Consider the following 72,089-nt stretch of genomic DNA (forward strand, 5'->3'; position numbering starts at 1 on the left):
AAATGTGTCTTTTATTGTCTTCTCTTCCACGTAATGACACATTTTAACCAACAGAAGTATAGAATGAACAGGAAACTGGTTGGATTGTTTGCCAGATGGAGACGATCAATGTCTATCAGTGAAGAATGTGATGAGCTGTGTTTAAAGCCTTCACCAGCAATATTGCATCGGAGGCACATATTTTAAGGTAAGCAAAGGACCGTTTTAAAAAGCATAACAGATATGGTTTTAATAAATGGACTTGGTGTCAATTTGTGAAATTCGAATTAGGCAGCACTGAAAAAGAAATCAATATGACTCTCTTGGGAAAAGGCAAGAGCAGAAAATTAGAAATGCTGCTTTATTAGAACTAGAACACTTAGATTAACCATTAAGATTGAACTCTGGAACTGGAACTCACAAAGGCAGAAACCTTCAACTGCACTGGTTATCAGAGAGACACAAAGTATGTTTCTGTGATAAAGATAAAAAATAATCTAAAGTTGTATTACTGCTAAGTGCGATTAGCTGTACTACAAAACCTAGTGAGCTTTCTAGCTGTCCACATGGCATCTGGAGCAGTATCCTAACTGATGGGACAATCTACATATAGGCAACAACAAAAGTGCTTTAGGAGATAGCACTGATAACTGAGTTTAATACAGGTGACATGAGAACCGTTTGATATACTCTAATAAACATAAAAATGTTTTTTTTTAATCATTTTAGTAACATTACACTTTATTTTAAGGTGTCCTTGTTACAGTGTAATTATATATTTAAGTACTGAGTAATATTTAGTAACTACATGTGCTAGGGTTAGGGTTTAGGGATTAATTGCATGTCATTATGCATAATTCACTGTTATTACTGTAAAATAAAGGGTTACCCATTGCAGTTTTAAATTAATTTAATTTAGCTCTTTCTCTTCCTTTATTTTATATCTTGGATTTATTTTTTCAGTTTGTTGCTGTGCATTCTGGGAGGATACATGTAATGCTTCCTTAGAATTTAGTGAAAACAAGGTTTCCGAGGAGGAGGTTGCATAATTGAATTGATTCACTTTTGGACCAGCCTTCGTCCTGAGAGCAAAGCTACTGTTTGATGCTTGCAAATGCTATACAGAGGCGTCTAGGTTTTGGTGAGTGAGTCTACAGTCATTGTATTTAACTATCAATAAAAAATGAGCATCAGATAAGACTCTGGCAATGTCCATCCCTCAGACTGAAAGACAAATAATGAGATAACAAAAGAGCAAAAGGGCACCACACCTCATGTTTATCTCCGGTTGATTATACTGTGATAACCAAAACTGCACATTACACTCCATCATGGTTACTCTGGTGGAGTGAATGAGAGTGTAAACACAGCTGCAGGAAATTCAAAGCTTTTTTTTTTTTTACCCTAGCAGGAATGGCTGTGGTACTTCATATCCTTGCAGCGTCAATTCATTCGCTTTAAACATTTCAGCAGCTTCCCACCTGACACTGAAGTACAGAGTTTGTAGTCAGCTGGGTTGTTCTGTTGCTTAGGTGCCGAGGGAAGTTAGTGTGATGGATGCCACTTTCTGCTCTCAGGCTAAAGGATTGTTTTATGAATGAATGGATTCATACAAAGCTCTGTGTAGTGCATGCAGTTTTTGGTGTGTACCAAGATAGCATACAACTCCTGCCTCTCTTGGATATATATATTTAAAAAATCTTCATCAATTTGGTTAATACACACATTAATTCACTCAACTTTCTGTTGAGAATTGTTTTGGACTTTTGTTCAACTATTCCCAATAGCCCCTTTACGGTAAGCATCAGTGAAGTGACAGTTAAACAGCAGGGGATATTTAAAAAGTGATGCTGCATCTCAGGTTGATGGTCTGGTATCTCTTTTCATTCGTGCAGATGGATCTCTCATGCTAGTTCCACCCCCGCGGTGAGAGATCATTTGATTGGATGTTCTACTCTATTCATCACTCTACTAATGAGCTCATTGGTCCACAGGTCTGTAGTTAACCTTGTTTGTAAGAACTACACTTTGGGTAATTGAGCCTTCAGCATCATCAATCAAATGGATGTGCCAAGAGCCATTTCAGCTTGGGCTACTTTTTTGTGTTACCCGCCATCGGCCTTTAAACAATAGCTGTGAATTTAAATATCAAAAACAAATTGTAACTTGAACTACACCTGTTCCTGCCGTGTAATCTCTGGCTTTTGTGGGATGTAAACAAGGCATCTGATATTCAGGTTGATAATCGAGATTCATTGTTGCCAGGCAACACATTATTTGCACAGTCCTGGACTGGTCTCTGTAGTCTGTGTAAGGGCTACTCGGTGTACACAAGATTACAGATGGGCTCAATGATGGCTTTTTAAACAAGCACAATGCTATCGTGTGCCCAGAGAACATATGTGCAGCGTGTTGCGCTGAAATCTATCGTTCAGTACAGAGTCTCTGAAAGTGGCTCAAACTGGATTACTGCAACAGAGTAGGACAAATGTGTGCTTTGTTAGTTAGTCCCCTCTGTAATCAATCCGTTTGGACACTTTATACAGGCCAGATGTTACTCCAGCAGTCATGGGGACAATGCTTAGAATGCTGGAGGCAGTTTGACTGAATTTAAGATGAGAGAAGACTCCGAATACAGCCAGGGTTTCCAATGTGACAACAAGTGCAATAATGAACACCCCCTTCTTCAGCACTGTGCTGTGAATAGCCTTGCATCTGCATGCAAAACCATGCCCCTGGCCAGAAGGGTATCCCAAAGGCAGGAAATACTGGGAATGAGAGATGCTTTAACACTTAGCTCAAGGCATTAAACCATTCAAGTGTGGCTAATGTTGCCTGTGAGCTTTGAATCCAATGCACAAATGAAGATGCATCAAACCCCTCACTGAGCAGTGACAAACCATAACCCATTCATGCAAAACACAATGGAATTCATAACAATCCTCATATTTGAAAGCTATAATGTCTCATTAAAGTGCAGAGAAATTATTTTAGTTCTGGCCATGAATACATATCTCAAAACTTTGAAATGTAAGTAAATAATGAGGAAAACGGAGTGAAGTAGCATGTGAAAATTGTGTGATTTATAGCACTGTTACATTTTGTATCGTAAGTCTGTTTGAGTCACTGCCTCTCATCTTAAATACAGTATGTATCATATTTGATTCACTGCTGCTGTGAATAGCCGAAGCTGATGATTTTCAGAGGCGTTTCTGAGCTTTTCTATAAGAATCCACCAGATGGCTGTAAAAATAAACCCTGCTAAATATGTGCAGTGTGGGTGAATATATGACAGCGGAGCTGACAAAAATATGCTCCATTGCCTCAGGCAACTTTCACAGAGAAAGCACACAATGTGAACGAGTACAGAATGTAAGCATGTTTTTGTACATGTCAGTGTTGAGATTTTATCCTGAAGATTGGAATTATCTGGTCACAAGGTGACATATTTTTCATATTTCAGCTACTGACATTTTTCATATCGCAGTCATATTCATATACGCCCTTTGTGGCATTATAAATAGCTTACTTTTGGACAAGAATAATATCTGAAGCATTATATTGAATGGTAATTCATGTGTATAGGGAAGTGGGTTGAGGTAAATCCATACAAACAGTACTGAAGTCTCTAGACTATTTTCAAAGGTACTTCCTGTCTTTTCGTGCGAACACATGTTTATATTAGCTCAGACAGTCTGCATGGAGTCTTCATGCAAATATAGTCTAACGTGTGAACATGAGTCATTTATTGCGTAACCATCCACCATTTATTTTGAGTCTCTTATCAGTCAAGCTGTGTGTCAGGAGTGTTGATTTGCAAGACAGCTCTCCAGCTCCAGTATCTATTGATTTTTTTCCCCCATTGATGTGAGGGGATGACAACAGATCGAATCACTAAACACCACACAGGCTCATTTCATAAACCTGACTGTATTATTAACCAGATGGCAATGGTACTTCAGCCATCTGCGCTTTTGTTTTGGCCAAAAATCCTAATTGACCAAAAGGAGTTTGCAGGTCCTGAAATACACCTGCCACATGTTTTGAGCTTTATGCAAATAGAGTGAATATAATAGTTTTTATTAAGCATGTCTGCACTGGTACCTGACTGAAATGGTTTTGATGTTGGTGGGTAATTTATTATATGTTTATATATAATAGGGAAGTACTCTAATGAGTTTGGGGTTTAATTCACTGCTGATGAAAGGTTTTTGTCTGTTGTAAATACAAGGATATTGTAGCTCTGTTCCAAAATCTAGTGAGATCTCTAGCTGTCTACCGTCTATAAAGACAGCAGCCTTGTAAAACGTTTATGGTGCTTAATAGGCACCAACCACGTGCCACACAAATAATTGACTCCTGAAAATTGATTCCAATAGTTTGATGTCAGCATGTTGCTAAGCTAACGGCGCAATACTCTAATAAGAGTTATAACAAGCTCATAAAAACACGATGAAAGATAATCTAGTTGATCTTAATGTTTTACTTGATCTTTTGCCTTGTCAGTTACCTTGAATTAATTATTTGTCTCAATTTACTTGGTTTTAGAACAAAGCAAGAGTGTACTGAACTGAGGATGTGCTTTTTTATAGTGTATTGTTTAAGTGATGGAACATGATGGAAACGGTAAAAACCCTCAGGTCTGTGTGGGCGCTTTTGAAAAGCTCTCAGGTGTATACTATCTGTCCCCAGGACTGGATATTACAAAGAGGTGTTTTGTCTGAAGAGTTCATTATTGTTACAGCAGAGCAGGTGAGGTTATACACACTTTAATTAGTCACCAGAGGGAACATGGATCTTTGGTTCATTGGGGCTTTTAGCAGACAGCTTTTGTGTTACTTTTTTTGCTTGCCATTTTAGCAAGATGACTAGTACAGAAAAGTGCTTTATATGGTGAACGTGGGTATTTTGTGCTCTGTCTATAAGCTATACTGTTCTCCAATTTTAGGTTGACAGAGAGACTTATATGTATAAAGGCAAGCTGATTAACACACGCTACAATCTAACATTAAACTGTGTTGGGTGATGCACCATCTATCCATGTTTGCTGCATATTTATCCATATATTCTGAAGCTTTTTACTGCATCCATGTGCCTCGGTGAGCATGTTGCCAAGTGGAGAAAGCTCAGTCTGGAATCACCACACATTCCCAGAGCACCATTCTAATGCCTGGATGCTCCAGTAGTTCTAAAAGCAAAGCAGCTAAATATAGACCAAGGCTTGCATCCTCCCCCTAAGCTGATGGCGTAAGTACAAGACATCATGGTACTAAGCATGGGGACTACCATTTTATCAATCCATTATCATATCCGTAGTCTGTGCTTCGGATAGCCTGCCCACAATCTGTTTGCTTACCATCTGATGCATATTGCTCACTAAACAAGGAAGTGCTTTGTCAGTCTGGACAGTTCTAATCTGATTGGCTGGCTTTACACAACTTCCGGGAGCAAAGGGGAGCAGTCCACCTGAAACAAAGTAATGTTTACAAGGTACTGGGCTGATGCAAGAAGTTCTTTTAAGGATGAAATAATCACTGGATTTGCCAAACGTTTGCCAGGTTAGTGACTTCAAATATTTGAAACATTTTGAGTTTTGCTTGGGGCACTTCCATGGGCAGAACTGTATATTCTGCTTTGAGTGTGTCTGTTTCCCAACATTTTCTAGGGTTTTCTGTACAACCGTTTCTGGATTGTTGCACCTTTGTTTATTCATTTAATTATTTATTCATTTGTATTTTTATGGTTGTCTGTTATGGTATATTTCAGATAAACCCGCCTGTGACACCTATAAACATAAGGAATTTTGGTTGGTGGCATGCACTACATGTCAGTCAGCCTGTCTAAAGGAGCTGAACTTCAAATAACACCTATGATTCCGTTGCTATCACACTTCTGCAGGTCCTTTCACAGCTTTTAGTCTCAAGTGCCATGCCTCAGTGATTGGGTTTTGTGTCTCAGCAAATGGGTTCTGTCAGCCCTTTGATTTCTCACTATCAGAAACTACTAAGGCAATGATGTGAGAGTTAACACAGCCCCAAGATCAGCCCTCCTTACGCTCCCCACTTAAAATGACCCAATGCTGTTATCAAAGGCCTGATTCCTTACACAGTGCTTACTGAGGTTTCCTAGTAACCACAGTGACAAATGCCATGACAGCCATCCCAGCATACCCTGCTCCCCTCTGACCACAGCCTGACATGTGACACTACATTAGCTTGCTTCCTGGGGGGATGGACAGGGGAGATGGTTGTGGCTTGTATTTATTTTGCCTTTTTATTTTGCAGTTTACTTTTTTAATGTGTGCACTAGTACACTCTTTACGCTGCACCTTGCTTTCTTATAGAGACTGGAATTTAAACCAGATTTGATAGTGAATTCTCTAAAAGAACTGCCTCATATTCAGTGCAAGAATCTTTTATTTCCCTGTCAGGCTTAGCTGGATGAAACTGAGCTTAAAACTTTAAAGGGATAGTTCATCCTAAAATGAAAATTAGCCCATGATTTACTCACCCCAAAGTCATCCTAGGTGTATATGACATTCTTCTTTCAGATGAAAGTTATATATAAAAAAGTCCTGGCTCTTCCAAGCTTTATAATGGCAGTGAATGGCTGTTTCTGTTTTGAAGTCCATAAAAGTGCATCTATCCATCATAAATGTAATCCATACAGATTATCCATCTCTAACTTCTGCTAACTGTTGTACGCGCGTTCACGAGAGACTGGCGTACGACAGCTATCTGAAGTTAGAGATTACAGTTTGTGTAGTTTTAAATATGATTTTTTTTCTTACCCAAACGCATCGCTTCGCTTCAGAAGGCCTTTATTAACCCCCCAGAGGCATATGGATTATGTTTAGGATGGATAGGTGCACTTTTATGGACTTCAAAACAGAAACCGCCATTCACTGCCATTATAAAGCTTGGAAGAGCAAGGACATTTTTTAATATAACTCCAATTGTATTCGTCTGAAAGAAGAATGTCATAAACTGCATTTCCACCGCAGGAACTTTCCCCAGGAACTAGGAACTTTGGGGTGGTACTCGGTGTGTTTCGACCTCAGGAACCAGGTTCTAAATGAAGTTCCGGTTAAATATTTCCCCCTCTGAAAGTCCCTGCTCACGAGGTAGTACTTTTTCAAAGTTCGGGAACTTTTGGGGGTGGGACTGGACATGCGGATTGGTTGAGCTCACGCAGCATTTTATTTCAACCAGCATTTTTAAAAGTCTTTTGTGAGGTTCGTTCTTCGTTCAGTAAATATCAGTCTTGCTCTTTCTGTCCGATGGCACGCGTTTGTCTCAGCAATCTCAAGGTCAATGTCCGTAATAGCCGAAAATAACATACGTTGTCTTATTTTAAATCTAGCTTTCAGAATACGCTTTAGTATCACTGCTCGTCTCTTTTCCGCCGTTTTGTTAATTACTTCTTTAGTAAACCAATACATAACTAGCAAAAGCAGCGCTGCTTGAATCTCCTCCACTTGTTATTGTTGCAGACAGTGTCGCGCAAAAATGATTACTGTCCATCGCTGACTGGGAGGAGCAGTCGCGCGTAGTCCTACATAACTGGACTAATTTGCCAAATCTTCACAGTACTTTAGACCACAGTGGAAACGCAGACAGTAGCAGGTCTGGGGGGAAATGTTCCTGTAAAAAAAGTTCCTGGTACAAATTGTTCCGGGTAATTTCGGTGGAAACGGGGCTATAAACACCTAGGATGACTTGAGGGTTCAAGATTCAAGAGTTTTATTTGTCACATACACAGTTATATACACAATATACAACTGGCAGTGAAATGTAAACAGGTCCGCTCCATGGACAGTGCAAATAATAGTTACAAGAAATTAAAATAGAAATAGAATAAAATTAGAATAAAAAGTATTAACATAAGTAGAATTATAAATAAATCAAGTAAAGATAAAAATAGGAAATAAGATAAAATAAAAATATAAAAAATATGTGGATATGATAAGTGAGATAAACTGTAGACTTAAAAATAAGTGGTTAACATAAAATATATATATATGTATATATAAAGAAGTATAATGTGCAAGGTTTATTACAGGTTGTTACGCAGTAACAATAGGAAAGTAAAGTGCAGTGCAATTGCAGTATGTGGATGTTAATGTTAAAAAACCGTATGTTTATGCGTGTGCGGGGTGAAGTGAAGTCACGTGACTGAGTTCAGGAGTCTGATGGCCTGGGGGAAGAAACTCCTCCTGAGTCTTTCAGTCTTTGCCATCAGGCTACGGAAGCGCTTACCAGATGGCAGCAGGGTGAAGTGAGAGTTTGCAGGGTGATTAATGTCTCTGATGATTTTGGTAGCTCTACCTCTGCAGCGTTTGGTGTAGATGTCCTGCAGAGACGGGAGAGCTGAGCCTGAGATGCGCTCGGATAAGCGCACCACTCTTTGCAGGGCTTTGGAATCGTGACTGGTGCTGTTCCCGTACCACGCTGTGATGCACTGAGTCAGGACACTTTCTATCGCCCCTCGATAGAAAGTTTTCAGGATGGCTGGTGAAACCCTGAATTTCCTCAGCTGGCGCAGGTGGTACAGTCTTTGCCTGGCTTTTTTTTTTTTTCTGACAAGCCAGACCCACATCAAGATGTTGGGTCTGGGAGAACACACCATTGGCAGGGCTCAATCCGAGGGGCGAGATAAACGGTTGTCTCCGAAAAAAATCCCCTCTGCACGCTACAACCAACCAGAGCAACGAAGAAGGTGAAGCGGAGCTAGTTGATAGATTAAACTTTTGCCGTATCCGGTTGGCAAAACTCCGAACACATCTTCCTTTTTTAAGACTGACTTCAGTGCCATTCTTTGTTCTTTTCTCAAAGAAAAGCTTAACTCCAAGAGTCGCGGCCAAAGCCGTTTCGAAAGGCCGCTGTTCGCCAGCTTCTTTGTTTACAAGTAGCACGCGGAACCGTCGCAACTCACTATGCCATCACTATGTTAAGCCCGCCCACCGACTCTATACACGATGTGATTAGCCTGACTGGAGTTCGGTTTTTCCAGCTTGCAAGCCAATGGAGAGATTTTAGACGCCCTGGCTACAAATTACATTTACGTCTAGATTTCTAGGCTAGAGGGTGAGTAAATCATGGGCTAATTTAAATTTTTGGGTAAACTATGCCTTTAAATACTGAGCCTGAAACTGATGACATCTCCAACATTCAAAGTCAGGGGTGCATAATCATTAACAGAATCATATCTTTTGGGATGTCAGATACCACTATCCAAAGACTGAAGTAGGATGATCTGCATTGTGTTGAAACTCCACCTACTCCAAAAGATCAATCATTGTTGTGCTTTATTAATGAATAGCTTGTTAAAGACTCTTAAGAACAGATACTAAAACAGATTCAATCACACATAACCTAATCACTGTAGAATGTGCTTTAATATTTAGGCCGCACGTGTTTTTTTATTTATTTATCTCAAGTCATTTATAATGATTCACCAGCAGCAGTATTAGTGGACATAATTTTTGTGTATAGAACATAATCTAATATTTACATGGCTCTTGTTTGGGAACTAAATGTACAGTACAAGTGGAGGCTGCAATGTTGCTGCACTTACTCCACCCTCTAGTGGACAGTCATTTCATCTGTCATGCCAAAATAACACGTGCTGCTATTTTTCAGAGGGGCAAACTAGAATTAAACAGCTCTGTTCATGTGATTAATTACCACACATGTAAGAATGTTCACATGAAATCAAGGAAGTCAGCACTTTAATTTATTGACAACACTCTGACCCTTCAAACTCAAATGTTAAGTTGAAATTGGGCGCTTTTACTGTGTATGATGTGAACAGGACTGAGAGCATGAAAAAACTATCTTGTGAAATATAGCCTAGTATGCATATATAAACAAACTCTGTGGCATCAGGTGTGTACCTGTGCTTTATTTGTTAATTTGGATGTGGTTGGTGGACTCTGGGAGTCCTCTGGGAGTATGGCAAGCCATTGTAACATGTAGGCCTATCTGTTTTATTTCGGTAGTAGACTTGCCAATTTTGCAACTTTTTTAACAATTTACAGAAAATATATAATATAAGTTTACATTAATATTACAACTAAATAAAATAAGTACCAGTATTTAATGGTCAAGGAATAATGGAATACTGAATAGATATGCCTACTAATCATAATTTGAGTAAGTACCTAATGGTTACTGGTGACTTTGTAATCAGGGGTGTCCTTTCATGGGGATGGGTGGAAGTAATCCCCCACTTCCCAAATAACCAAAACTAGCAAAATACAACCCCCCACCCCCCTGCGCAATATGAGTGCCGCGTGAATCACGGTAGTGTGTGCTCGTTCAACAATGTGAGATTTGCGCGAGGCGCTACGCAACGCCAATGAGAAAACGTGTGACCCATTTGAGTTCTACCACCAATTCTTTAAATGTTGTGGAGAAAGGACATATACAACAGTCACATAAAAAGACCCAGCAAGAAAAAAAAAAGGATAAAAGATTGACTAAAATGTATCATGCTGTATTTTAGTAACAGTTAGGCTACTGTGGTAATTTTTGTTTGGTAGAACTTGTACAATTAATAATAAATAATCTAAGGGAATAGATTTTTCACTATTAGTTTGATTACAATGATGGAGTGTTATGCTTCTAAATGTGCAGGCTGCTCATTAAATGCTATATAGATTTTTTTAAATGTCAATGTGTATACCAAATCTACGCCCTTGTTTCCAAGAGACACCAGTAACTATTGCATTAATAGATAGGCTACTATTCATTTATAAATGTAAAAACGGCTTGCCCCACGGGGAGGGGAGAGAAAAGAAGGTGGAGGCGAACGAGGGTGATAGATAAGTCCAGACAACACCCTAAACCGGTTTAAAGTATATTACTAGTTTGTATGTGTGTGAGATAATGACACGGGCTGTTCTGAATATCCTAGGCCCAAAACTGCGGAGTAGTACAGAGCCATGCGTGCGTCTTTGTTTGTTTTGCACGTTTCCAAGCGATGATAAAGCGAATTCGGTTAGCTTTTGAGGAAGCAGCCCCTAGAGTTGGCTTGCTCAGGTCTGGATGTAGCTGATTGGAGTAGCAGCAGTCAGAGTGGGTGATCACAGGGAGGAGGGGAGAGACTCTGAAGTGGCTTTTCTGCGTGTGTGTGTGTGATTCTCCAGCGGCCATGTTAACCAAGAAACCCTGCGCTGCTGCTACCGCTGTCTACCCGACTGGTAAGGAACCCAATTCCCGGATCTAAGAGGGCGACGCCGGGCACATTTATTCTCCGGATCGGATTGTGGAGATGGATTATTTATCCGATTTAAATGCTCCATAACGCGTGTAAGGCTCGCAGCGTTTCGTTTCATTGCTCGTGGTGGCTTTAGGTTTTAGTACAGTAGCTATAATCCCCGGAAACACCATTAAAAACCGTCTGTTTTTGTATTTAGTGAATTGTTACTGTTGCTATAGTGACTATATATAGAAACCAATCGCTTTGGATTAATGGTTCTTAGATGTATTGGGGGGTTTATGGCTCGTGTGTTTGTGTAAAGGTTTTCGTTGTACTAATGTTGGTTTTCGTTTGTTAAAATGGTGCAAATATTCTGTTCACACTTAAATTGTTTATTGATTATTGATCTGAATCTGATGTATCGAAAGCCTACATGTAACGGGGATACGTACAGTTTTTCTGGATGAACTAGCCGTTTATCTATTTTGTCTTTTAAAAACACCGACAGATTAAAGCAATTATGGAAACATTTTCCCGAATTCATGTTTACTAATTTCCACAGGCAAAGGGGGTGAGAGTTGCCAGCTACAGTCTTCCCCCGGACTGGGCATCGGGGGTCCCCGGGCTGGAGCAGGGACTGAAGCCACATCACCCGTCACATTACCACCACTCAGGAACAGCAACTCTCTCACGGTAAAAAAAATACCCTTTTTGCTTGCACGTTCCACAATTCATGCCTCCTCCTTTGTTCTTTTAATCGGAGTTTTGCTTCAATGTTAGCATACGTTTTGGCTAGTGCAGGGTTTGAGGAACCAAGTGTTTTCAAACGTATTAATGGCAAAGAGCACAAAATATGATAATACCCTTCCTAAAATAAAGGTTGCCATGTATCTTAATGTCTGAAGCATGACATTATAATATTTTCAAAGCTAAGTAATGAATTGGCTTTTATATTGTCACATGTACTAAAGCCAAAGCAAAATATTAAAATATTTACTTTGTATTAAGTTTACTGTGTGTTTTCCAAATTTCTTAGATTAATATTAGAGGTAAATGTACCTGAAGAAAAAAAGTTTTTTTGTAACTTTTTTGTAAAAGTTAATTTGAACTGATTTAGTGCTTTGCACATTAAATGTTTCACTGCAGTTTTACAAAGAGTAGTTCCTTACAAATGACAGTGAGCAAGATAAAGGTTATAGTTAACGTATTAGCTTTGACAGCCCTAAAAAAACAACCCCCCCCCCTCTTTCTCTTTAACATTTTCTACGAACCCCTTTAGGGTGTTCTTGCGGCCTCCTTAGGGCCCCCCAAACCCCAGAACCCCTTTTTTTTTTATAGCATGTGTTATTAAGGGCCCTGAAGTTATGGTCAATGATTCAGATAAAATGCAAACCTGTTACTTGATTTTGACATAGGGTATTGTTTATGCGCATATTTTCTTGTACAGTAAGTGACTTCATGAATGCAGCTAGTGGAGTTGAAAATAACTAGATTTTATGTCAAGTTTGTGAGATGTTACATTTGCAATGCATGACAGAAAGGGTCTTTTCTGAGCCTTATATGGATATAGACTTACAGTGTAATGATTAAACGGTGCACTGTATTTGGAAGCTGTGCATTTTTAAGAGACAGTAGCAAGACGACTTGGACAGTAGTTTCAAGATGTTGGAAACCAAAATGCATCTTTTAAACCTATGTTTTGATGAATCAAATATTAATTTTTAGGAAACGCATGGAACATGTAGTTTAAATAGTGAGAAACATTCAGATATGAGCAGTAGTAATGATCAGTGGCTCTCTCAGAGTCATTGGTAGATGTATTGTGTGGAGATGTTGCCATTAGTGGGGGATGGGAAATTCTCAGGCCATCAGTGTGACGCCAACAGGCAAAGCTGAAATCTGTCATCTAGTGAATTTTCTTCTGTAAAGCTATACATCCAACATTTGAATCCATTGAACCTGTTCGGCAAAGTGTTTTGCATGGTTTAGAAATACAAAACATGTTTTACGCAAAAAAATATTCCGTTTGCTAAAACCCATGCAATGCAAGACGATGAAATGCTGGTCAATAATTTGATTATTAGTAATGTTTAAAGAATTGCAGTTTATGTAAATGTATTTGACAAATCACTGAATTAAATAAAATAATTGGATCAATGCCATTTATGATTAAGTAGCTGTGAGTTCTTTATTTAGCTGTCATTCTAATAGGGGTAAATATAGACAGACTCGCATGGTAGGCACATTTGTATGTATGCATAATCTTACAAGACAGAATTCCTGCCACATGTAGTGAATCAAATGAAATCTTCGCATTGTATTTGCAAATCTAACTCTTCAATCAACATTTATAGTTATTAATGACATTTAATTGCTAAGCTAAGATGAAAATGTATGAATGTCAATGTCTTATTTCAGTGTATAAACAATAAATAAAATAAACATATGCTTATTGATTGAATGAGAACTTTTTCAAAGGTTTCTGCAAATGCAAAATAAGATGGGAATAAGCTTATTGGGAATTATAACTTCCACCTTGCTTTTGCGTATTATAATTACGTATCATGATGAGCTATGATTTGATGATGCTCAAGTGAACAGTAATGATTTCGAAGATAACAATTTACATCAACAAATTAGAGCTGGTATATACATATAAGGTTTTAAACTTCATTTCTGATGAGCTTTTCAAATGTCAAATTCACAGTCCAGTTATGTATGGCATTTAGTAGGACATTTAGGGACGCACTGTGTGTTTATTTTGGCTTTGAAGCTATTTGGAAGGTTACGTCTAATTATATGCCGAAAGTTTTAGATCGGCCAGCCACTCGTGTAAGAAGACATTCTGGTCTTCAAGTTTTATAGTAATTACAAGGACAGCAATACTTATTCTGTCTTTATTTTGCTGTATGTTAAAATATCTGTCCAGTTAAATTTGAGTCTCATACCTTTCAGTCCAGTTAACATCATTAAGGGCAGTTGAATCACAGCCTTTTAGCACTCCTCTCAAGCCGTATATGTATATAGCCGAGTAGGTGAGCGTTAGAATGATTGCCATGCTCACTACATTTCCCAGACTAAATGTGTCTTTTGTTCAGCTCCAGTTGTGTCCTCTACAGCTGTCAGCAGGCATGCATTTTCCACGACCCCCCACCTGTTCAGATCTGTTTGAATTAACCAGCAGGGTGACCAAGTACAACAAAAGGTTGAAATTGAATCTTTATTCAGATGAATTTTTAGTTCCTATAGAGGCTACTTTTAAATCTTATCTTGTGTATGGTGCATGAGCTCAAAAGTCAGTCAGTGCGACACTGTCTGCAGAAGCTGTACAAAATGTGTTTGTAGAACACATTTACTCTTTATGATGGCTGGCAAATTATTACGAATGTCCTGCCTTAGCTAATCCATAAATCTGTTTAATATCAAGCTTATTTAGAATAGTATGATGTATTTTATGACACTAAATATTGGTTTAAGATTAGATATTGGTTACATTTGTTTATATTTGAATGATACCATTTTCGAAACTAGAGGCTTGTCATTAAACAGGACATCATTGTCACTGCTGTAGTCTTGCGTGAGACAGGGCCAAAGGAAAAAATATGCCTATATTTTGAGTGTTTTAGAGCAGATTGTATCGGAGCCTTTGGATTTAGAGTTCAAGCTGGGTATTATCTTTATCTTCAGTCAGAGTTGTAGAAACATCTGGCCATGTGGGTATTAGAGATAGATTGAGATAAAAAAAAGAATCTGTAAATATCTGAAGTCTTGTATTGCCCTGATATGTTATTTACACTTGGAGATTATCACTCTCTGCATGTGAATACGGGAAGGCTGAGATTAGACAATAAAGCACAGTTTAGTGAATCATGAGCATCAGCATTCAAAACACAAAAATAAACACCAAACCATTAAAACTACCAGGCTAAAATAACAGGACAACAGTCATGTCAAAGGGAGTCATGTTCAAAGGTGTAACAGTTTATGTTTTTGTATAAAATGAGAAGGCTACCACAAACATCTGACTAAGGCAACAGGATGTCCTTGTAAAAACAAGATCCAGAGGTAATCACATTATCAAGGAAGTACGCATCTTGCAGGGCAGGAGATTCGAGAACGCAGGAAATTCATGTCTAATGTCCTTAAATAAACAAGAAGACAAAGAATCTTCCATATCTCCCATAGCTGAATTCCACATGCTAAAAACAAGATATTGTCTAACATCAAATAGCATTTGAATGGAAAGGTTATGAATTTACACTACACGCATTGGACACCAAATCGCTTAGATTAAATTATACTGTAAATTATACAAACCAGCAGCACCCATCATGTTCAGTCGAAAGTCAATGCATAGCAAGGGATACACATACGTGCCCAGTCTGTTTTTATTCTGCAAATTTTGTCTATCAAGTCATTCTTTTCCCTCTATAGATTATGTCCTGAACTCTGGTCTTTAGTTTAGGAGGCTTAATTTCTATTTATCCACCAACAATAGACAAGGTGGATTTAGTTGTACTAAATTACTGTACTGTATTGTACAAGAGTCAATACTAAGTTAATTAATAATATATGCAAATAAACATTGAATGAAGCCTTGCAAAAAATTGTTAGTCATTCTTACATCAAATTGGCCTAAAGTGACCTCTATGTTGAAAGGGTGTTTGAATATTTTGTTTGCTACAGTAGACTAGACTTAGGATACTTCTGCCAGGGTTGGGATAGCTTGGCTATTCAATATCTTCAAAATGTTCTATGGCTTTCTCTTTTTATCTCGAATCTGAATGTGCTATGTATTATCAGCTGTGTGTCCTTCTTGGGAAACAATCCTGAAATTATGCCTCTTGCTTTTGTTTTGATCTTATCCAGGCTGGAGGCAATAAGCACACAATGAATGACCATCTGCACGCCGGGAATCACCAGCAGATCCACGTTCAACAGCTGTTTGAGGAGAACAGCAACAAACGGACAGTGTTGACTTCACAACCCAACGGGTTGACACCCGTAGGTAGAGCAGGTCTGGCCATGCCGGAGAAGCAACAAGAAAGCAGCCAGTGTCGACAAGGCAGCTCAACTTCCATCAAATCAACTGAAAGCAAACCTAAGCCAGCGCCTTTGACTCCTGAGCAGGCCATGAAACAGTACATGTCGAAGCTTTCAGTGTTTGAGCACCAAGAGATCTTCAGCTACACTGAGATCTATTTCATAGGTCCAAATGCGAAGAAAAGACAAGGTGTAGTTGGGGGGTCTAACAATGGAGGTTATGACGATGATCAGGGCTCCTACATTCATGTGCCCCATGACCATATTGCATATAGGTATGAGGTACTAAAGGTTATTGGTAAAGGCAGTTTTGGCCAGGTGGTGAAGGCCTATGACCACAAGAACCACCAACAGGTGGCCCTGAAAATGGTGCGTAACGAAAAGCGATTCCATCGCCAAGCAGCCGAGGAAATTCGCATTCTGGAACATTTGCGCAAGCAGGATAAGGACTCCACCATGAATGTCATCCACATGCTGGAGAACTTTACATTCCGCAACCATATCTGCATGACGTTTGAGTTGCTCAGCATGAACCTCTATGAGCTCATCAAGAAAAACAAGTTTCAGGGCTTTAGTTTGCCACTAGTGCGCAAGTTTGCGCACTCCATCTTACAGTGTCTGGACTCCCTGCACAAGAACAGAATTATTCACTGCGACCTCAAGCCTGAGAATATCCTTCTGAAGCAGCAGGGTCGCAGTGGAATAAAAGTGATCGACTTTGGCTCCAGCTGTTACGAGCATCAACGGGTCTACACTTACATCCAGTCACGCTTCTACAGGGCCCCAGAGGTCATTCTGGGTGCTCGATATGGGATGCCAATTGATATGTGGAGCTTAGGTTGTATCTTAGCGGAATTACTTACAGGGTACCCTCTCTTGCCTGGAGAAGATGAAGGGGACCAACTCGCATGTGTCATAGAGCTGTTGGGTATGCCCTCCCAGAAGCTACTGGATTCATCTAAGAGAGCAAAAAATTTTATCAGCTCGAAGGGATATCCCCGTTATTGCACAGTCACAACCTTACCTGACGGCTCAGTGGTGTTGAATGGGGGAAGGTCACGTAGGGGCAAACTCAGAGGTCCACCTGGCAGCAGGGACTGGGTGACGGCACTTAAAGGCTGTGATGACCCCCTCTTCTTGGACTTTCTCAAACAGTGTCTAGAGTGGGACCCATCCCTACGTATGACCCCTAGTCAAGCCCTGCGCCACCCATGGCTCAGAAGACGCTTGCCAAAACCTCCCACTGGGGAGAAAACCACCGTAAAGCGGATCACTGAGGGTACTGGTGCTATAACTTCAATCTCCAAATTACCTCCGCCCTCTGGCTCAGCCACAAAGTTAAGGACTAACCTGGCACAAATGACTGATGCCAATGGGAATATACAACAAAGGACAGTGTTGCCAAAATTAGTCAGCTGAACACTACCTTTTTTCTGTTTAAATGATGTTATTGATATTGGAAAGCTGAGCATTCAGAAGCGTGGGATTTTTAGGAATGAGAGTCATTAATGCATATACAACATTAATGAACTGCTCCATAGCACCTTTAGGATTTTTTTTTTAGGAAAGCTCAAATGGCCAAGAAAAGGGGGAACAACACTTTAAAGTTTTAATCTCAGGGCTTTGCTGAATGCTGCTTTGAAGGAGCATCCATACAATCTGGTCTATAATAACAAAAAGTCCCACTTTGGTTTAATACCTACATATTGTAGCATACAAAGTAAATGACCTAGACACAATGAAGTAACTGTAGGATACATTGTTTTATGTTCTTCGAAAATTTTAATCGCCACCCTCAGATCATGTCAGATAAATAGCGTATTAACGGATGAAGGTTAAAAATGCATTTTACTAAAGCTATTCGATCTGAGACCTGTTGCATTGCAGCCTGATGGTTGTCAATATCAAGAATAGAGCGAACACTCTAAGAGACTATGTAAGAGAAACCGGTAAAATGGAGAGTGGATGTTGCAGACTGTTATGAGGTAGCAAAGGGAAACAATGTTTACATGATAGACTTGGTATGTGCCTATATGCCTCTTGACATTCCTTATAGACATTAAATGAGGAAAAGAGAGAGTGTCTAGATTGATGGCAAGTTTAAAGGAATTTATGTGGTTGAATGGAGACGATACTTAGCAGTACTTGACGTTCATGTAATTATAAGCTATTCGCTGGAAGAGTTGCTTTTGACATTGTACTGTCCTGGAAGGAAAAAAAAAACGTTGGTGCTTTACCTTTTTTATTTATGATGTTTTTTTATATATATATATTGAAATGTAATGCTTATGGAACAAAACAGTGTTGTGTAATCAGTTGAGTGAAGACTTAGTTTGCAGAACATTCTAGAATGTTTTTTTTTGGTCTTGTCTCTAAAATGAATGCTTTTTTTGCAGTGACTAGGACTAGAAGTTAAGAATAGGAAAGCAGAACATTGCATTTACTTGAATGCAAGATAAATATTTTAGATGGACAATGTTATGGCAGAGTATGTCACGATTCAAATCTCAATCAATTCTTTAACCACCACGACAACACAGATGGCAACATTGCATACCCTCATATTGTTACATAATCATTGTGTGGACTTGCTAATATCAGGCCAGAGTTAAAATGCTTAAAGGTTGTTCCCTTTTTAATAACAAGTAATGTTACAAATATGTTATTAATAAAACTTTCCCCCAAAATCCAGAACAGTTGGATTTGAAAAAGAATATTTCACTTTAGAACACAAAGACTGGCCATTTTGTAGCATTTGTGACATGGAAAGAATAATTTGACTGACATGGGTGTAAAAGCTTAGTAAGTTTAACTTATTTATTTCATTTTATTGTGTCAATGAAGAGCTAATATAGGTGGAACCAGTGGCCTGAATGTGGCTTGTATATCAATGGATTGGTTTACGGTGTAATGCACAAAAAATATATCTGCCACTACTTTGAAATCCTACTCTAGCAGGAGGTAGTCCTGCTTACTTTCAGCCAGTCATGGATTGGGGGGTGTGGAAGGAGGTAAAACTATGGGCTGTCAGGGAGACCAGCAAAGCTGTAATGCTCATGTTGATCCCTCCACCCTCCCCCACTGGAGGCTGGCACAGTGCCCACCAGGCCTACTGCACACTGCACAGGGTCTCAGGCCCTTTTGGACACCCATAGTGCTTTACAAATGCAGAAGTTACCTGCCAACATCAGCAGGCATTTCACAATGTACTTTACACTGTTTTTATTGTTCTGTGAATTGACAGCAGTGTGGAATAATTGTGCCCTTAGGTTTAATACAATGTGCCTTTGGTTATCAATGCCATTCGTTTTATTTCAAACAACAGTTCTCCCTTCCATTTACTATATTCATGGTGATTCTCTTGCACATGTTTGAGCATTGCCCAAAGATACTTCCCAGACCTTGTTAAATGGGACTTGGGAACGAGTGGCCACAAGTGGTTGTACATACAGTTCAGACACTCAACCTTTTTTCTATGATTTGAGAGGAGGAATAACTTTAGGGCCCTTTTCCACCAGGGATGTCTTAGAGACAACAATCACTACAGTGACATCGAACAAGTGTCTTCACCACTGCATTCATGTTGTCTTAACATCACAAGTATTCAAGGAGATCCATTTGGTTGATTTTATTACAATAGAAATAAGAACACATTTTAATATTTTACCTCAGACTGTTGTAATATTCTTGTACTTTACGAATCCAGGGCATTTGGTACATACCAAAGTGCATTCCTTTCTGTGTTAGTGGCTATGTGGGAAAAGAAGCCAGATTTTCTCTTTTTACCTGATCAAGAGGCCATTCAAGCCACTCAAGAGCATGTCTTGAGAATTATAATCTTCAGTGGAGAGGGAAGGATGCTTGAGCTCTATTAGACAGTCGCATCACCTGTTAAAATGTCTGACAGATGTAGCATACCTCTAAACCTCTTGTTACTTGACATGGCTGGATGTATCTTTTGAGCAGTAAAAACTGCAACCCCATAAAATCCAGTGAGTCAGTTGTCATCCTAGTGTGCAATACAGTGGTAGCATTGTTGGGGAAAATCAAACCACATGGCTAAAAGTTACATTTTAAAAGGATATGCTTTTTACAGTTTTTAATGTATGCCCTAACTCTTGAATCTAGCGACCCACTGTCAGCTTCGTTTTTTAGAAAACAAATCTTTAACAGAGGAACAAAGTTGGCATTGTTTATATTCAGCCACAGAAATGTACTGTACATATGTGAATTTGTTGACAATTCGATGTGGATGTGTACATATGTATAATGTTTTAATTTTGTGAAATGCTGCTGAAAACACTACATATATTGCTGTAGTGGGGGTTTAATGTTGGCGGCCAGTTTGATACTGTATGTATTGTACAGCTGATGGAAGAAGAGGTTTTTCTAGTGATCATTTGTTAAATTTTATTGTGTGGCTGGAATATATTAATAATAAAAGTTTTAATGTCCATCTTTACAAAATGTGGTTTGTAGTGACGTCTTTAAGCAATATGAAGAAACTAAAAGCTAAGCTAACTAAGGGGCCATTTATACTACACCATTTTGAACTAAAAACAGACAACTTTTTATGGGTTTTGGCTGTTTATTTACACGTCAACAGCGTTTTAGGGGGCCTGAAAACGCTAACTTTTGAAAATGATACCGTTATGGTCTTTGTGTGAACTACAAAACACGAATTTGTGTATTTAAAGTGACATCGCCAAGGTGGAGTCATGGTTTGACCTGCTTTGCTATGGAAAAAGGTACACACAGTGTTGCCATTTTAGCTACTTTTCAGACCCCTTTAGTGACTAGCGACAAATCTAGCGAATCTTTAGACTGCTAGTTAACATGTAGTCAGTCATTATATACTATTTCCGTTGTCTGACAGAACATATGTAAATAACAGCTTTATTGGATATTTCGCTATGTACTGAATGTATTAAAATACAGTATGTGAAAACATGTAGTAAACATTTAGCTAAAATGATCGGCAACACGGCACAATTTTGTATTGTTGTCTCAAGATCTGTTGAAAGGGCTGTAAAAGGATCCATTAGTCCACATTCAGGTACATAGTTTACAAATTAAGGGAATTTTGCAATGTTTCTGTTCCTCCTAGGAAACTCAGATTGACAGTTGATCTGCAGGCAACATTCGAGTTTGATAGTTCAATATAATAATGTTCATCAATATTTGATGAATATTAGCAATGGCTTAATGGCTAATAAAACTGGGGGAGAAGAACTTAGGCGCAAGTCAGCATTATTGATAAATCTACAGTAATACAGAAATATCTCAGGACAGTGTAGTCCGACTTTGCCATTTATCATGTATTAATGCAGAATGCTGTGTCCACGGCTGTGGTTTTCCTTGAGGGAACTTCCTTCTGGGGCATGTTGTCCATGCAACAACCATGCAAACATTCCATGTGTGTGCTATTAATAAAGCGTTCAAATATTGAGGGACTATAATTCAAGTTGTTTTACTTGTAACAGGCTGCACAAAACCACTAATGAGCAGCAGCCTGTTCTAAATTTAGGAGATTTGGACATTGTGTGCATGGTTGCATTTATTATTTACAGGAAGTTCAGGAATACCACTTAAGTGGTAAGACCACCTATTGACTGCATTTCCGCTACTGATCTTGAGTCGTATCCCGATGCAAAACTGATGCCAACAGTATAGTTAGTGCAAATGAATGAGTCATTGCATTATTTTATTTTATGTGCACTGATATTTGGCTATAATCTGATGTCCCCATATGTGTCCTCTGTCTTTTGGTTGATACCAGCAACCAATCATCAATACGGCATTGTTTTCTGAAGCAGAGAAATCCTTAATTTCACTCACTGGCTTTAATAAAAGTGTTTCTCTGGAGGAAGTCTTGGCATCTGTAAATGTGTTGTCTGTAGTGCTAATGAATTCAGTGTTGATTCTCGGAGAAAAAAAAAATCTCAGAAAGCATGAGAATTTGTGGTGTGCTGGGTCTTTTATAAGACTTTAGCAGGAGGTTGTGTTGCTGTCTTTGCCAATTATGGTTTAAAGGAAGACTATTAATAAGCTTTCCAAATTCTTTACATTGCTGATAGATTGGGATTGCACAGACTACCTCTTCTTCTTCTTCGTCATAACCATGCATATATATCAGGAAATTAAGATAGTCTTGCCTTAACATCTAAGCCATTCATCTACAGCTTCGAAGACCATAACATTTATCTAAAGTTAATATTACTTTGCCTTATGCCAAAAACTTCCTACACATGCATTATAGGTTCTTCAGATCAGAGTTTTAAAAAATACTGTTTTGAATCTTCCTTGATTTGAAACAATCTGTACTGCCATCTAACAGATTTTTCTTTCATGCTGCCCATAAATGGGTTAAAGCTGGCAACCTTGATTTCAGAATATAAGCTATAAAAACTACAAGAAGTCTGTGAACAAAAGCAAACCTTCCAGTTTATATCGGGCCAGTTAAATGACTCATGAAATAAAACAGAGTCAAGTACATCAGCATAACTCAGAGACAGGAGGCAGAAGGGATTTTCTGTCTCCATGCAGTTTTCTGTTGTTTTGGCTTATTGGCCTTTCTTCGTTTTTGCTGGGCAAGCGAGTGTGGGAAGAATGCCCATGTGATAGACCTCTGTAAACAAACAGAGCTGGTGATGTCATACCACTGGAATGCAGAGGAATGCATTTTACAGACTGGGGGTGCTGTGAATTGGGGTATTCCCCCAGAGAGAAGGACAACGATCCATAACTGTTGCTGCCTCCGTTTTATCATGACCCATTACATTTCTTTAAAGTAAATCATTTTAAGTGTATAAAATGAAACTAATATACTGAAGAGACATTTTAATTTTAAAATATTGATTTAGTTTTTCTCCAAAAAATGGTTCTGCATACAGATTATTATTGTGTTTGTAGCTGAACAAAGTTTCAATGGATCAAAAATATCTTGAACTGATAATGAGCCGCTTATCTTCATTCCAAAAAGAAAATCATCTTCAGGCAGTCCTCGGGTAAACTGCTATGTCAGATATTGCCTTTCTCAAATCTCTGAGTAAACAACTCACTATTGTACTGACAGCATCCACAGGGACATACTCTCTTAAAATGTTTTACCCTTACTGGATGTGCTTGTTGATATTCATGGGTGTACTGTTTGCATGACCTAGGAAACCAAGTTTAACCTTTCAGTGTTTCGTATTCGGTTCCATGAGACAGAAATATGACTCCTTACAGTACAGATGTAGTTTCTATATTTCCTAACATAGTGGCCTTGTCTAGACTGTGTTCTTACCCATGGACATTCACGCACAAGTAAATATTATGCTGTTCATGCTGCCAGACAAATGGCTTTTTGCCCTTTTGGGCCTTTTTTAAGAAGAGGAGTAAATGAGGCTTCCGTGGGAGGGTCTCGCAGAACTTTGAGCTGGAGGGAGTGCAGCTCCTCTCCTTTGAAGTTAGCCCGTCTGCTTGAATATGAACACCCTTAGAAGCCAGACAGCACCTGATACCACCCTTCACATCAACTGGATGATATGACAATGATCAGTGTCTACAAGCCAAACGTTGCTGGGAGGAAAAGGATTCTCTGCCATAAAGCTTTAGAGTGCCATTCAAAACACCACCCGCATACTGCACCTTCTGTAAACTTCAGCATGTGTTTTCATGCACCACACATTGCTTTTCTTGCACCAAGAAATAAGATATGGACAAACAAAGCTACCATAAAATAAGTGATATTATGCTTTCAATCCAGGTTTCCCAAACCACATGGGTTTAATGCTTTTATATCTGCAAGCCCTTTTTCTGTTTTGAGTCTTACTGTTTTACTGTTTCATTTCTGGCATTGGATCAGTAAATGCAGCTAATCTTCCTCAGCAGGCGCTGTCGTCAGTAATTATGTCAGCTGATTTGAGGGTCGGGGAGGGCCTAAGACCCTTAGTGGAAGATGGCAGCTTCTCTTTGCCTCTGTATTTATGCAAATGTTAAATATTAAGCTCTGTTTTCCCTTATACAAAGATCTGAAATTGCTATTTTGTAATTTTAGTAGTGCATTATAATCCTTAAAACTAAACAATTAAATAGCGCTTGCATTTATAAATTCTATACTTAAATATTACATTCAATGAATTATACATTTGAATATTAGTTGCAGAACAGATACAATTACACAGATACACGATTCTATAGTTCACAACCATAAAGAATTGCATATCCTGTTTAACAAAACTGCCTGAAAAACTTCCGTTTGAGATATGAAATTGAAAGGGACTTAAATGGAATGAACTTTCGCAAATGTGTTTTTCAGGATTGTGTTGATGCCATCATTCCAAATAACTATACTTTTAAGTGGTGATAGGATAATTAACTCTCGATAGTAATGGAGAAGCTGGCAGCCTGGAACATCTTCACCACCATATTAGGAATGTGAGAGACTGAGAATAGGGGACCGCCATGATAAGTCAGTTGAGTTGAAGCCATGCTATTTTCAGCCTTCAGAATCCCCGAGAGGGAAGACGAGCAGCTTTGAATCAGGGGATCAGAGTGCCTGCATACAAGTGTATCCATCTTGACCTGTGATATAGGGCATACTGGGATTGCTATGTTTTTCTTTGAGCAGTCTCTCTATTGTTCTAGACTGCAATAATAGCAATGGTTATAATTTAAAATATTATGGTAAAGCATTTGGATATTTGTTAAAAGACTAATTATCTATATACAAACTACCATGATCTCCACTTGCTCTATTTCATTTGAATACTTTGTAAAATATATCACTATTGACATAATGGCTTTTTCATGGCTTAGCACTGCAGTCCATTGAAAGGTTGGAAGAAGGGGGAGCTTTTTGCAATCGACTATTTCATAACAGAGGAGATGAAAGGTTTATAAATGTGTGGATGCACTTTCCATTATCATTGGAAGCCTATCAAATCCATTATGGATAGAAATGTGCTGTATCAGCTGGCTGAAGATGATGTTCAAGCAGTTTAGCTTCACATCTGCCTTCTAATGCAAACTGTACATTGCGTATTTTTGTCTTATCAGCTCTGTAGGTCTCAAACAAGACGCACCGCTTTTGCTCTTATATGCTGCACTAACATGTAATATCACAGTCACCATGTTTTTAGAAGAAGTCACTGCATTTTGCCAGTATCTTTCTGTAGGTACTGTTAAACTTGTGTTAAACTTGTTTTGTTGTTAAGATAATCTTGATCTCAGCTTATGTGTTCACAGCATGCAGCCATTTGAGAGAGACTGGAAAGGAAAAGAGGACAGGAAGGGTGTTGGAGAGGTGCCCATTGCTGGTGACTTCACGGTTATCTGAAGTGAAGGGAAAGTGTATTGTTGATAATTCATTATGATTTTAAACATGCATTGCATGCTCTATCTTCTGTGGAGAAATTAGTAGCCTGCCTTGTCCCTCAGTTGTAAGTGACGGAGCAGCTTTGTATTTAGTTTTACCATGCTAGGCAGAACAAAATGTAAAAATTCCGTGCTACCCTTATGAAAATAAGTTTATTCAAGTGTTCTATTAGTAGGCTATACTTTTTTTAAACTAAATATAAGAAAGCATACTTTCAGTCTACTTTTTATATACTTCTCAGAAATATACTTTATGTACTTCTCAGAAATATACTTAAAATTGTACTTAAGTATACTTGACTTATACTGACAGAAAAGTCTAAGTATATTTGGCCTATATTTGTAGCATTTTATTTCAACCTAAAAGTCTGTTGCGGTTTGCGCTGTAAGAGTTGTTTGCTATTCAAATCAACGATGGAGTTTAAAAAATGAAACCGATGGGCCGACGACGAGGTTCAGGCTTTATTAAAGGGTAACTTCAGTGATTTAGCATTAAGCTTTGTATTTAAACTGGGTCATTTATGCAGTAGAAATATGACATTATTTTTGAATTTGGTGCCTTCTAGACTGAGAAAAGACAGAAAATTTATTTTTGTCTCATGTGGATGAAAGACAACAACTCCCAGAATGCACTTGCTTCGCTGCCCTACGAGGCCACTCCGTACACCGTCGTTTTGATTTTCATAGTAATACAATCATTTAGTTCAGTTAGAGAATAAACACTACAATTAAAAACTGAACGTGTCTTTTCAATAAAGTGTGAGTGAGCCGAACGAAAGTCACGTTACAGGCAGCAGTGTCAGATTTCATTCATCACGCAGAGCTGAGGTAACGTTAAGCGCCAGTCTGGCACGCTTTCAGATCGCATATGAAAGCTAAACTATCACAGGAATTCATTAAAAAGTTGAAACACTCACTTTACTCTGCACCACGCTCCGTTATTACGATTGTCCGTGCAGCCGTCTGTGTCTTAACGTTATATTCGGTGCGTGAGATCTCTCCCCAATGGGCGGGTTGATAACATGCGGAACAGCTCCTTCTACTGGCTGTAGTCTTTGCCTCTGGCCAAAAAATCCTCCAATGACGCAAAATGACGATATTTGCGTCATCGGAGGAATTTTTCCAGAAATAAAATGCATAATTCTCTCGTCTCGGGGGGATATGAGGGTGGAAAGTACCATAATTGGAATATACTACCGGTTTTACTGATACAAAGCCTAATGCTAAATCACTGAAGAGACCCTTTAAGTTTATTTGCGGAGGACGAAATCCAGTGGGCTCTGGAAAGTCGCGTGTGGTCCTACGTCACCAGACTAATCTTCACGGTACTTGACCGCGTTGGAAATGCAGACAGCAGCAGGTCTGGGGGAAAAAGAGTTCCTGGGACAAATTGTTCCGGGTAAGTTTGGTGGAAACAGGGCTTTACACTTAAATATATACTTTTATATACTAAAAGTGGGCCAATTTAGTCCCAAGCAGGTATACTTAAGTATTACATTACTTAAGTATACTTAATAAAATGAACTATACTTCCTTTTCGTAAGGGTAATCTGACAGAATCAGTTTTATTTAATGATGTAATGATTTTGTTGGCATCTTAATTATGTGTTTTATTGGCTTAAATCACTTTTGAGTAGCACATACATGTTATATGCAAATTAGATTAATTTAAGTTAGTTTTGTAACCAACAACATTTCAGTGCTTCCTTGGAAAAGCATTTTAGTCTGTCATTGGTAGTCTTTTACATTGCAATAAAGACAGTTAATAAATCCCTAATGCAATCAGCAGTAATGTATGCAGGTGAAAGGTCACAGCCTGTCAAAAGCCAACCATTGGCTTTAGGGCTTGTATGAAGCAGTGAAAGCAGGAGACACCATTCTGCAAGTAGCTCAGCACGATGTGACTACTATGTGTTCACTTTATAAATTATCTGTTGTCCGTATGAATGTGTTGTGCAGTTCTCTTAATAGGCCTGTGGGGCTAGACTTGGTGGGCGGGCGTTGTGAGCGAGGTTTGGATTCCTCACCCACAGGCATCACAGGATTTACATTCTTCTACACTAGGCCTGCCAATGTGAATGATTCTGTCCCCCTCAGTCACTTGAAATTAAATTAGCATTTACCTGTTCTTCAAAGACAAACAGCAAGCAGCTGTTTCTGTACAAAGGTCATGCACTGTATGACCCCATTATATTTAGCCTCAGCCCTGCTAGCTGTGCCATTTTGATCAGGTACATCGGGTCCCTAGCAAGGTTATATGCTTGGCACTGAGGTTAATGGGACCCTGGGCTGTAAATCAAGTTTAACTGTCAAGAAATATCCAACTTTTTGAGATCAGTGATTTTAAATTTGACATAAAAATTGTGATGTAAACATCTGTTGTAATAAAATAATATACAGTCAAGATTTAAGTAAAAAATAGCTCTACTCAGAAAGTATAAGCATCTGCCATGCTTGGTAAGCAGACAATTATGTCTTGCTTTCTAGTGAGAACATCCATTCCTGTGATGGAAGCTCCAACTGCAGACAGCTGTTAATGACTTAGCAGAGAAACTCCACATCCATTTATTAGAGCATTGTAATGCACTCACCATCCAAAAGTGAGTGTTTACAGAGCTTTATTGGATTTTGAAGTGGAAGCTGAAACTAGAGATGTCTAATGAATGATTCAACCCTTTGCAGATGTTTCAGCACCAGAGATAAGCCAGGCACAGGAGCCAGCAAACACATTAGCTAGCCATAATGTCCTACCAGTCCCTACTACTTCTCTGTGCTTTTCCAGGTCAGACCGGGATCATATTTAGTAGGTAAATATATTTCATGCCAATATTTGTTGTCATTAAAAATAGAGATTACTGTGTTTACTGTTGTAGCATCAGCCATTACACTAAAAAATGTTTGTCAGCCCAAGGATCTCAGCCAGTAAACTACACAGGTGTGAGGGCCCTTTTGTTACAGCTGCAGTATTCTTTTCATGCCAGCTTCACTCTCTTGTTCTTTCATAATGGATAATGTGAGGACAGCAGTGCTGCCAACATGACTCAAACAATAGACAAAAATTGTCATTTTAGCTGTGTATTTGTACGTTTGTGTGCATGGGTAAACTAGTTGGGGACACCAATGGGTCATCTGTGCTGCAGTTCCAATACTTGTTTTTCCCTTTATCACCTTGCCCGGTCTCTTGTCGTTTTTATCTTTCTGATTTGTCCTCTGTTAATGTCATTCAGCCCTGTTTGTTTATTTCACCTCTATATCAATCTCCATTTGCACCTGCCTATCTCTCTCCCACTGCCTGGCCAGCCTCAGCTCCCAAAGCTTCCCATTCTGTTGGCTCAATTCCCTGTTGTTCTGAGCTGCTAATAGTGCACTTTCCTGAAAACTATTTGCCTTTTCAGGACAGCGGAATTCCATGTCAGCTCTGGAAAATCTGTTCATTGTCATGTTAATGCCACCATTAGCCAGGCTCTCTTCAGAGACTCACCAATCAACATCCCTTACTTTCTTGTTTTGATTGCAAGCTTTACAGCTCCCCCATCTTTACAGTCCCATTATATATACTGCAGTAAATATTAATCTCATAGTTATTGAAACTGTAGTTTCAGGACAGTGTTATTCCCTAGGATAGCAATAAATAGAAATTACAATATATAATATGTGAATGCTGTCTCACATGAATATCTGTCAAGGCGCTTTATATAAATGCACATTACATAATAGTTATTTTGCACCCTATACTCAATTTAAGCTCCACTTCTATTACAGACGTTTATCAGTACTGTTTTAATGGGTTGCTGTTCTCTATCTTACTATGCTCAGAGTCTTTGAAAGATGTAGACTTCACTAGCTACACGGCTTGCCACCAGGAGCCCGATGAGGCCCAGGTGTCAGTGTTAATTAACAGCTTTTGAAATAGCCCCTTTAGTCCCTGGGCCTGGCTATCAGCGTCTATATAGGGGAGTGAACTTTATGATATATTTGCAGATGGCACGCACCATGGAGCCTTTGGTTCAAGTTTCTTCGGCCTGAAGCTCATGGGTCCTATTTAGGCCATTGGCAGAGTTTGAAATTTGAATTTCGTCACCCATAAATCTTTGCTCGGGCCATAGCATGGACAGGTTATTCATGCAACTGGTTCTCTCATCGTTGTTTGTCTTTGCCCAGGTCCCACAGGGAACATAGTTGGACTGGAAGGGGCTAAGGCCTCATAACGGGCAGCTGTCAAACAGAGATGAAAGCTTTTCTTGTCAAACCATGAGCTTGCCAAGAAAGGTCCTCCTCTGTGAGCTGGGGTGACATAGTCATCCCAGACTGCCACGTCCTGAGCCAATACCACACCACAACTGCATCCGAACATAAAACAACCTATATCTTCATCAAGTGGTTGATACAGAAAACGTATTGCACCAGTCACTATATGTAACTTCTGTTTTGGTCAGGACATGACCCAGGTTGGATTCAAACCTGGGTCTCCATGAGCTAACAGCTCAGCATAATCCACTGCACCACAGTTCCGATAGATCATTGCTTTGACCTGTTGTTAATTTCCTGCTGGATGCATTCAAAAGCAGGCCATCGCATTGTATCAGTGCCATCAGGTTTGCATCAATGTGGCATTTCATCCTATGTATCCTTTTGTTTTGTGAGATGTATTTCTGCTAATAGATCAGGACACTTAAGCCCTATGAGGATGCACAGGGCAAGTGTACTTAGAGGCACACATACTTTTCACCCATACAATATATGTCTTTCATTGCTGCTTGTCTTTTAGAGGGTGTGGATATTATTGGCGTCGTTTTACTAGCGCGGCGTTCTCTGGAGAAATGTGACTCCATTACACAATTAGAACCAGGGCAGTAAATTGTATGTTTGTGTCAAAGCGTATAAGGCCAAGATACAGTGACAGAATGAAGACTGTCATACTAACACAGAAAGGTCACGTAGATTGGCACACAGTATCAATGTGTGAAAGGTCAGAGGGCATTTGATTTGCCAGAGCGACAGAACTAATGCCATCTGTAAAGTATATTCAACCTTAATTATGTGCAATGAATCTTTTCAATTAATCAGTTTATTCAAAAGGAAAACAGAGAATTTGTGAACTGGATTAACCATTTCATTAAAAATATTTGATGCAAATATGAGGGTGAGTAAATAATGGCAGATAACATCAAGTATTGGAGTGTTGGATTAAATAAGATGAAGTAAGATGCCTTTGGTTACTGCTACTTTTCTACCCGTGCTTGACTATGGTGATATAGTGTATCAGTTCGCCCCATCATATCTTCTATCCTCTTTAGATGCCGTTTATCATGGTGCTTTGAGATTTATATCTGATTGTAAATCCTCAACGCATCACTGTATACTGTATAACAGAGTAGGTTGGTCTTCTTTGCTTAACAGAAGAAAAATGCACTGGTATTTAATTATTTATAAGGCCATTTCGGGGATGTTGCCATCTTATCTTTGCTGTCTCATAAAACAGAAAATTGTTGAGAAATACTTTATTCGCTCACAAAATTGTTTTTTTCTCTCTGTTCCTTTTGAACGATCTGAATTAGGCAAAAAGGCTTTTATGTATGCATCTCCTACTGATTGGAATCTTCTGCAAACGAAATTGAAATGACAAAATTTGCTGTCATTGGATAATTTTAAAACAGTTATTTGACAAATGGACACTGATTCAATGATATGTAACTGTTTTTAGTGTTTTTAGTCTGTTTGTGTTGTAATATTTTGTGATGAAACTGATGTATTGCTGCCCATTTTGGCCAGGACACTCCTGTGAAAGAGATTCTTAATCTCAGAGTCTTTTCTGGTTAAATAAAGGTTAAATAAAAAGAATGCCCCTTTAAGTCATGTCCTCCCTTCTCTGTGATTTTTAGCTGTGTAATTGCAGAATCAAAGTGAGGTATTGCGTATTGAGCTAATCTGATTAGCTAACCTCTAATCAGGTACAGGATAACACTGTCCTCTGATCCCAGAAGACTTCGGAAATGATGCGTCATGGAAACATGCATCATTTGAAACACTACAGGCAAAAATATGCAGCATATTGTGTAAGAGGTAAACGTGGAATGGTGATGCCTTGTACCTGTGGCCTGCAATTGTAAATATGCTATTTAACATGTAATTTATAATACGTTATTATAAATGTTGTAGTTTTTATATAATATATGCTAAAAAAGAAAAATCAATCACTGTCCTCAGTTGGGGATGCATGCTTCTAAAGATTGCAAAGGGAGTTGGCATATCAATATCATTGCGGTTTCTGTCCAGTCAGTGTGTAAATTTCATCAGAGCAACAGAAATGATGACCTCACCATTTGTACATGTCTGGTATTTGAAAATCAGGTCCGGGCAGTTAGAGAGATCTGAATTCTTTGGTACTGTATGCCATGGGATTGTCATTCCTATCTCTTACCTGTAGATTAAAAACATTAGCCTCAGGTTTCTAGGCTTTTTCTTGTCTTTCCATGAACACTGAGCTACATTAGAATGTGTTGATGGCTGTAAGTTTTGCACGTGATCCATGTAGCATCTGTCCCGGATCACCTTACAAGTCCTATCTAGAAGGATAAATTTGTTGGTGTGGGGGTAAGAAGGGTTATCACCTTACTACTCTGTAATGTGGCAGTTCTTGCTAGCTCAACTTGACGTTTGTCATATAGCCCAGAGGCAATAAAGAGCAAATAAATTGTTTGGAAAAAAGGTTGTCACTTAAACTTCATATTGTAGTAAAGACTGTACCCTGTATAGTCATGTATAGAAAACAAAACTAGTTTCACCAAGTGATCTAATTTGACCTGAGTTCCCTGTCAAGAATCTTCATGTAAACATTCTAAAGCTGTCTTTTTCCTTTGAGGTCTGATGTTAAACAAACAACTTAATCAGTCAGAAAGGGGGGGCACCAAAGCTGACATCTACTGGCCATCAATATATCTCTTATCTTTGACACTGTACTATCCAAATTCCAAACAAGATAAATATCAAGAGCAGGGCAAATATTGAGGTCTATTTGACATGTAACTGCCAGAAATGTAATAGTTCATGACCATCATCCTTAAATGTGAATTGCTTTCATTAGCATATTTTGCATATTTGGAATTTTCAATTTACTACAGGGGTCATCTGTCAGGATAGGTCTGATCAAATGGCACGACACTGGGTGATAATGTTGATGCCTTCATAATCCGAATGCAGTGGCATCATAAAATCAGAAAAAGTATAATACACCACAAGCCCCCATGACCATTGATAGGTAGAAGAGACTAGATGATAGTCTAAACTTGGGTTGCTTTGAATGCCTAGAACTTGTGTTTGGCATATTCAAGCTCATATCTTAGTGTACATCCTGTATTACCCATGCCTGGTTCATGCCAGAACATGTATCGCATACATCATTTTTATGGCATGTTAAACATCAAGTAGCCCTAGTCCTTTCAAATAAATGATGGTCTATATTTGCATAAGCAGGCACCATGCTTACCTTGGGTATCTCTTTGTTTGTCATGAATGATGATGAGGGGGTGCTAAGAACATGTGTAAAGTGATGCATGTCATGCACAGGCATAGCTATATCTTTTTAGGGACTATATATGTATGCTATATATTGAATAAACATACTACACAATATAGGCGAAACCTCTCCAGCGCCCTAATTTAATGTATTGCATTCTTGCCCTACAGCACATGGAGGTGAGTACTCTACTGCCATGCAGGTGAAATAGCCATTGAAGGCAATATCTGCAATGACTTCGCCCCACATAGGTCAGCCTTGCACACCAAGACCTCTGCTGTCAATCCTTGACATGGCATCAGGTTTCAACACAGGGATTACTAGAAAAAGATCTGTCCTCCCAGGATAGCACAGCAAGGTTATATTTAGCAGGCTTGATGAGTAGCCAGAATAATGCCACGTCTGCTGTCCACTGACCGCCCTTTGCCCCCTGATGCTCCCCAGTGAGAGGACTGCAGTCACACAGTGAGAGCCACACAGCAAAGTGTTTAAAAAGCGGGAAACTCCCAGTCCAATCACTGAGTTTTTGAATTTCTTCCTGGCATAAGACATTGTTCTTGTCTTTTTACATAGTAGAATATGTTGCATTGTGCAGCCTATTGCCGATCTAGCAGATTGTCCCAAGAGTGTGTGATTGTTTCTGCATGCAGACAGCCATTATAGAAAGATTATTTAACCTGTCCGCTTTGCTGACAATAATTCAATAGCCCTTAAAATAAAGGATTGCTTTGCTATTTTTTTCCTGGTATGCAGCTGTGGTTAATGGAAGAAATTCCCTTATACAACTTCACCTTTAATCTCTTGTGTTTTCTTGATCCACACATAGTACAACTATTCTGCAAGAGAAAACAGATACTAGCTAGTACTCCCACCCAAGCACATTTGTGACCCCTCTCTCACCTTATTTGTTTTCCTCTGCTTTTTTCCATTGAACATTCTTAGCTTGCAAGTTCTCTCCATGACACATAAACAGCTTTAAGTTTACCCTCTTGTAAACCAGTTGAGCCAGCATTTAAACCTACAGTCATGCTTAGAGCCTTATCGCTTTGAGTCTTTCATGTCAGCATGGAGTGACAGGTTGGACCTTTTGTCTTTTTTCAGGTGGTTATTCATGGCATTTTTCAAATGTTTTTTACTTAAAGCTGCAGTCCGTAACTTTTTTGGGTTAAAAATGAAAATCCAAAATAAATTTTTGAGCAAGTACATAACCAGCTAGTGTTAAATACTATCTGCTTACCTTAGCTCGATTTACAACGGTAAGTTTGTAATAATGTTTTTAATTCCAGTGGTACTGGTGGATTTCCGCAGGAAATTCAAGCATGTCTTTGCGTCATTACGTCATATCTGTACACATAAAGAAGGTGTCCCGGCTAGTATTGCGTGTGAGGATGTTGGGTTTTCTCACAGCACCTGATATAATTAAACTTATCAATTTGATGACGGATCGAGAAAGGTTCAAACGACAATCACCAGAGACAACTGGAGATTCACCCGTTGTAAAATGCAAAAGACTTCAGACTTTCGGGGTGCGTCTCAATCAGCTCCCTAGTTCAGTAGTCAGGGCACTGATCAGGATATAAGTCAATGGGCTGACTCCCTGATCAGTGCCCTGACTACTAAACTAGGTAGCTGATTGAGACGCAACCTCGGAGCGGCTACAGAAAACAAGAGACTTCAACCGGGCCTATGCGAAAACAAGGATAAAAGGGGCTTTTGAAAGGTGGCATGAACTCCGTGTTCCAAAGGGGTTCAAAACGGAGACCACTTTTTTTCTGCTGGACAAGACATTTCAAAATGGTTAAATGATGTAATAGAAGCACACTTGTTCGCTTAATTCATACAGTTACAGAGTTTTCTTTGTTGTGCCTTTCTCGTTTTGCTATATGCATTATGGTAAATATCAAAGATTGTGTGCTAGCTATGAGAAGGAGCATTCACCTCTACTCCACATTCATTTGTTGGTATGACAGTTAGAAATTATACTGCACAAAAATGGAAACTAAACTACAGGTAGCCCTAATACACATGAAATGTAGTCACGCTATGCTGATGTTGTTAACATTAACAATTTGAAAACAAAGTATAATATGATGTGATATGATGATCGATCGTTAGATTTAATCATCGCAATGTACTGCAATGTTTTTTTCCCCTTAGTTGGTCAGAACAAAAGTGGATGTTATCTACTTTCTTGTTCAGATTACTTTTTACGGTGAAAATTCTTATGTTGGTCATACTTTCAAAAAGTATAATCTGTTATTCTGAATGACAGTATCCACACCAGCGCAGTGACTGACAGCCGCACATTCTCATCAAAACATTGGATTCCTCCGCACTGTGCCGTGCCGAGGCACAATTCACGTAAAGTTGATAATTCCACGAATAAGTGCAATTGCAGATTTCTAAGGCGACAAAGAGGAAAAACTACGGAAAAAAATAATTCTGTGGGCACAATTTCTTACCTATATATAAAGTTTTCACCTCAATAAAAAAGCTGTGAGTTTTAAGGCATACAGGCATATCTGCTTCGTAATACAACATTAAAAAGCTATGTTTGTGTCCAAACGTGTCCCCCTCGACTTGTGGCGGCTTGGAATACCAAGGGGAATCGGATATAAATGTTTAGACATAGGTCAGATGTTTAGATATCAGATATGCATCTGATTTAAAAACAGATTTGGAAGCGGCTCAGAGCGGATGTGGAAAAATCTGATCTTGTGCGGATCTTTGTGTTTACACGTGTGCAGTAAATTCGATTTGAGCAGCCAGAGCATCCAGACTGAGATGCATCTGTAAAGATTAGAATCGCATTTCAAACCACCTTCATGTGCGGTTTGAATCAGGATTTTCAGAATCAGATTTTTTTTTCTGTCCAGACTTTCAAAAACCCATCTGGATAAAATCTGGATATGTAAAAAATCTGATTTTTGCTGGCAGTCTGAACATGGCCTTAGATGGAAATTGATTAATTTAAAACTAAGATGAAATAAGAAGTATGTCCTATAAATACTGCATTGACAAAAGCCTAAAATCTAACAAATTTACAGTGCTCTAAAGACCAAAGACCAAATAATCAGAGCCCTTCATTAGCTAGGAAGATCAGGGTCAGTCTGTCCACTATCTTAATTTGGTCCAATGCTGGCTCATGTCTATGTTTGTGAAAAGGGTTCAACAGGTTCATCCAACTGACCAGGGGCAGGACATCTAGCCATTCAATGGAACAGTAATATGATCTACTGGTCTGTCTGAGGGATTTGAGTATAACTCAGAATCCCAACAAAGCAAATCCCTGCTTCACAAAGTCTCACAGGTGTCACTGTTCCCAAGTGACTGTTACCAGCCAGGGATGAGTGATTTTTTTTCTTTCTTTTTTTTTCCAAAAGGGTTGGATCCCTTGTGCTTGCAGGAATCAATAAGCACATCTTTAGAGCAAGGCTATTTCTGACTACACGATGGGGCCTGGCCACATTCCTGCTTCACACACACTGCCCCTATATCATAAGGGGTGTAATTTGGAAAACAGAGGGGTGTGTTATCTGTTGAGGACATTGTTTATTCACTGGCTGTCACACTGAGTATGTTATAATGCACAATCATACATTGACTATTCTTAAGTTGTTCACAAAAAATGTGTTCGGTCATTTACCCACCCCCATATTGTTCCAAACCTGTGACTTCCCTCTGCAGAGTAAGGGTTTGGGATTACATGAGGGCGAGTAAATGTTACAAAATTACAACAAAATTTCAAACGTAAATATATCAAAGAAATGCCCTATAGTGAACAAATGTGTTTTGAGAAACAATTGGTCGTGCATCTATGTGGAAACATTTATAAATAGGTTCTATCCTTGATATTGTTTAAGGTTTCATGCTAACTTCTGTCATGTGCCTATAAGAGCTCATAAGTCAGTATGCGGGTGGTCAGTGTCGGCCACCACACAAAAGCGGGCCTTGGTCTGATATAAGAGACCCTGTGACCTAGATTTGGCAGGTTAGTTAAGTGAGAGCTCTTACATTTCAAATGACCCAATTGGCTGTATAAAATATTGTCCCCTAGTGGCAGTAACTGATTGCCGTCTGGCCTCATGAGCATGTGTAATGATTATTTCTTTATTTTTTTATCATTCTAGTTTATTCTTTGACTGATAATTTTCTGAATGAAAAATGTTGAGTTCTTCTGTTTCAGAATTTGTGTCTTATTTGTGCCCTATTTGGACGGGATTAGTTTTACAAGTGAAGATGGAGTAATGTAATTTTACCACAGGACGTCTGTATTATATTAATGGCCAATTCGCATGGGATAAGAAATCTCAGTAAAACTAGCAGAAGTGGGAGGGGTAATTCGATTTACGCACCGCCATTACCTCCCTGTCGTCATCTGTGTATAATGTTGCTTCCCGATATCACATGCGCATTCTGCGCAAACACATATAATCTATATATAACATTTAGGTCCGGTCGAACGATTTATTCATTAAATTAAATTCTGATTGGATTCTGTTGATAATAGGCACTTACCTAAAGCTAAAGAAGTGCTTTCAAGCTTTTTTTTATCTGAATGGTGAACAGAAAACACTTGAGGTTTGCCACAGACTTGTCCCACCACCTAGAACGCAACTGAATGCTTTTCCAAGCACCTCCGTATTTGAAAAAACGCGGAAAACTACTTTAAAACAGGAAAGGATAGAATATTTATGTACATATTTACAGCGGGTCTATTCCGGACTTTTGTACGGAAGGTAAAAGTCGCCGTAATCTTTACTGACATTTTCCGTAATGATTACTGAGACGGCACATTTGGACGGGACTAAAATCCCTAAGAAGCTCTGGTAATAATTACTTTACCCCACCTCTCCATGTCTCACTAATCCCGTCCGGATAGGGCTTTAGGCATCTAATGCGCTACTCTCACCTATTTCTCCCCATCCAAATACTCTCTGGTAGCACCAGTCCAATATGACTGTGGAGTAATAAACAGGATGGCCTTTTAAATAAAACAAATATTTAATGCAAAAATATGAATTTGAAATGAATACAGAAATATGATATTCCATGACCTCCATGATCCACATTTGTTTTATTTTTCGATCTCTCCATTGCTAGAGACTACCATAGCTACACACATGGACCATGAACTTCTAACTGACTGCTTGCTATTGTTAGTAACCTTGTGAAACTTTTAACCCCCTTTTAACATTTTTCACACATCTGTCAGTAGGAAGATTCCATGACACTGGTTCTCTAAATATAAAGCTGGTTCCCCGTTCCTACTCAGGAATAGACATGTTTCCATCAAAGGTTGGCCTCTGGTGCACGACTGGAACAGATGCAGCTTGTTCTTACGCTCCATTACTCAAGTTCTTTTGGGGTCTCAGTGTGTCCCTATAGGTTTCAATTACAATCGTCTATCGGCACTTTGTTGGACTACCGGCTCACTTGAACGTGACAAACTAAATCCCAACTGCAGGTCTGAAAATATGAGTCGGTATTGCACTAGGCTACTTTATTCACCTGGTCATGCAAGCACTCAATGTGGCCTTCTCGTTAACTTGTAGGTTGAACTTTTATAATTCAATGATTCATTAAATGCAAAGGATGTCATATTTGTGCTAATACAAACCTGAGCAATCTGTGAATCAATGGAATAGATACATTTGTAAATATGAAAAGTTTGCTGCTAGAACGTTCAGCTATATTCTGATAATTTTTTACCTTTAACAGTTTGTTATATAAATGATTTTCAATGGGTTCCAGTTGAGAGATTCATATTGGTATTTTAAAAAAGCAGTATGTAACTATATACAGGTAGTCATGAGTGAACAAGCTTTTTCTTTACACACAACGGTTAATTCTCTCTGGTTTCAAGAAGGTCCCTGAGCAGGGGAGTACCCTATTATTCTCCTGAAAAACAGTTCGTTATTTTGTTAAGAGCAACAATTTTGTTTCTCTCTCTTCCAACGGTAAGCTGAGGACACTGGAACCAATGACCCATTTAACCTGCAAAAATAGCAGGAATATAGTAACAGCTTTGTCCACTGTTAACAGACTTTTATTTCAGAGTTTGTCTGCTGCATTTTATGACTTCATTCATACTTCTAAAGATGACATTAAATGTATAGCTAGAAAGCCTTTCTTATAGCATGTCTTACAAATGATGTATAACATTTTAATGAAATGTCGGGAACACTTTAGTATGGGGTACAAATATTCACTATTGACTATGAATTTTGTCTCAATAAACTTTAAATTTACTGCTTATTAATAGTTAGCAAGGTAGTTTTTGTAGTGCTTACGTTTAGTAGAATAAGGTCATGCAGAATAAGGCATATGTGCTTTATAAGTACTAATAAACAGCCAATATTCTAGTAATATGCAAGCTAATAAGCAGCTAGTTAATAGTGAGAATTGGCCCTTAAAATAAAGTGTTACCGAAATGTCTTGCTTATTCATGTCATGCTGGAAAGATGTTTTTTTCCTCAGAATTCTGAGCAGATATACTGTACTATTATATCACTTTAAAGATTCACACTTTGGGACATTATGTCTGTCCATTTACTTAACCTCTCTTAAATCCTATAAATAATTTTAAGGAAATTAAATGGCTGATAGATCACTGGCCCAATAATGACTGAAGGCTAGATGTTCATAAGCATTTGCACAAGTTTTAAAAAGCTGGTATTTATGGCCAAAGAGTTTAGTTTAGAATTTCATCCTTGAATCTCTTGTATCATTCTCAGGATGGATAAGGTACCCAGAGGAATGCATTTGAAACACATGATCACACTCGGAATAGAGTGACAGTCAAGGAGCGTCAAAACATTGCTTGTGAAAACTGACCAAATCAGCTCGTATACCTGGCACTGCAGGACACATCATCTGGTTTCATCACAGATCATTTCATCCTCCAGCTATCCCATTTACCATGGTGTTCTAGCAGTGCCAAACAGCAGAGTGATCCAACTAGCTGGTGGGTGCTTTTTGCATGAATGGCGCTCCAGTAATGACTACTATTCTAGCCTGTGGTTGATGCTACATCTGGGAAACCGCAGGCCCTGTCACTGACAGCCTGTAAACAACGGGTCTCGGTAAAGAGCATCTTTCCATGGGATGGTATTTCAGCATGCCGTTTTAAAAGGCAAGCTCGACAGTGGTCCTCACATGGTTGCGGTTGCAGAGGCTCAGCTCTTGGCTCCAGGCAGGTCCCCTCAAGGAGGGTATACCCCAGCTAAACTCATGGTCCTACCCCCTTTCTCTCTCAACTCAAGATCCCATGATTGCATGGGCTGGCAGATGCCAGAGCCTTAGAGTGGAACTGTCAATCAATAAACAGATTTGCTTCTGCCAAAGCTCATTAAGGATCATGTTCTCCACTTATCTACATGGCAGACAGACCTGTATGCCCTTCTTCCTATAGGCACATGCCATGTAACATTTTAGTAAAAAACGTTCAACTCCTAAACCTAAGAGACATAATATTCATACTGTTTTAATTGCAGCCACGCATACCATTAGAGAGCAATAGTGGGGAATTCATAAACAATATCAAGAAAAAATGGAGTTGTACACAAATCAGAAGGCATTACAGACATGGCCAGATATGACACAAAAAGCATTTATATGCATGCTTCATCCACAATCGATTTCTGCACACTGGCAAGCCAGAGGGCTTTTAAGACTACAAAAGCCAAACAATATAGAGATTTCAATAAATGTTTGTTCAATATTGCATTAAGAATAAACAATAAGCAACCACACATATTTGCCATAACAGTGAAGTGTCGATGATGGGTACATTTTAAAGTACTATTGCATTTCACTGAAGTTATGCATTAAAAGAATCTATACAGAAATGACAGTATAGATTTAAAATAATAATAATTTGTTTATTATGTTTACCTATAGATTAACTGGACGCAAGACACTAACACTAAAGGCATGGATTTGATTTCAACAAAACAATGTATACTGATGAATAATGGCAAAATGTATATCTTGAAAGCATTGTAACATATTGTAATATTTGTTCTTACTATCTCATGCCTATTTTATCCTTGTCACCCACAAACAAAACTTTATATTTACGTACACACACCCATACACATTCATACATTTGTACAACCTCTCCCTTGCTGTGAGGCACTGTTTGATGTCTCTGTTGCTAACATCTAGTGACCAACATGAAGAGGAACAGAAGCTCTGTCTGAATAATTCATGTCTTCTATGTGTTGCCCACAGCTGATAAACTAGCCTAAGGCAGAGAACTATGCGTGAAAACAGAGCTTGCCAGAAAAATAGGTCTTCACGTACACAAAAACAACCAGAGCCAACATGTTTGGTGATTAATGATTGTAACAACTACAACAAGCTTTTAAAAAGCAGAGATTTTACTTTATGTAGCTGGTGAAAATAGCTGAGACTTTTTGTGCAGTGCAACAGACATTTTGGAGCTTGAAGCTGGTGTTGTGAATCTGAAGAACTTTGTAAAATTGCTGATGCAAAGCTTTGGTTAGATAACTAAAAGCTGCAATGAAAGCCACGTCTTTTTAAAAGAGATGTATATTTTATACTTGTACTTTGTTGCAAATGGAATATTAGTCCTTGATCTTGTGGAGCTTCCAAAACAGACGTAAAAATTTAAATACAATCAATTATTTAGATGATTCTGTGGTGTCATTATATTTTATGAGATGGACTATTTTCATCTACATATACACAATCCAGTTTCCGAAACAGATCCATTTAGCAAGACAACACAGGGGGAACATCCTTTGTAACTTATAACATGACATTGTGAATTAAGGAAGCCAAACAGACACTTGTTTGTTTGTACTTGTGTCCTGCAACTGTCACCAGATGACAAGTCTGTATTTTTGTTGCCTTTGTCATATTAGATTATCCAGTCAACAAAATGACCTGAGGGAAAATGTAGATTTGCACCACACAACACACACTGACCCATAGAAATGATACGAGAACGGTTTACACTATAGCAACACAGAAGTTTGTATCGCAGAAACACACAAAACTATTACTGCTATGCATATTTGAAAGACATGATAATCAAGACAGAGACAGTCCAGAGGCCCAGTTGTGTACTAATACTCAACTACTCAAATGCATATACTGTAAATGGGTAGTTGACATACTATAACATGCCCATGACTGGCGCCAACCCGCCGAGGCATGGACTCTTCAAGACCCCTGGAGGTGTCCTGTGGTATCTAGCACCAGCAGATGCTGAAGGTTGCAAGGTAGAGCCGCCGTGTTCAGGGCAACACCTTGAACTCTTCATCACGTCTCTTAAATCATTCCTGATGAATGTATGCAGTGTGGCAGAGCACAACATCCTGCTGAAAGAGGGCATTTCCACCAGAGAAAAACTTGAAGGGATGTACCTGGTCTGCAGCAATGTTTAGGTAGGTGGCACGTGTCAAATTTACATCCACATGAATGATTTCCCAGCAGAACATTGTCCAGAGCATCACACTTCGTCGCCCCACAGTGCATTCTGGCAATATCACTCCATAGCTTCTCCTGGTAAACAGTGCACACGTACAGAGCAATCCACGTTATGTAAAAAAAAAAATGGGACTCTGCTCCAAGCTCCAATAACGACGTTTGCGAGACCATTGTAGTAGCTTTCGACGGTGGACAGGGGTCATCATAGACACTCTGATTAGTCTGCAGCTACACAGCCCCATTCACAGTGTGATGCACTGTGTGTTGCAACCAGGGCCGTAACCACCATAGACATTAAGGGGGACAAGTCACTCCCAATAATTTGAAATAGCCAAATTGTCCCCCCCAATATTTGAAATTCGTGCACTGCTCTGCTGCACTTCATTATCCAGCACTCTGTATGTTGTTGTTAGGATGACAAAAAGGTTTAAAAGTTACATTTTAGTCTGGTTTGTCTCAGTGGTCTAACAGCGCTCAATCTATTGCCTAATGCCATTGCGGAGAGACTCTATCCGCTTGTTAAGTCGTGACGTAAGGAACACCGTTTCTGGGTCCAAGCCTCAATTCGTTTCACTGAGAATGCCATCGACGGCCGTTTATGAGCGCTATTTATTTATATTAAACATTTTAAAAAGTTAAATATTTAAATACTTACAGTCTACACAACAGTCTCTGTGCTCACAGCGTCACAGACATTAATATTTTAAAGATTTATAAAAGATGAATCACTGTCTGGCCATCTGGAATTTTGGTATGGAGATAAAGGTTATGATTATCATTTATTTTGTAGTATTACACCACATTGTGTGTGTATATTAGCACCGTTTGTTGTTTTTCTTGTGGTATGAGATAGAGCGCTTGGACCCGGAAGCGCTGCCGCGTGACATCAGACTTAACCGTATTCTTTCTGGTGAAATCACAAAACATAATGCACACAAACATGTCCATGCTCTTAATATACAATCATTGATGAACATCTTTGATTTTAATGAAGAAGAAAAAAAAAAAAACGATATGAGAGCGGATTAGAACCCGGAACCTTTGACACAGTTTGCAAAAATTCTACCACCAGACCACTAGGGAATTTGAATGTTAACAGCGGATCTATGAATTTATTTCATAATGCGAAGAATCTCCGGACTAATAATATATTTGACGCAAATTAATGCAAATACTGTTGGCAAATAGTCCCAAAAGGATTACTTCCCAACTAGAATTAGACCTAGAATTTCGTTCACTGTTCTGTTTCTTTATGCTTTATAAAAATAAAAAATGTTTATTGCAACGGAGACCAGTGCCAGAGACCAGTGCCAATGCAGTTGTGGAGCTCAAGGGAAATGTAGAACATAGACAAAAAAGTGCTACAATGAAAACTACTAAGATAGATCCAAGTTAACCTGTCCAAGTCTTTTGGTTGTGTCCATACTGAGACACCCTCTTTTGTAAACACTGATGTTTACATAAGAATCAGACAGTTTCTGCATGCTAGGACAAGTTTTCCAGCAAAGGTGGGGTTATAGGTACACAAAGAAAGTCATCCTGTCCTGTCGAAGAGTTAAACAAAGGCTGTATCAGATGACAGGTATCACTTGTTGGGGTTTAGTTTACGTTTATGTGCATGGCAACGGGTAGGACATGAAAGTATAATCTAAAAGTATTTTGTTCAATAATTGACTCAAACTTGATTAAGTGTAATGAGCATCATAAATGGCTGTTTCTGAGGATGAGTTTTGTTTTTGTTTTTCTACTGGAAGTGTTTGACACATCAATTAGCCTGTCTGTCTAAAATGATATATTTCATGAGTTCACAGAACACTTACAAATAATCTGAGTAAAAGAAGTATGCATATTTGCTGAGGAGAGGGCTCCGAGCTCGGTAATTTGGTCCGAACCGAGAGTACATTATCTCTGGTTAGGATAGTAACCAGGAGAATGTGAGGAGACGGGGTAGTGGAGGGATGCTGAAAACTGTCGAGGGACATAGGTGAGTGGGCTATGTAGGCCTCCTCTCATGCTGATTGGATCATTTGAACTTCAGGCCACTGCATCAAATTCATGATTCAACAGTTCATGATTTCACTAGGCCTTATCAGTCAAGTCAAGTTTCAGACTTCAGGCCATAGACTGTAAAAAAAGATGGATGAAGCACCTTCACTCTCTTCCATTGAAGTAAGTGAATCCGCCAGTGTCCAAATATGGCGCCTACATCTTGTGTATCGAGTCTGAGCAGTAGTAAGCGCAAAGTGGAGCCGTGATATCAAGGTCCTGCCCACACTCTCGTCTAATCAACAACTTTTGGTCAAATAAACAGTTATGGAAATGGAATTCCAGCCACCTGGGGGGCGATCAAGACTTGATCGGACTTGTGTGGCACACTTGCTTCAGGCACAGACAAACTACAGTTTCAAAATAATCACCTTTTTAGAGAAAATGTGAAGCAATCTAATAAAAAACTTTAATTGTGTAGATTTTCTACTAGGTGGGCAGAGGGCTGTTAGGGCTGAGTGGGCGCTAAATGTGTAGCCACGCTTTGATGAGATTATGACTGAATGAGACAGTGTTCTTGTTTGCACAACTTTGATGTGTTTTTGGGCAGATGCAAACAAAGGGACAATTTCAGGATGTCCTCAAATAATTGTGCGTACTCAAGTCTAATGTAGAAGTAATGTAGAACAAGACAATTATTCCTTTGCCTTATGATTTTGTTATTAATGTTTAGTGATTTTAGAGTTTCCACATCTCTCTACAAATGGAAGACTAGTCTTAAAGAGACCAAGATCCATGTGTATACAAAAGAACGCCAACAGGGACATCTTTTTCATTCCACACCATTACACAAATCCCTAAAAGGAACTGTGGATGCTCAATTTCTTTATGTTTTGATTCTTTCAGAACATAGTGATATAAAATTGCCTTAATCCAGTGATGGATGAGCGACCTCTCTTTCTCTACACCCTGTCAGCCACAGCAACCATTAGTAATGAAAGATCACTAAGCCAGAAAGTGTGTGAAATGACAGCGTTGACAGTGTGCTTTGCTTAGAATAACAGATAATTGTCAGACAGTCTAAGTGAGCTAAGAAACAGAAACACATGCACATGGTCTTTCAGAAAGCAATCCCAAAATGCATTGTGTCAAGTTCAGGGGGGAAACTTGACACAATGCATTTTCCAAAATTGTAATACTGTGCATCCCTAATTTCATGAGTTATGTATTTTTTATATGCCCTATTTGTGTATTGTAAAGAGTCGCTGCCTATGTATAGCAGTACATGGTTGGGATCCTGCCTTAGAAGACAAGTGCTTATGTAGCTAATCAAAATAAATAAATCACTGAGGCTGTAATTTAAATAAATCATTGAGAGTGTAACGTAAATGAACACTTTTCACACAGTGACGAGGTACTGCAACATAAATCTAGAAACCTTTCTCATATTTCCAATTTTTTAATTATTTAGAGTAATTTTATAACACTATTGTGTACAACAGGCGCGACTGTTGTGTCGCGTCACAGCGCAACAGCTTGAGGCTGAATACACTGGACACATCAAAGCAAACTTTCTGTTGTTGGAAGCTTTGCAACCGTGTGGATTACCTCAAGTATACTACAGGGCATCCGTTTACTGTCTCATCATGCCGCATCCAGTGTAGACTGAATCATTTATTGTAATGGTTTCTTGCTTTTGACGTATCACGATGCCCCGCTCGCATCTGATATATACACAGTGTAGCACTATTATGTGCGTAATGTTACCTTGATATAAATTTACATATAAAAAGGTCAACCGTGCTGTGATTTCAAATACAGCTACTGAAGGAGTGATAGTTTATATGGCTTATGACAGCTGTAAATCATTTTAGTCTTTATTTATTTTCTTGTTTGGAAAGTCATGGATTTTTTTAGCTTTGCTGCTGAAACAGAAGCACGTACTGAAAACGAAGATGCTTATTACAAACAATGGGGGAAAAAGTTCGGAGTGTATCGAATTCAGTGGTTCGGATCGCGTGTCAAACCACCGAAATGCTGAAATCATGATGAAATCACGTGACTTTGCCGCTCCGAACCACTGAATCATTCGATACGCTCCAAAGTTTTATGAAGCATTGTTTTGAAATCGGTTATCACTATATAAGTCGTTATTTAGTTTTTTTTTTTTTAAATATTATCGTCGCTTTATAATATTAATGTTGGACCACTGTACTCACATGGACTGATTTCAATATGTTTTTACTACATTAATGGATCTTGAGAGTGTAAATTGCTTTGCTCTCTATGGAGGCCTCACTGAGCCTTCGGATTTCAACAATATCTTCATTTGTGTTCCGAATGTGTCTTACGGGTGTGGAACGGCATGAGGGTGAGTAATAAATGATATCATTTTCATTTTTGGGTGAACTAACCCTTTAAGTTAATGTAAATAGTTGCCTCAATTTTTTTTCTAAAACCAAGGCAATATAAAAAGTGCTGTATGTAAGAGAGACAGCTAGTGGTTGTAATGGGTACTGCAGTCCAAATTCAAAATATTGTTTGCTCCACCCCCTCCTCGACTCAACACTCACGCGGGTTACCAGTTTAAGGACACGGAACGAGCACAATTGACGATGGAAGGCGAGGACACTTACACTTTTTTGATTTATCCACTTTTTAATGTGCATCCATTTATAGAGATTTTTAGATGGATGCAGAGGCTTTTTAGGTCGGGTAGAATCTGCAATCTCTGACCCAGTTTGTTTGCTGGCTTCCATGGCAGCAATACGCTGTTATTTTCCACCAACCTGTGGTGTCGAAATACTATTGGGTAAATTGGCAAAAGCAGACACTCCACGGAACGCACATTTTTAAACAGAATAACTGCCTGTAGCATTGGATTTTTTAGAGTATGCGAACTCAGCATGTTTCCTAAATATCTGCAAACATGTTACGGTATTTTTATGCTTTAGTACAGTCACAAACTTACACACAGCGCCTTTAAGCAGCGAGGCCCCCAAAGTAAAAAATAAAAAAAAATCATTACTTAGTGCTGCGGTAGACAGTATACTGTGCTAGTCAGACAGCATACATATATCACATCCATCCCTGTTGCAATGCATGCTCATTTATTAGACCGTGGACTGTGCCTGCATACAATAAAACAATCCCCCAGCCTGTACCAGCCAATATATACTGTATTAGTAGTAATAGTAATGTGGCGCATACAGTTATCAATGGCTTTACATTTTGATTGTCTTTTTCTTAGCTGGCTTATGATGTCCTTAGCATATAGAAATTCAAAAGCCATGTTTTTTTTTTACCTGTTCAGGTTAGCTGTCATTCTCGGCTGACATGTAGGTTTCAATTGGAAGAAACTTACCTCAGTATTTCCTAACATTTAAAGCTTTGTGATGCTCTGGTATTGTAGTCACCTGCAATATTATGTTGGGAAGGAGGAGGAAAGGGATGCCTTACCCGCAATGGGATGATTTCTGACTTTTTTTTTGCTTAACATCAAAAAAACAAAGAATAACATCTTGGTTTTTTTAAAGATGCTTTGCTGGCTCCTGTTCAATCCAGTGGTCTTTGACTTCATACTAACACCAATTTTTATTTATTAACCGCCACTGACTCACACTGGAGCTTTTTGTTTTATTTCTTCATGTTGCCCATTGTTAATGCATCATTCTTTATTCTTCTCAAGAGTTTCTGCTGCATTTGACCAGCCTGGCAACTGGTCACCTACCTGTTTGCTGTGTGGTTGCTGTGAATAGTGCAACTGTGTCTTGGACAGGGTGTTTAAAGGTGCAGTGTGTATGACCGCTTATGCCTATGCTAGGCTCCTGTTGAGTCTATGTATATGGTGTTTGTTGTTATATGACTTGATTTGCTTGTCTGTTCGACATAGATGTATTTTTTTTATATTTTTTAAAAAGTGCTCTGACCACTGGAAAAGTGCCAGATAAATTCCAATTACTTTCTACTTTTACTTTAATGGTACAATTACCGTTGTACAGATGGTACAATTACTTTACCATTACAATTACTTGGTCAAACTGCAAGACACTGCTGGTCAAGTGATCTCAACCTAGAGACTTTAAAACTACCAAATTTCAGCATTTTATGTGGGTCTACATTTGCTTTATTTTGATGTCTGTGACTCTCACTCACCTCTCAACTCACTCATAAGTTCTGGAATCTCACTTCTTCTCAAGCTTCCACCTCGAGGAGGGGTTCAAATGCCTGCAAAATATTATCCTTTAGTTATATTGTACTGTACGACAAATGAATTATGCATGTTATGAACATATTTATTCATGCATAATTATGAATATTTAGTAAACTGTGTATCAGGTTAAAATGTGCATTTGATTTTAATGTCCTCTAGATGGCACAAAAACTCAATACAGCACTTTCCTAAGCATCCATGTTTCATTTAATGTTTTTTAAATATTTTTATATACTATATTTAGTTAATGAGATATACTTTGATATACAAATATATTTTGTGACAATGGTTAATTACTTAATGATGTGTTTAAGGTAATTAAATCAAAGAATAAGTAGAAGTATATGGTATTCAGGGTTAAAAAAGCTATAAAGCAATAATTTATGTAACAATAGTTTGCTGTTTGACCTTCATTTGTTGACATGACATGCTTGATTCAAATGGACAGTATAATTTAATAATTTGGATGTCACTGGTATTGCAATGGATGCTGTTGATTTCTGTGTAAATGCATGTATGCCGCTTCAGATAAGCATTAAACAGTGTGTGAATGCACATTTTTGTGACTTTATGCCTAAAAAAATCATGATATCATGATATCAAAAAATCATGAATAATGATGCCTTAAGAACAACTCATAATAGTATTTGTTTGTGAATAGAATAGGACTGGTTGCCCTCTATGTTTTGCCTTCAGAAAGCTGTTTTGTGTGATTATGTATCATCTTTTTATTGCATTACATTGAATAGAAGTGCAAACTCTCAGCAGCAGGTAAAATATGACCTACGTTTCATCATGTACAACAAAGACATGACTAACATCAAGTCACTTACTGTTTTTTCGTAAATTAAACACTTCCTCAGAGATGTTCATAAAATGGTAGTCTATTGCTGGAATCAATGAACTGTAAAAAATTAAGTGTTACACAATTAGTCCGATAAACTAGTAGTCCAACAGTCGTAATTAATGTAGAATAAACAATACTGTTTTATAGGCCTCTTCAAAAAAGAGCGCGAATTTTCGCCATGTTAAACCTGCTTCATACCACCTTGTCTCTGCTGCCATGTTACTGGAGTGCCCCGCCAAATTATTGTTGAAGTTCAGCTAGTAAAAAGCGTTCACGTCCTCGTAGACTTGACATTAATTATGAGGTCCTACTAGTAGGCTACCACGTGACCGCTGTTGATAGTAGGTGCGTTCACGCCATTACTGTAACAATTCTGAACTGCTATTTATTTTTAGGATTTCTATATTATTTCTATATTTCTAGTTAGCCTATGTTCGATTGGTTTAGCCTACTTGTTAATTTCTTGAACAACTCCAAATAAAAAATCCGAAGTTGTTTTCGAAGTTCTCCATTAGATGGAGCTATATTACTGTTGATCACTTTTTATGCAAGAGATATTATGCAAGTGGTTAAATTACTTGTTGCTTTTTTTCCTTTTTTGTTTTTGCTTGTTTGAATTAGTTATACCATACTCTCAATTCGTTTTTGTTTTGTTTTGTTTGTTTTTCTATCCACATATGGGATCCCCAAATGTCTATATATTAATTTACATATATGGGCCTATATATATGCCTATATATATAGTATTGTACAGTATTGCATGATTTTGATGAAGAGTTCAAAGCACCCTGCCACATTCATTTCTAAGATGTCAATGGTTACAAATAAAACACACTTCTGGCTTCTTTTCATTATATTCTTGTAGCACATCAACTTTCTGGGCACTGTTTCTTGACAATGGTCCAGTCCTTACTGAGGAGAATTTTTTTTATTTGGAAATACCCTCAGCCCCTCCCCAGCTCAGTATCCTTGTTTCAACTAAACCATGGCCTGGTGACACTGAAATCTTGCTAACTTCAAGACTTATTTTTACACCTCTTTACCCTTAACCTCGAAGTAGTCCAGACCAACCACAAGCAGAAGCAAATGGTGTCTTCAAAGAATAACCACAGTCATACACGATAATTATGAATAATATTTTCCATCCCTGATGTTTGCTGTATGCAGTGTTTAAGGGTAACAGTGTTGTTCCTGCAAATATATACAGATATTGTTGTGCATGAAAAGTTCTGGAAATCTGGAATCTTGTGACTGCAATTCATCAATTTAAAATGACTTCTATAAACTTAAAGTATTTTTTTATATTCTCTGGGTCAGTAATTCTGTCATTTATCTAAAGTAACCCCTTATCCTAATTAACTGCCTATTGTTTATAGTGTATTTGTGTATATTATCATTTTTTTAATTGTATATTGTTTATTTATAGTGTATATAGCAATGTATATATTGTAGTAAAGTTCAATTATAGTATACCAGCCATAAAGCGACTAAACTAGGCCACTCATACTTGTGGTCCATGAGGCAACACATGTGTGAGAGAGCATGTGTGTGGGTGGAGCCTGACTCATCCGTATTTTCCCGACGCCTTTTCTTAATTTGACCTTCTCACCTATGGAACAGAAATGATTTTTAGATTATACCACTCAGGTTAGGGACAGTCCTTTACTATTCACTTTGTGAATGGACAAATGGCACTCATCCTATATTTTATTGCGCTCATGCCATGTTCCAGCACAAGCGGTTTTACTTTAAAGGCCAGTGACTTATAAATTAACCTTCAGTAACATTGTATTCAGTGCGTAGAAAAGTATGCTGCATGAATATTCATTTCGTCGGAGTGTTTCTGTTTGTTGGTCTTCACATCTACATGTTTACAACCACGCAGTGTGCAAAGCAATTGAGCATACACAGGAAATGTAACACGTTCTGAAATGACAGCTCGTGGAAACTAAATTTCCTCGGCCTTTTTCTATATGCAAATGAGGTGCTGCAAGGGCTAAGATATAGGTTGTATTTATGCTTACCAATGAAGGGAGCACAATGGATCTTGGTGTTTAAGATATTGTGGAGGATTGCAGCTTGGCCAATGTCAATTGTAACTGAAAACTGATGGTAACTGATGTTTCATATTTTGAAGTTTTTCCTGTTTTAGGAAGACAGCATATTGGCCAATTATACGTATATCTTAGTATTAGCCTGTTGCTAGGCCCTAAAAAAACTCTCCACAACACTTTAGCAACAGCCTAGCAGTGCCCTATCAACCATATAAATTGCTTAGTAACACCCTAGCAACCACTTAATGAATCTAGCTTGTCTTTATCTTGATCACAAGTATCACTAGTTTGTGGTTTAGTGCCCCATCTACAAGCCTGATACTTTTATCTACAATCGAATTTCTCCGAAAGAGGATGTCTCAGCTCCTTTGTGTCTGTTTTGGTTTCATGATATGCATCAATATAATTTGCTATTTGGGTGTCTGATCTTTATCTCAAAACCACTTTGTACCTTGTTTCCGAAACTACTCTTGCAAGATGCACAAGTTGCCGAAACTGCCATCTAAAGTTGACAAAACTCTAATTATAATGAATGAGGCGTGTTTGAATGTCCAAATAGGATGTTCTATTAACAATTTTTGGGAGGAGCATGTTCGAATGATCTACCCAATAGTCAGATTGGGGACCTATATATATACAGCCGTCTCACCTAAGTTCCTCAACAGTCGTTTCTGCATCCCTTTGCTACCCTGACTCCTCACTCTGAGCTAGTTCCTATCCCAGCCAGGGATATGGGGGAGTACTCTGGCCCTATTCAGAGCCCAAAGCCCTACAAAAACAGACCGGCGTGCATCTCTTATTCGTTCAAGAACGTTACGCAAGTTTACTGCAACAATGGAGCCGCGAACTTCACATACTTTTGAAATTCCAGCGTTTAGTTGATCCTGGTAAGCGCTCATAGGACACTAGGGTGTTCTTCTTCCACGAGGGAGTTCGGCATCACAGCATTTGTTTCCCGGCCGTCCGTTAAAGAACACAACACACTCGTCTTGCGGATATCCTTTAGAATTCAACCAATCGGATGACGACTTCAAAACTCCTGAAGTGTTTCCAGATAAGTGTGCCATGTGCACATGTGGGCGTGACGTCTGAGGCTGAGACTAATGGATGTGTTGCAATACTTTTAGGTATTTTGACTTGACCTTTCCAAGATTGTACGTCGAAACTCGTTTTTTGAAATCATAAAATGAAAAAGGAATTTCTACTCAGCATGACTCACGAGGGCCTTGTTTGATGGAAGCCCAATGGAACCTTTAGATATCCTCAACCTACACAATGTGCCAGTTCCTGAACCTTCTCCCCGAAACTTTAAGCAGTGCTGAATTTCAATGATAGGTGGGTGAACTTCGATTTCAGAGGGTAATGCGGTGAGGAGAACCATGATGAATATGACTTTAAAAGGCTTGTGATCTAGTTAACTAAAGTCACGACTTTTTGTTCTGACCCAATCAATTCTTTCTCATCTTTCTCAGTTAAAATTGCAGTCTAGAAGGTCAAGACCTCTGAGGGAATATGTAGCATAATTGTTCTTTGCTTTTAAAGGTAACTTTGTACATTGGATATCAAAAGTACATTGGCTATCAAAGGGTACCCTATTCCTGGAAAGTGCCAGATAACTAACTGCCAATTTAAAAAAAAAAAACTAGGACTTTTATTTATGTGCTAAATAATTTTCTTCCACCTCATTGCTGATTCCACATAAGCTTCAGTGGTTCAAGGAAAAAGCCTCTAAAAGTTGATGTCATTAACATGTGCAGAGATGCTCATGGTGCATTTTGAATGCAGAGCAGGGCTTGAGTGAGAACGAAAGTGCTGACGAACACCCACCCACATATAAATAGATATACTTTTATTTTCACCCCGAATGCTTAATGGCAGATCATTTGTTGACTGTAGGCCGGTCTTGTTTTCAAATGGCTCATGATCAGGTAACAGAAATATGTACAAGTCAGGAGCCTTTGCAGCAACTGCAACAGGAAAAAGGAGATCCAACAATTCTTACACAGTCCTCACTATCATGTTTTATTTCATTTCTTTTAATTTGTCGCTTTCAAGAAGCCAGCTAGAGATGTTTTCCTGTGAAAAGCACCTTAATTGATTCTCATCAAATTCTTCAGGCTGTCACTGTGTGTCTTCCCCAAGCCTCTGTCTCGGTTCTCTCTCTCTCTCTCATTCTATTTGTGTTGTACACCACCCTTCAGTAGAACGCTGAGTCTGTGGTCTGCTCTGCTCTACTTATCGTAAACTTCACAAGCTGCCGCTTACCAGAAGTGACGGTAGATGGGGGGTTTCTCAGTGACATCACTTCATGCGACGAGGCAGAGCATCCAGACAGGGCTATCGCAATTATGCATGAAGTAGAAAAGCAATCACAAGTGTTTTATCATCTTTTTAGTCCTAGAGGATGATCAAAGATTTATAGTTCGCTCCATCTTATTCACATTCCCGTGTTCCTCACCCTGTCACAGTTTCCGCTGTGGGCGTTGCTGTTTCTTGTGTGTCTCTGGCTGTTTTTCAGCATGATTCAGATGAGATATCATCGAGATCTGAGAAGCTTTTGACACTCTATGTCACTGCTGTTTTAAAGCTTAGCAGCAATGATATCCTGCTTGGTCATGGTTGTGTATGTGAGGTTTCACTTTTAAGTTCAATCTTTTTCTTTTTTAATTGAATGCTTTTACTAATTTCATTTTTTTTAATTAAGAAAGACAACCAGAGCAATCAATTTAAAGGGATAGTTCACCCAAAAATGAAAATTAGCCCATGATTTACTCACCCTCAAGTCATTCTAGGTGTATATGACATTCTTCGGTAGCACTTTATTTTGATGGTCCCTTTTGAACAATATGTTGACTATAAGTAAATTTGCAACTACATGTCAACTAACTCTCATTAGATTATCAGTAGACTGTCTGCTTAATGTCTGCTAACTCTTTTTTGTGATGGTCCTCCAACAGACATTCTACTGACTATAAGTAACTTTGCAAGTACATGTCAACTTATTCTAACCCTAACCCTACCAGTCTACTAATACTCTACTAACACTCTACTGAGAATTAGTAGACATGTATGTGCAATGTTATTTATAGTCAACAGAATGTGTTAAAGGGACCATCAAAATAAAGTGAAACCCATTCTTCTTTCAGACGAATACAAACTGAGTGATATTAAAAAAGTCCAGGCTAATCCAAGCATTATTATAGCAGTAATTGTTGCTCTGTTTTTGAAGTCCATAAAAAATGCATCTGTCCGTCGAATAACGTGCTCCACACAGCTCTGGTTTAATAAAGGCCGAAACTTTACTTTATAAAGTTTTAAATATGGTTATTTTTCTTACACAAACGCATCGATTCGCTTCAGAAGGCCTTTATTAACACCCCAGAGCCGCGTGGAGCAGGGTTTTTGCATTTTTTATGGACTTCAAAAAAAGAGCAACTATTACTGCTATTATAATGCTTGGATTAGCCTGGCCTTTTTAAATATAACTCAGATTTTATTCTTCTGAAAATCATGGGCTAATTTTCATTTTTGGGTGAACTATCCCTTTAATCCATGTGAACAAGCACATCACTACTTGAGCATTTGTTTGACTGAAAAATAATCTAACCTTCTAACCAAATGTAATGTATTCCAGTGATTCATAATTGGTGATGATTCAAAAATGAGAAACAATGAAAACAATGCTAGTTGAAAATGATAAAATGTAACATAATCATGCATTGTTAGAACAGCAAAATACATAGGCCTGTCAACTCTTTAAAGAGGGGCAAAAATGAAAGTATCTTTAGTTGTTGTGCATCCTATCAAACTCTATATGGTGAATGTGATTTTACCAAGTACGAGTGTTCCTCGATCAAAATCTGGTTTCACTTTATTTTGATGGTCCCTTTAACACATTCTGTTGACTATAAGTAATATTGCACCTTCTTGTCTACGAATTCTCATTAGAGTGTTAGTAGAGTATTAGTAGACTGGTAGGGTTAGGGTTAGAATAAGTTGACATGTAGTTGCAAAGTTACTTATGGTCAGTAGAAGGTCTGGTGGAGGACCATCACAATAAAGAGTTAGCAGATATTAAGCACAACGTCTTCTAATACTCTAATGAGAGTTAATTGACGTGTAGTTGCAAAGTTACTTATATAGTCAACAGAAAGTTCAAAAGGCACTATAAAAATTAAGTGTTACCCAAAATCGTTTTGGATCCTGGAACAACATTCCAATCAACCAATCAGATTTGAAGGACAAGTTTACAGTTTATGTCAAGTTTAGGTTTACAACCAGGGTTAGGTGATTATTCACCCATCATTTCCTTCTGATTTTAGGGATAAGCTATGGGTAGTGGTTGAGGGGTAGGGATATATTTTTGGACAGTAAAGTTGTCGCAGGATCAACAAAATAGGTTGATCCACATGTCTTACTTCACAAGTTCACACTTACATATAATCAGAGTAAAGGTCCTAAATATGCCTATTTGGCGTGCTGTCCGAGGGGAGGGCTCTGAGCTCAGAACTGGCCCGAACCCAAAGTACTCCCTCCCATCCTAGGTTGGGATAGGAATAGTTAGAAGTGAGGAGATGGGGTGCTGGAGGCATGCTGGCAAACTGTCATGGAACAGAGGTACATCTGCTGTAAATATACCTCTTATCTCGCTAACTGAGTTGATTAACTGAATGTGTTCCTCCCGTGTCAATTTGGTTAATTATCCGAACGTGCTCCTCCCGACCCAAACTCTATGGTACTGGGATGTTACAGTTTTCCTCAATCACTTACATGGCTCAATTCTCGAATGAGAATTAGTTTCTTTTTCACATCGGATTTGAATTTCTTATTGATTTAAGCAAATTGCATGTGTCACATGTAAAAGAGTAAGTACATTGCTGGTGGTCCAGTGGGTTAAACCACTGAACTGATATGCAGAAGGTTGCTGGTTCGATCCCAGCGGTCACCACCAGTGTGTCCTTGAGCAAGGCACTTTACTCCATGTTGCTCCACAGGGGGATTGTCCCTGTAATAAGTGCACTGTAAGTCGCTTTGGATAAAAGCGTCTGCCAAATGCATAAATGTAAATGTAAAAGTACAATTTGCACAATAACTAAATACACATGGCCTGTTGACAAGCTGATTCTCAGTGAAATTGTCAAATTCTTCACAACATTCTTCCATCGTGTTAGCCTTCACATGCAAAATGATCCAGTCAATTATCTAATTATCTAATTTTCCAAACAGGCATGTACATTCCATAAATTCCCATGACATGGAATGATTGTAATGTCTGCTAAATTGGTAAATGGCCTGCCATTGTGATGGAATAGGAATCACAAACTTACCAATTAAGTTTGGAAACATTCAGTAGGCTGTATAGAGTTTGCCCAGCACAATCACTACCATTTTTGAAGATGAAGGAATGTCACAACCCCTAAACGGCAACAGCAGAAGAAATGTAGAAATGTGTTACATGTAAACTGAAAATTCAGTTTCTTGTCATGTAAGAGCAATAGGAATATATGTAAGAATGTGTGGTTTAAAGGGTTAGTTCACCCAAAAATGAAAATTCTGTCATTAATTACTCACCCTCATGTCGTTGGACACCCGTCAGACCTCCGATCATATTCGGAACACAAATGAAGATATTTTAGTTGAAAGCTGATGGCTGAGAAAGGCTTCAGATAGGCCTCCATTGGCATTCAGTACATTGACACTTCCAAGATCCATGAAAGGCACTTAACGTTGTTACAAAGTCCATCTCACCACAGTGGCTCTACAATAATTTTACGATGCGACGACAATAGTTTTTGTGCGCAAAAAAAAAATCAAAATAACACCTTTATCCAACTTGTTCTCGACTTCCGTGTGTGCCTCCACGACGCATGCGCGAGAATATGACGTATCGGCGGCGTTCGGGAATCCATGAAATACACACTTAAGCCCCATTTTGAGCACTACGCCGAGACCTAAAGCACGATCAATGTAGAATCCAACAGCTTAGACATGCGCGTCTTCCTCTGCTCGTAAACAAATTGCTTCTGGGTCATATTTCCGAACGCCGGATCTGCGTCATATTCTCGCCCATGTGTCGTGGAGGCATACACGGAAGTCGAGAACAAGTTGGATAAAGGTGTTATTTTGATTTTTTTTTGCGCACAAAAACTATTGTCGTCGCATCGTAAAATTATTGTAAAGCCACTGTTGTGAGATGGACTTTGTAACGACGTTTTAAGTGCCTTTCATGGATCTTGGAAGTGTCAATGTACTGAATGCCAATGGAGGCCTGTCTGAAGCCTTTCTCAGCCATCAGCTTTCAACTAAAATATCTTCATTTGTGTTCCGAATATGAACGGAGGTCTTACGGGTGTCCAGCGACATGAGGGTGAGTAATTAATGACAGAATTTTCATTTTTGGGTGAACTAACCCTTTGAGGGGAAGACATAATAGAAGAATAGTTAAAAAAAAAAGCAAGTAACTGAATTTTCAGTTTACATTTTTGAAAGACACTTTAGGTGTCTTTAACTACTATGTACTAACATTTACTATAGTAAATGAATCATGTGATGTTGTGTACATACATGTTTTTACATTGAACTTACATTTTTTAAATACCTGCATGTAACTACAGCCGTAATTAAATATAGAATGACACCCTTCCATACCCCTAAAACCATCATTAAAACCCACACCGCTAAACCTGTCCCTAACCCAACATGTCCTCCAACCAATACGCCTATATAGGTTGTTTGTTACTTCCCTGAAATGTGACCCATAGGAGCGTTTACTAAAGTTGTGCCCCTATCGACAACAGGACACTTTCATTTTAATTCATGAAATATGACCCATAGGAGTGTTTACTAAAGTTGTGCCCCTATCGACAACAGGACACTTTCATTTTAATGCTTTGTTTCCTTTTATTTGCGTCATATTTCAGATTTTGCGTAGCTCAATTGATAGAGCATTGCAAAATACAGCATCATGTAATCATGTGGTCATGCAATCGTGGGTTCAATCCCAGGGAACACCTGCTCCTAAAGTGTATATGCACTATAAATCACTGGGTAGGTTTAGGGGTGGGGTGGGTGTAGTTGTTAATAAAAAAATATCTTTGCTAAATGGAAATATGACAAATGGAGCTAAAAAGTCCACACATTGAATTTAAATGAACACGCATTTTGATTGGTAACAACAGTCATACGTCATGACAGATGTAATACGACACTGTCATTATTTTTACGCCAGCTAGAGGGTGCATGACTTTAAAACATAAATAAAGGTTGTAATAAGGTGCTTGAAAAACGACCTATACACTCTCAAAAAAAAAAAAAGTACAAAATTTTACCTTTAAAGGTACAAGTGGCTGTCACTGGGGTGGTACCCTTGAGGGTACATTTTTGTCCCAAGTCAGAGGTAGGCAAGTTCGGTCCTAGAGAGCTGATGTCCTGCAGAGTTTAGCTCCAACCCTACAGCATGCATTGCAGCATTAAGTATGTCACCACTGTTGTGATTCATATGCTGATTCTTGATATCTGTGTGCGTCTAAACTTTACCCCCTTAAAATGTATTTAAAAATGAAAATTCAAAATGTCTGATCTGTGGCAAGAAACTATTGTTGGTGAATATTATTTATTAACATTTTAGTCAGTGATGAGTTTAGTCCAAAATTTTTCTTCATGACAGTTTTTGTTTGTGGCTTCTCTTGATTTGAACAGATTATGTGTTTTGTTAACACTGTAACAACCACAAACTCACATAAAAAGCCAAGAGTCAAACTGCCCAACTAAATGAATTTTCGATAAAACATCAACATCTAAACCTCTGTTAATTCTCAATAAGAGCTTCTATAAACGTCTTTTAGGGTTGGAGCCAAACTGTGTAGGACAGCGAACTTAGCCTACCCCTGCTCTAAGTAGAGGAAAACAATGGTATAATTGTACCCTAAGGACCAATTGACCAATTGTGTACCTTTAAAGGTAGTTATATGTTTTGTTCCCCAAGGAACAAAATTGTACCTCCACTGTACCCTTTTTTCTGAGAGTGTAGAGTCGGTTTTTTTTTTTTGGAGGACAGTCTTCCTTAACCACCTGTATCTCAATAGCAGCACAAGTTTTTTGCAATACACAATAAGTACACTGCACTTTACTATGTAAGTACATAGTAGTTAAGGACACCTAATATAAAGTGTGACCAAATGTCCATTTTCTTTTTGTGTACAGAATTTACTTTTCTTACATTTCTTCCTACTGCTGAAATGTGCATCTAAAAAGCTCAGCGCAAGAGCATTCAGGTAGACAAAACTGACATTATTGTATAGCTTGTATAGTCTAGAAAACAGACAGTGTCAACTAAAAAGTAGAAAACACACAAAATTTGTATAAATCAAATATTTACTTGGTGAAAAAACATTGATTGCCCTTTATTTTACAGTACGTGCAGAACGTGTACTTACAGTGTACTTACCTAAGAGAGTACTGGTTAATATAAGGTAATGGGGTAGGTTCAGGGTAAGTACCTAGTTATTACCCAGTTATTGTAATAACTGTAATATGTACATAAACTGCTACCATAACATTTTGACCAGTTTTTATTTTGGTGGCATTGGCCAATTTACTGACACAATAAACCATGAATTAAATGATTAGCTGAATAACTACATTTTGCAGACATGCAATGGAATTCTACTGTTTAAGCAAACAGTTGTGACACCTGAGCTCACAGTTTAGAGAATGTTAAGACATGTTTCGAAAAATGTGCCAAAGCGATTGAGAAAACTGATTCATTTATCATTTGGAAGAAGCTATCATAGATTATAATCATAGACTACATTAGATATGGGTTTGGTATTGTGTTAAAGAACCACTATCTCACCATCACTAAGTAATGTGTGGCAAACTCTGTTTGCCTTTAACTTGCGCATGAGTTTTGTGCATGCATGCCATCAGTCGCAGGCGCATGAGTGTCAAATGCACAGGAGACAAACTGCAGTTCTGTTAGAACTTGTGTAGATATAAGTGAGGATGGATGAATAGATAGATAGATAGATAGATAGATAGATAGATAGATAGATAGATAGATAGATAGATAGATAGATAGATAGATAGATAGATAGATAGATAGATAGATAGATAGATAGATAGATAGATAGATAGATAGATAGATAGATAGATAGATAGATAGATAGATAGATAGATAGATAGATAGATAGATAGATAGACACACTTATCTTATAGACACGTATAAGCAAATTCATGGACATAGATGTCAGAAAGGTTTTACTGGGCAGACAAATGAACAAGGAAACACATATCTCTTGTGGTTTCATTAACAAAAATATCTATACTTGGTCTATTTTATCACCTGCGTTTACTGCAGTACACTCAATCTTTCACCGAAAGTACGTAAGCAATATGCATATACTGTTTAAATACTCATTACTTAAAAAAGCAAAAAGGACACTTACGCTAAAAGCATTAACAACTAAAATACTGTATTAGAAACAACAGCACAGGAAAACAAATTTGATCTCATTTAAAAGAGATAGCTTGTTATTCTGTCCCTACTTAAAATGTCACGTCTTAAAGTGATCGGAGAGTGATGTGACATAACACATTGTAGGCTGGAATTCATGGAACTCTATGCCTCTTCTGGGTTGTATGTATTTTTCCGGAAGCCTTTTCCCCGCATGTAGAGATGGAGGGTTTTTAGCTCGTCCATGACCCTCTCCTGGATATGCACATCACTGAGCTGTAAGTTGTGAAGATGGAGTTAATAACACACACACACACACACACACACACACACACACACACACACACACACACACACACACACACACACACACACACACACACACACACACACACACACACACACACACACACACACACACACACACACACACACACACACACACACACACACACACACACACACACACACACACACACCGGTTTAAACAGTCTTTCAATAGATCAATACTTACTCTCTCACTGGCATTCTTCAGTTTTTGTAGCTGTAAGACAGCAAGCTGTTTTCGGTTCATTTCTTTCTCCGGAATCTAGATAGAAGAAGTGTGTTTTAATTTCTTCTGAGTAAAATTGCCCATTATTTACTCAAATATGTACAAGAATATTTACCTCTGGGAGGGAAAGCTTTTCAGATTCCTTATATAGCATATTACACCTTTTATCTTTTATCTGAAACAAAGAAGAGGGGGTAAAGAAATAAGTCAGTTGTTTAGTGTGGCCTAAGTGAATACCCTAAGCTTAAGAAATGGCCTTTTGTTTAAAAAACTAAAACAACGAGTTGGTCCATAATGAGGTTAAATGTTGCTATATTGCTAACCCTGATGAAAAGACCAGCATGTGGCCAGAATGAACGTCAAAGCTGGTGAAGAAAACCCCACGCTGTTTTTTTTTCTTCAGCTTCATATTTTCCCTCTGAGATATATGATGTGAATTGCATCACTCAAAGGGACGTTGATGCAACATGACATGGTTTAATATCTATTCTGAAAATGCGCTGACCTCATAAACGCAGCTTTCGAGTTGATCCATAATGTGTATAAGCTCATGATGGTAGTTCCTTTTTTCTCCACGATGGACAGATGACTTCCTCTCTGTCTCTTCGAGAACCCTTTGGAACAGGTCAATAATTTTCGGCAAGACACAGATGTGAAGATTTTTCTGATGAATAAAAAAGATACAGTTCAGTTTTCTGAAACAAGAAGCAAATTGTAGATGGCCTCAAATTTATTTCATTGCATTCATATTACTTTTATGATGCAGTAACTGGAATAACTGGCTTTATTCTCCACTGAATGGCTGATTGTATGATATACAATATCTTATAATATGAACTCAGACAATGCCTCTTACCTTTTCCCTTATTTTGTCAAAGAATTTGTGCCTCAGGAGGATCTTCTCACCATCTGCAGCTTTCTGATAGGATCAGTAAAACCATCATCAATTGAAATATTCAAAGTCTCCAGGGCATTTGCAAAAAGCGTGTTAGTAAACTGATTCTGCACATGAACACATTACTTTTCTAATATAGTTGCCGCCCTTTGTTGTCACGCAAGATTATTTCCATGGCCATATCATTTTCACTTTGTACTGGTTCTTTTTGTATCAAGTGCATGCAGTTATTTGCATGCAATAGGCAATTTGAGTTCGAACACAAGGTTGATAGTAGGATCAGAGTACTCACCACATCTTTGCTTACACGCTCGGCTATATCCGCCAGCATGTTCAGATCGAAACAAGGTCCCTCAATGATGCACTTGCCGCCTTGGAATACCACCTTGCATTCGTGTATCGGAATGCCGAGAATTGTGATCAGAACAAAATACTGCAAAGCACTGGCCATATTCATTGTCTCCAAGTGACTAAATGAATGTTCCTGATTGGAGGTCCTGCTGATACACCTGTCTTATTCTATTCTTCCTTCTGCCTTCGCTCTGGTCCTTACCTTTGTATTTATTCTAGTTTCCTGGTGACGTCAGCATTGTCCTTTCCCTTTGTATCTACCTTACCCGTTCAGATCAAGACAGGTGATGATGTCAGACTGCCAAACCGTAAAGTAATCCATGTGGGGTTCAGTATCCAGAGGGGATCATGTCTGGGCTTAGTTTGTCACTGCAGAATGCAACGTTTTCTGTCCGCTTCATGCTTTTCGAGGGAGCTTAAATAAAAGAAAGTCACCACAAAATTGTAATACAACTCTATAACGAGGTCATGACATTTATGCGGCTTGAGGATGTCCCAGATTCTAAATCTCTATGCAAACCACAGTCTTGGTCAAGGAAAGTTCAATGGCAACATAAATTACACCATGATAATGGTACTTATACAAAAGACAGTTAGAAAGAATTTAATATTGAGTTTGCAGGTTTAAGGTGAAACTAAATATCTTTCAGAACAGAAATGGAGCGAGATGACTGATAATCTGATAAGGTGATAAGGGGTCACTAACGGAAACTTAGGGGAAATTGAAATCTAGGCCACTTTCCAATATCTCATCTCATCTCATTCTTTTTTGTTTTTGAGGTCAAACAAGGCATTCGTTAGTACTTTGTCACGTCATAAATAGACTTACTCTTTTTGTTATATGATGATTCAGTTAAATCTGCATAGTAATCAGTCTCACAACCAACAATTTATCCACTAATAAAGTTTTAGTAACTCAAAGCTTGAGATGAAATATGAGATGTGAGTGACATAATGAGACATTGAGGTAAATATCATCTATAAAATCTCAATCTATAAAATTAGCCTTGGCAAGACAAAGACGTCAGCTATTTTATTCAAAACTCTTTCAAATATAATTTCCACAAGCAACATTTCCATAAACACAATACATCATTTGAAATGTGTTCGCAAATTACATTATAATGGAAATGTTTCAGAAATTGTTTTGACTTCGCCAGTGATGCAAGTAGGTCCACTTGTTAGTGGACAAGCTAAATAAATATTTTTGTGTTTTTTAAGTCTCATTTCCTGGGTTAACACAGCAAATTCCAACTAAACTTTCAATTATGTCTACTTGGCCTTAAAAATTAATTTACAAAAAGCAACACATTGTAAAATGTGGCGTGCAATCCCCATGCCCAAGGAATTTCCAGTTTATATTGTAATGCACACAGCATTAGCAAATGAGAAGATACAAAGGAATACAAGGTTGGGGAGGGGAAGGGGGGGATTTCCAAAGACAGAGTTTGTCTTATCCTCACTTCATCAGCCTGTTTCTTTGAAATGTAGGTCGATGTAAACAGGAAGCAGTTTCAGCTGCTTAAAAATGAAAGGAATCTCACCTTCACCTTTATGTACTGGGCTACTTAATGTCTACATATATCATAAATCAAGGCTCCCTGGGTATCCCAGCCATAAACCATGATTTGCTACGTGCTAGTCAGATGCAGGTGGTTTTAGGGGGCGGAGAATTTTCATTAGGTCCAAAATCTGTGTAGTGGAGGAGAGTCATCAACATAGTTTGGTCAGTTCATGCAAGAGAAAGACTGTACATCTTAAATGTGCATATTTATCAGTCTTAGGAGTACACTAGCATATAAATGACCTCAAAGCTAACGCACATAAACTGAAAGCCTTCTTTACAGGATCATTAAAAGTTATATTTCAATTTTTTTCGTCTCTTCTCTGTCAAATAACTTTTCCATGTTACACACACTGCAGACACTATGAATTGATATATATCGAAACAAGGGTTGCTCATGTTTCCCTGCATGGTGCTAAAATACAGTATAAAGGTGCTGCATCTTCCCCACAGTGCTATGCATCAACACACTTTCCAAAGGTTTTGTGTAACAAGACATTTTTTACGGATTAGTTTCTATGTTTATGTTGACACCCTGGGTTTTATTTCCAACGTATCTCAGAAAACAACACTAATGGATTTGGAACATTCGCTTTCATGGGGAAGACAAGCTGCCTACGTTGCCTACATTATACTTATTTTTATCATCTTGACTAGACAGGAGAGTGAGTGAGAGGAACAGGGAGCAATGGAAAGAAGGCAACAGTTTTGGGAAATATGTGCCCACTAGATTATGGCTCCGAAACAGTGAGGATGGATCATTGTAGTTCAAACACTGTAACTGTGTTTACACGTCAGACTACTTAAATTTGTACCCCTTACTTCATACCCCTTCATTTTTTTCACATCTTGTTATGACTCTGCCTTATGTTAAACGACTTTATCTTACTACTTTTTTTTCACATCAATCTACACTCCATACATCATAATGACAAAGCAAAAACAGATTTGTGACAACTTTGCAAAAAGTGTTAAAAAAGGGAAAACTGAAATAAGGACATTGCATAAGGACTTAACTCAGTATAGTTGAAACTCAGTATAGTCTTTTTGGGTATGATGCATTTGGCGATTTTCTGCCATTTTTCTCCTCAGATCCTCTCCAGCTCTGTCAGGTTTGATGGGAACCATCAGTGGACAGACATTTTCAGGTTTTTCCAGAGATCAATCAAGGACTTTCACAGAGTTGTCCGTAAGCCACTCTTGCATTGTCTTATCTGTCTGCTTAGGGTCATTGTCCTGTTGGAAGGAGAACATTTGCCCTGTCTGAGGTTCTGAGTGATATGGACTAAGTTTTTATTAAGGCTATCTATATTTTGCTGCATTGAGGTTTCCTTCTACTTTGACAAATCCCCCAGTCCCTGCAGTTGAAAAACACACCTACAGCAAGATGCTGCCACCAACACACTTTACCTTTGGTATGATATTGTGCCTGTGATGAGCAGTGCCTGGTTTCCTCCACACATTATGCTTGGAACAGAGGTTCATCAGAACAGAGAATCTTGTTTCTCACAGTCTTTTGGTGCTTTTTTGCAAACTCCAAGTGGGGTTTCACGTGTCTTCACTGGAGAGGCTTGAGTCTGGCCGCTCTGCCATAAAGCCCAGATAAGTGCTGCAGTGAAGTGTTTGTCCTTCTGTAGGTCTCTCCATATATGATTATGGAGCTCAACTAAAGTGACCATCAGCTTCGTGGTCACTACTATAACCAAGGCCATTCTCCATCGTTTGGCCAGGAGGCCATCTCTAGGAAAATTCATGGTTGTTCCAAACTTCTTCCATTAAGGATTATGGAGACTACTTGCTTCTGTGAACATTCAATGCGGCAGATTTTTTTTTCCTGTAGTCTGTGTCTTGACATGATCATGTCTCTGAGCTCTATACAGGCAGTTCCTTTGAATCCATGGCTTGGTTTTTGCTCTAATATGCATTTTTAGCTGTTAGACACTTTTATTGAGGGGTGTGTGCGCCTTTCTAAATCATACCCATTCAATTGAACTGGCAAAGGTTTACTCAACTTGCAGTGTATAACATCTACAAGCAAAATTGTTCTTGAGCTAAATTTCAAGTGTCCATTTTTTTTCATACATTTGCAACGTTATCACAAATCTGTTTTTTGCTTCGTCATTATGGTGTATGAAATGCAGATTGATGTGAAAAAAAGTAATTTAAAGCAGTTTATCATATAGCAACGTAAAATATGAAAAAAAAATTAAAGGGTACGTATACTTTCGCAAGGCACTATATATTTTCAAATCAACATCCCAGAATAGCAGTTTCAAAGCTGTTTAAAACGCAAAAGCAACTTGTATATAAGCTTATACATATAAGTTGCTTTCGAAACCGGCATGTCAACATAAACCTAGAAGCTTACCCGTAAAAAGTCTTGTTGCACAGAAATTCTGGAAAGTCTGTTGCTGTATAGCACTGTGGGAAAGCTATGCAACACCTTTATATTTTAGCACCATGCAGACAAATATGTGCTGCAATACAAATGCATGCAAATCAGTGTGTGTTTGACCATTAATTTAAAAATGAAATGAAAATGAAATTGATTTATATATAGAAGTGTATTTTGTTTTGTGCATCTGTGAGAACCTTTGATACTGTTAACCTCAATAAAGTGAAATAAACTGGCTGGACCGCAGACAGTGCTCTCTGCAGTGTTTTTCGAAACTGTGGTGAGAGCTGGTATGTGTTGAAATGAATAGTTTCATGACTTTTAAAACAAAGGGCAAAAACATGTAATCATGCTTAGATCCATGAGCTTTTCAGTGCAAAGTGCAAATAAAGCCTTTTGACAGCAGTAAATCATGGATGCTGTGTGAGCATATGACTGGTATCTATACTCTCATTCTGCTGGTTTGTGGTTAATGCATCATCAGCAGTTAAAAAGTCTTTGCTGAGAAATAACACTTGCATCATCATTTCTTCTGCAGTGAATGTTGGTCCTTAGTGCGGGATGCTGCTATCCTCACCCAGCATTTAAGCTTATAGCAAAACTGGGCAACTAGCTTCACCAAAAAGGCCATGCTGGTTGATCAGCTTCATGTTTCGCTGGTGAAGTGCATGGCTATGCTGGTCCTCCAGTTAGACCAGCACCAAACCATAACTAGTATAAACCAGTTTGGAGCAGCAAGGAAATTCAGCGTCACATGCTAATTGTTAGCTTGAATAGTGTCAGTAAAATATACAAAAGCTGACCGCTTTCCCCACCCCGCTAGACATAAGGCCATTCTTTTCCTGGCAGTCAAACAATAAGTATAAATTTCCAGCTTCACTTTTTTAAGCAAGTCACGGTGAAACCTTATATGAGGTAATTTGTTGTGGTGTGTAGTTGCTATATTACATTGCGTTGTGATAGACTACATTTGCTTACATAAACAGATGGGGCCAAACCTGTTCAATGACATTTTTCTTTTTTTACCTGGAATTCCCGTAAAGATTGTATAAGAGTAGTATTATATTTCACAGGTAGATCACTTGACAGTCTTTCAAATAGAAATAAAATAGTGAAGTGAGAGATGCTACATGACCACTAGTGGGTTACAGTGGTCTTAAAAAGCATTCAGATACAACATGTCAAATCTAGTGTCATTAATTACTTACCCTCATGTCGTTAGACACCCGTAAGACCTCTGTTCGTCTTCGGAACACAAATGAAGATATTTTAGTTGAAATCTGATGGCTCTGAAAGGCCTCCATTGGCACAATGCACGGTTCACTCTCAAGACCCTTAAAAGGTACTAAAGACGTCGTTACAAAGTCCATCTCACTACAGTGGTTCTACAATAACTTTATGAATCGGCGAGAATTGTTTTTGTGCGCAAAAAAACCCCTAAATAACGACTTATATAGTGATGACGATTTCAAAACACGGCCTCATGAAGCTTCGAAGCGTTATGAATCAGTGAGTCGAATCATGATTCGCGTGTCAAACCGCCAAACTGCTGAAATTTGGCGATCCAAACTGCTCATTCGACTCACTGATTCATAACGCTCTAAAATAAACTATAAGTTATTTTAGAACCACTGTAGTGAGATGGGGTGAACTAACCCTTTAAGTGTCAAGGTTTTTTTGCTTGAAAAGTACGCATGGTCTGTCTTTAAAAATACCACTTGGTTTGATGTTTGTATCTAATACAATGACATTCTCACACCTTTAAGTGTGACAAAAGTGTCTTTTTCCTCAGGGCTCTATATGTTGAATTTGGTGTCTGATTTCAAACATGTAATATGATGATGAAGCCATGATTTCTTTTGCTTTCAGTGGCTCTTTAGTCTTTAATGTCACATTCATTGATGTGTGGGCCAAGCAGGGCCTTTTCTAGCCATTTTGACGCCCTAGGTGAAATCCTTATTGGTGCCCCCAGTCAAATTTTTAAAAGCAACATTGGTATTACTGGTATTAATTAAAAAATACATACATACTAAATTATATTTGTATATATTTGTTAATAAGGATTAAAATTAATACCAGTAATACCATTGTGTTGCCAGATGCCTGTATAGCCCTGGGCCTATATATATATATATATATATATATATATATATATATATATATAGGGATTTGTGCAATCCCTAGTTGCTAAGAAATTGTTCTCAGACATAACTACATAATTATTACGTGTAATTATTACATTTCACATGAAAGTAATAAGAATAAATACTGATTCAGTGTTTTTTGTTACTCATAGATGCTTGAACTTCCCCAATAACGCAACGCTATGCCCTCTGTGTGTATATCACTGCTTGCATTAAGCACAATTAGAACTGAATGAATCGATTCAGCATTCAACACCATCCATAAAGATGTGTTTATTTCGACAAAGTGATTTAATATAGGATGTATTAATGTTGTGAATTGGCACATTTTATTATTTTATTACGTTAAAGTTTTATATGGGACAATTACAAAACACACTGATTCTTTTAACAATGCATTGGCGCAAACACCTTTTGGAGGTGCAAGTAAGAGAAGAAAGCGTTATAGAGTCAAAATATAACTGCACACTCACTTCATTATGAAATGCTTTTATATTTTGCCTCTAACAAATTATATTCTATTTCACAGCGTGATTTCTCGACTGCCACAAAAACTGTCTTAACAAAATACATATTTGTGCACTTTTTACTGTACATGTTTTTTTAATTGGCCTTTAGTTTGAATTTAGCTTTATTGTATGGTTAAAAAAAGCATTACCTTGCCAAAGCATTGACCGAGCTCTTTGATTTAATGGTGTCATTGAGCCAGCGCTCCAAACGCAAACTTTTTTGACATTAATTGACAGTACTCTGATCCAACGGCATATAGGAATCGTCAGATTGACAGTTCTCTGAACCAATAGTGTGGGGGAACTAGTGGGGGTGGCAATAACATTTTAGGGTGGCCGTGACACCCTTTACACACAAAAATCTAGTGCCAGATATGTGCTCATTGGCGCGCCCCCACTGATGGCGCCCTAGGCGACCGCATAGTTTGCCTATGCCTAAAAACGGCCCTGGGGCCAAGTCAAATTTAATATCAATGAAACTTGATGAAAAAGAGTTTCAAATGCTGAGGAAGGACAGGGGACATTTCTGTGTCAATAGAAACATGTCTTAACATGTAGACATAGACTGGCATATCTTAAAAAGTAAATGAAATCAGCACAAGCATTATTAAAAAAAAATATTTTATTTAGTCATAGACCTTACAAATTTTGCTACGTAAATAGCAAGTGGTTTACAGTGTTTTTTTAAATAAATAAGGACAAATAAATACTGTCAGTTTGAACAATTATCTCCTGTGCACAACATAATCTTTATAAATAGAATAAATAACACTGATTTTCCAAGATCTACTAAGACTTCTGCCTCCTGATGCTTTTGGCCTGTCGTCTCCTGCGGTCTTTGTTCTTCAGGTTTTTCATCTGTGTTGCTTCCCTGTAGACACGCTTGAGCTCAAACAATGCTTTGCGCTGGATGATTGGGTCATTCTCCTGCAATGGCAAAGCATTTGATCAGTGATATGTCTATATAATGGCAAATATGTATATTCATCTTATTGACTTTGAGTGGACACAAAGTAAAAAAAAGAGAAATTTACACTCTAACTTGTGTGTTTTTTAATTTGATCTAGCATAATATCCAGCAAATATATTGTGCATTATAACGGAAAAAGTTGTTTCAAAAAGCCGGGCCCACAAACCTTGATTACACACTTTTAGAAGTAAAACTCCTTTTGTGTGGTTACCAAATGCGGCCTTTTAACCGAGGTCACATTTAAAATGTAGTGAAATATCAGTTCTATATAACTAAATGTAGCAGCATGATAAAATGTGATGAAATGTAGCAGCAATATGAGGCAAATCATTCCTGCAACTTCTTAGCTGTGCAAATTATTTTTGGTCAACTTTCCATGGTCCCTATACGCATATATATATATATTTATATATATGAGCACTGCATATGCACTGCATATTTTATATATATTTATATATTTTACATGCATATTATTTTGCATTTTATTTTTCTAAAATAATATAAATATTAATTTAGATTTGTTATTGTTTTATGACCAGTAATATGTCTCAGTTAACTGGCCATTGGCAGGTATAGAAAAACATACTTTTATATATCTATATATAGCTCTAAAGTTTTGATGTTCAATGCTTCTTGGTGTCAAGTTTAGTTACACAGAATCTGAAACTGTCATCTCACCTTAATCGCCCATAGGTTTTCTGCATATGTCTTGAGGTCTGCACTCTTGCCTGGGAAGTAGTTTTCTTGCAGTTTTTTCAAATGGTCTTGAACATAAGCCAATCTGTCTTTTGTAGCTTCATCCTTGCTCTCGTTCTGCATGCGAGTGAATATCCTACTGTATGTGTCCATAATGATGCTCATCAATAGATTCTGTTCACTTTCCTGCCACACAAAAACAACACACATGAGCACAATGGGCAGTCAACACAGGATATGCCATATTGGATGTATGAAAACAATATTCCCTTTGGTTTAGAAAGGCTACATTGACTATTTTGAAAGAGGCTATTTACCTCAAGATTCACCTTTAAGTCTTTCAGGACATGCAGGAAGACAGGGTGTGCATTGTGTAGTTTATGTTCATCTGGTATCTGGAAGAAATGAAAAGGTCAACATTTATACCGGTTACCATTTTAGACTCTTAGTCATTTTGAACTACTTTCTTTTCTCACTTAATCAGAAGAATGTTTTTTTTTAATTATTATTAGCATCTGAAACCCAAACTCAACCTACAGACCAGACATGTTCCACCATGCAAGAAATGCCCATATGTAGAAGTTTCAGTCTGTATGAATGGTATATTATACTTCCTGCTTTGTATTACCTCTTAACCACCCAATTGCAGTAAAAGTTGACTAGTTTGTAAAGCCGTCTTTTCCAAAAAAGGTTTGCGGCCCATCTTTGAGTATCTTGCAGGACGTATCCTGAAACACTACACTTTTGTCTATGCCTATTAGTTTTTACTTTTTTAACTCTTTTTTTTACACTTCCTGTCTGTGATGTGACATATGAAGGAAATTCGAACCTGTCTACTTACATAGTACGCTTTCAGCCCATCAATGCTCTTGTCCAGGTTCTCCGGGACGCTGGCCTTG

General features: G+C 38.3%; 3 protein-coding genes across 4 annotated transcripts in view; 1 reads left to right on the top strand and 2 right to left on the bottom strand.

Moving 5' to 3' along the window:
• Positions 1-10,772: 10,772 nt before the first annotated feature.
• dyrk2 (dual-specificity tyrosine-(Y)-phosphorylation regulated kinase 2) lies at positions 10,773-20,687 on the top strand. The gene is made up of 3 exons (XM_079817452.1): positions 10,773-11,182; positions 11,744-11,874; positions 16,051-20,687. Exons 1-3 carry the CDS (start codon positions 11,134-11,136, stop codon positions 17,641-17,643), a joined length of 1,773 nt encoding a protein of 590 aa, XP_079673578.1. The 5' UTR covers positions 10,773-11,133; the 3' UTR covers positions 17,644-20,687.
• Positions 20,688-60,017: 39,330 nt separating this feature from the next.
• Positions 60,018-63,306, bottom strand: LOC307126610 (uncharacterized protein). The gene is made up of 6 exons (XM_079817223.1): positions 62,854-63,306; positions 62,523-62,585; positions 62,172-62,330; positions 61,782-61,841; positions 61,628-61,702; positions 60,018-61,389 (listed from the first exon to the last, which is right to left on the bottom strand). Exons 1-6 carry the CDS (start codon positions 63,016-63,018, stop codon positions 61,279-61,281), a joined length of 633 nt encoding a protein of 210 aa, XP_079673349.1. The 5' UTR covers positions 63,019-63,306; the 3' UTR covers positions 60,018-61,278.
• A 6,826-nt stretch (positions 63,307-70,132) lies between these two features.
• ifng1 (interferon gamma 1) overlaps positions 70,133-72,089 on the bottom strand; it is a 2,148-nt gene continuing 191 nt past the window's right edge. Inside the window, exons 1-4 of one of the 2 annotated variants that reach the window (XM_079816533.1) lie at positions 72,032-72,089; positions 71,520-71,585; positions 71,173-71,376; positions 70,133-70,451 (exon numbers count right to left, since the gene is read on the bottom strand). The exon at positions 72,032-72,089 is cut by the window's right edge and continues 191 nt beyond it. In XM_079816533.1, coding sequence (XP_079672659.1) covers positions 70,314-70,451; positions 71,173-71,376; positions 71,520-71,585; positions 72,032-72,089 — 466 coding nt within the window. In that variant the 3' untranslated portion in view covers positions 70,133-70,313. Of the gene's footprint in view, positions 70,452-71,172; positions 71,377-71,507; positions 71,586-72,031 lie in introns of both variants that reach the window. The other variant, XM_079816532.1, reaches the window with a different exon arrangement.

This window comes from Gobio gobio (genome assembly GCF_949357685.1).
Source record: "Gobio gobio genome assembly, chromosome: 5".
Classification (NCBI taxonomy): domain Eukaryota; kingdom Metazoa; phylum Chordata; class Actinopteri; order Cypriniformes; family Gobionidae; genus Gobio; species Gobio gobio.

Coding starts and splice junctions, on each gene's coding strand:
- dyrk2 (XM_079817452.1), top strand. CDS start 11,134: ATGTTAACCAAGAAACCCTGCGCTGCTGCTACCGCTGTCTACCCGACT. Junction 11,183..11,743: donor TACCGCTGTCTACCCGACTG/GTAAGGAACCCA, acceptor TAATTTCCACAG/GCAAAGGGGGTGAGAGTTGC. Junction 11,875..16,050: donor GGAACAGCAACTCTCTCACG/GTAAAAAAAATA, acceptor GATCTTATCCAG/GCTGGAGGCAATAAGCACAC.
- LOC307126610 (XM_079817223.1), bottom strand. CDS start 63,018: ATGAATATGGCCAGTGCTTTGCAGTATTTTGTTCTGATCACAATTCTC. Junction 61,842..62,171: donor TCGAAAGCTGCGTTTATGAG/GTCAGCGCATTT, acceptor TCTTTGTTTCAG/ATAAAAGATAAAAGGTGTAA. Junction 61,703..61,781: donor AAAAGCTTTCCCTCCCAGAG/GTAAATATTCTT, acceptor TCTTCTATCTAG/ATTCCGGAGAAAGAAATGAA.